Genomic DNA, 72,089 nt, shown 5'->3' on the forward strand with positions numbered 1-72,089 from the left:
CCAAATTTGCTGTCCTGTCTGCCATCTTTACTGAAATGTGTTTACAGCAATGATTTGACTGAATCTCAATTTTGCTTCCAAGGCAATGTGGGAACTCACTTGTCAGCTTACAGACTTCAGTACCATGCGGTGGGAGGATAAAATCATAAATGTCACTTGTCTAGCTTTCAAACTTTTACAATCAACGGTGGTAACAAGTTGTTTTGACATCCTTCATCTTATTTTTACTCTTTTCTGGTCCAACTATGGCACTTGGTTGCAAAACAAGATATAAGTCAAAGTGCAGTTAACATTACCAACATTTTAGCACTGGTGGAAACTAGCACCTCGTCAATGCACCAAACTCTGAAGAAGACACCATCAGATTGTTTTTCAGATAGAGAGTCCTCTTTTGACAAGTAAAATGTTGAATTGTGACGTTGAATGGAATATTGTCACTTTTCACGCCATGGGATTCGTCGTTTTTTTTTTTTTTTTGCTACATTGAGCCCATTTTGTTGGAAACTGCATTCCCATAATGCTCTGCAGCTGTGGGTTTGTGGTGCTGAGCTCCCATTACACATATCAGCCATCAGCGATGATGATATATCAGTTCTGCATCCATGGAAGAGACAGGCCTGCAACTTTCATAGCAGCGTAAGTGTTATGAGTACCAATCATTTGTCATCAATATCGGGTAAGATCGTGCCGCCTTTGCAATCGAAGTTGCCATGCAGAAAACCTGAAAGTGTTGCAGAAAGAATAGCTATTTTCCCACCGTACAATTTGTGCTGCGAGCGGATTTGGTGAGAATGTAACCTCTTTGTTTTCTAAAGAGTGAAGGAGGTCGGTCATCTTCATGCATCTGGACACATCTTGATACAGCATCAATGAATCATCTCCTTCCAGGAACCCAGGCATTGCCATTAGTGTCTGGTTTATCAGTGTAGGGGATATCCCAGATCCAGGGCCGATCTGACATTGAAGAGAAAGACAATTTGGAGAAGGTTGATTAAATGGCCGTAAAGACAGGAGGTGAATAAAGCATATCATAATATGGGGAGTATTCTGAAAAATCCTTATTCTCTTTCTCTTTGTATCAATGATTTTCCTTGACATCACCGTTTAAATACAACATTGTCATTATCATTATCATTACCACCACCATCATTGTCATCAACATCATCATCATCATCATCATCATCATCATTATCAGCATCATCAGCATGTTACTGTTTTAGTTATTACTATAATAATCATTATCATTATCTTTGATATCATTATCTATACAAACAAAAAACTTATGTCCCATACTTTTATTTTCAGATTTTCACAAGATTTAAAATGCAGTGTTACCTTCTCCAAGGTATGATATGGTTAGTCGTGGTATATAGGTCCAAACTAGCATGCAAATAGCATGTAATGGCTAGGAATTGTTTTGAAAGTTTTCTGGTTATTTGACATCGGGAGACTGTTAGCTTGCTATGGGGTACATCAAGAGAAGTAAACTACAAATAAACAGTAACAAATATCTATGTCATCATTTTCTGACTTGAAAATTACCTCTGGCATCTGACAATTTTGATACAAAAGTTTCACAGGTGTGATTAAATTTCATCTGGAAGTTTAGATGCATACCATATCAGCATTAATGAGTTGTAAATTGCAGCACTCTCTCTTTTTTACGCATTTTGAGGAGTAAGAATGTGAAGAGCCTTGGCGGGCTTACTGGTGATTGGATTGTCTTACCTCCACTGCCATAAGGTGTGAGGGGTGCATCCCAGGGTAGGGGGAAGTTTGGACATTCCTTCTCTGACCTGTCACCGCTTAGAGGAAAAGCCTCTCTGGTCTTGCTCTGAAAGAAGGGGGGGGGGGGGGGGGAGGAAGAGACACCAGACAAGAACAAGCATTAGCGCACAACTGATGACACAATTTCCACCTCATTTCGAGAGGAAAACGAGAATAAAACGAGGTGATTTTCACCATCAGGCCTCGGCGAGCTGTCAACGCGATGTGTTTGATTTCATCACATTTCCCAGATGAGTGGAATAATGCGATTGAGGGGGTGTGACCACACATTGGAGGACGGGGTTTAGCATGAGATGCAGTGTTTTCCCCCCGTCAGGGCCTTATCAAATCATTTCCCGATGAATCGGATAAGAGGGATAACAAAAAGAAATGAGATTTCAAATTGCACATGATAGCTAGTGCCTTGGTTAACAAAGTTTGCGTTCAACCTTGATCTGATTAAGCCAGGTTTGAATGAAAGCCTCCGACACAAACACTCATGATAGGTCGCTGTGGAGGGAGAAAATGGGGGTTAAAAAAAAAGTAAAGAAAAACAGAAGATTGCCTACACAGGGATTGCAGTGAAGGACGATGAGATGTGTGAGTAAAGCTACATGCAATTACAAAAGATATACAAGGCAAGACTAAATATCTCTTTCTCAAACAACAAACTTATTAGAATATTTACTAGAATATTACCACAATGGAATAAAAAAAAGAATGACAAGTGGCTTGCAAGATGGCATATACACATTGAAATGATTATGAGAGGAAAAAAGGTGCAGATCCTGACAGTTGGTAAGAAAAAAAAAACCCAAAATATAAAAGCATAAAAATGGTGCAAGGAGCTCAAATGGTGTAAGGAATTCATTAGCACATGGTGTCGTATAAGGAGCTCTAAAACATAAAGAGATACAGAATGAATTTTCAAGAGTCTACAGGAGAGACAGAGAGAATGGAAAGGGGAAGGTGCTAAAAAGGAAGGAGTGAGCAAAACAAAAATTGAGATTAGGAAGATGATAGAAAGATAGATAGAAAGAAAGACAGATAGATAGATAGACAGATAAATTAATAGATAAGTAGTGAGAGAGAGAGACAGATAGGTTAAGACATAGAATAAGAGTGAGAAAAGAAAGAGAAAGAGCGAGAGATGGATAGAGAGAGAGAGAGAGGGAGAGAGAAAGTGAAGGGAAGAAGTTAAGGCAACAGCATCGATAGAATACTACCAGTAAGTTGAATACACTGGGTTCGAATGTCTGACAAATTAACGAATCGCTCATCAAGCATGCCTTCTTTACTCCCTAGAAATGGAAAGTCCCTTTTAATGAGGCTTACATCTAACACTCCACACCAAATGCGCAAAATTTTTCGCTGGGGCCAAATGAAATTATCCCAACCCTAATTCAATTGCTGCTGCTACACGCTACGCCTCATCATGTGCATAGGAGAGTATTGCCACGTCTCGCAATGGACCATTGTTACTCAACAAGAGCCAAGTGACAAAGTTATCAATTTGTCTTTCAAAATGCATTTTGTTTCTGTTTAAATAATTTGCTCTTAAGCAGTCAGAAATGATGCGTGCAATCACCGCTGCTCAGATGTGGTTATTGTTTTTCTGCACTGCTTCTCTACTCACTCTCTCTCTCTCTCTCTTTCAATCACAGAGATATAAAAGTTGCGATGGCTTGGGAATGGATAAAAAGTAAAGACAATCTGACATGTAATAGGGCATATTTACCCAGTAAGTGGGGCACATTGTCTACAAGTTTTGATGCAATCACGCCGCAAATCATTTCTGATTTTGTGCACTCGCCTGGCGGCAAATTTGTGAAATACATGCACTTACACATCGGCAAAGCAGGGCATGTCCGGGTGGTAATTGTTTCATTGGATTGGCAAACAGCCAGAATTTTGACAGCTCCTTTGAGTCTTTGCTTGGAGTGCATACATGAGACAATGGTGGGGAAGATGAGAGAGAGAAAGGGAGAGCACGCAAGAGAGAGCCGGGGATTTGGGAAGAAAGTTATTCCTCCGTTCTTATCATATTATTTGCAGCTCTTTGGATAAGAAATCAAAACCAACACAGGAACAAGCACAATGTGTAATTTCCTCACAAATTGCTATGGAGGATTCCTGGCAAATATTAACCCCAGCACTGATTCCTCAATCAAAGAAGTTAAAAGCAGGGCCCCCGACTTAGCTTCATGGCTTCCGAAGGAGTTGTGACAGGGTAAATAACTTATCTGAGCACCATTTCAAGCAATGCGCCCAAGAGCCGAGGAAAAAAGGGTAAACAGGTTCTTTTGACTGCTAGTCAGTCTCCCTTCTTTTTCGACGAATCTAATTGAACGGCACTCCACAGACAAACAATTGGTATAGCATGCGCTGAGATGCATAAAGGAGCTGTGACAACATGTCACTTAAAAAGGAAGTATGAATAACACACTTTCCAACAATCATTCGCCATTCAAAAAGCTATAGTATATTTGTTTTGTTTCTCTATTTCTGTCAACAAACTCTGGAACTGTTCAGAAATCTGTAAGGATAAAGCAACCCGCTACTCTGTCTACCCCATTCCCTTCTCTAAATTGTCTTCATACAAAAAGTATCTTGAAGTCATCTTTAGTCAGAGAGCTATATCTCCATGATTCTTTTTATATTAAAATACTTCAAAAGAAAAGTTTAAAGGTACATTATTAAGAAAAAAAAAAGATGATGCTATTTTATTCTGCTCCCTCTGCTTTCCTATGAAGTTTCCAGAAGTCTCTGTCAGTTAGATCCATCAATTGTAGATGTTTTCTTAACCCATGAGGATGTCGATTCTTACGAGTCCCCAGTATACTCGGGCAAGTGCCTATGGGAAATGTGTGTTGTAGTAAAATCAGCCCGTCCTCAACGGGTTAATCTTTGACATCATCCAGAAAATGTAAGAATAACTATCATGCTACATGTAATGATGGGCTGTTTTTCACCTTTATTTCAGCCATTCTCTATATCTCTTTTTTTTTTCTAACCCTTTCAATGAATGAACATTGTTTATTTGTTTGTTTTTACTGGTATATGTTGGTGCACCAGGCATGATATGAATAAAAAAAAAAATTCAGATGAGGCATATCTCAAGAGTAAATTGTATCTTTTGACCAATTCAGAATAAAGGACATGATGTAGTGAACTTGAAGTGTTAGACAGACTACATATTTGGAACAGTGACTAAATTAGGGACTTTACTTTCTAAATTTCTATAAAAAGTTCCATGCACGAATGAATGGGACAACATGACTAATGGATATATATTTGATAAATATCAACATCAAACATAAATTAGAGAAAGTAATCATATGATTACGCGACTAAATTTTATCCATTTGATAAAACATAAATTAACAAAACAGAAGACACATAGAGACTAAAACATTCAACAGTTTCATAAATCTATAATCATATCATGCAGAGACAACGAAATTAATGTTTGTGATTGTAGGTGTGAAAATTGAACATGATTTTCTACTCATAAATGTATTATTGCTGAAAAATATGCTCTGTTATTCTACTCAAAAGCCAAATATCTTGTATCAGGTTCTCCTCTTTCTTTTTTGTTATGGACAATCAAAGGCTTGACAATGATACCTGTGAGGAAAGACCTTAGCACTTGACTTCCATTAACATCACAAAGCAAACAGAGTATTTCAGATGTGAAAACCAGGAGACCAAGGCCAACTGTTTGCACAGCTATTTTTTGAGTGAGTCTTTCTTCCCCCTCCCCTCCCCCCCCCCCCCCCCCCCCCCCCCCCCCCATGAAGGCAGGATATGGTCTCATTGAATAGAAGGAAAATGTACTTGGTTTGTTAGTAAGATGCATACGAGCAACAGTGGAAAAGTTAGGACGGAGGTCATCATTGTTTGCATCTGTTTTATTTTCTACATTTTCTTAATTAAGGGTAACAACCACATCATAGCTCAACGGTTGATACTTAGTTTTCTAGACGTCTTCAGTATAAAAAAAAAAAAAAAGATTACTACTAAGAAGACATGCATGCAATTTAAAAAAAAAAAAACTTAAATGGATTTCTGTGTTTTCTTTCTCCATATCCTTATGCAACATATGTTTTCACAACTTGTCTTTCTGCACAACAGAGGGAATGCCAATTAACAGTACAACTGACAAATAGTTCAGTATAAAGTAGGCATCCCATGACACACCTGTTAGTATGAGCTATAATGGTGCTCTTGAGAGGTATCAAACGTCAAATGTGGCTAATACAGCGAGCAGTTCAAAGTTCTAAATGCTACAGACTTCAACAGTTATGCCACACTTTACTCAAGCACAACTCGTGACAAAACAGAGGTTATCAGTTCAAAGAAGTTGACTGTGCCCGCTTGCTTCATGCATAATGACTTGATCAGTTTCGCGTTGTCATTGGTCTTTGTAGCAGGGAGGTAACAATGCTCCACCTCCCTGGTATCACTTCAGGCATGGGGCCCTGCACTCAGAGTAGAAGACTCCAAGGGTAAATGCTGCAGGTTTGTCAAAAATCTCCAGCATGGACTGGTCAAATTTTGTGAAGCACCCACTGAGCCATAATGATGGGGTCACTTTTATCCCCCTCCCCAAATACATAAATAAATAAATACATAAATGAATAAATAAATACATAAATAAATAAATAAATAAATAAATAAATAAATAAATAAATAAATAAATAAATAAATAAATAAATCAATAAATAAATAACTAACTAAATAAATAAATAAATAATAAATATAACTAAATATAAATAAATAAATAAATAAATAAACAAATAAATGAATAAAAATAAATAAATAAATAAATAAATAAATAAATGAAAAAATAAAGAAATAAAGAGACAAACAAACACAAAAATGAAAACAAAAATATAACAAAATACTTACAAAGTTGCTGGGGAGCATCATCACGCCTATTTCATAGGAGCGAATCATCAGCTGGCTGCCATTCTTCTCTAGAGCCCCCCATGCAGCCTTGGACAGGTTGGCACTGTGCCATGAAAGATGGTGGGGGATGGTGGAGGGGGAAAGAGGGGATGGTGGAGGGGGACGGTGGTAGGTGGTAGGGGGAGAAGGATTGGTAGAAGAGGAGGCAGTGACACTCTTTACTTGATAGAACAATGAACAGGCCTATTAATGAATGAAAGAGGATAACACTGCAGCTCCTTCAATATCAAGATGGCATTCATTATTATTACCATTGAATCCTTCCAGGACAGAAAGTTTACAATACACTGTATGCCAATGATAGTATATCGTTTTTAACCTGTCTCACTCTCAAAATGTGGGGGAAAAAAATAAAGTGACGTCATTGACAGACTTCTTCTCAGTTGTAATACACAGTGCTAATGCCAGAATGGATATTTGACGTACATTGTGCTTGATATATTCATTTTGCAATAAAGTCATGGGCAATGGTGTAATACATGCAATGAAATTATTTCATAGTAATAGCTTATCATATTCATAGAATATATATGGAGTGCATACTATGAGAAGAGAATTTCACCAGCAGAAGAGCTAAATCTCATTGAGAAAAGACACAAACCACAGTTTCATTGAAAAACACAATGACAAATGTTGACACTACACACGGCAATGCTAGCAGAACTATTGAACAATGCATTCTTAATTTAACCTGCCAAAGACTTGTCCCAATTATACTCAGGCAGGTGTCCATACTAAATGCATGCTATAGCAAAATTAGCTTAGGCTATGATGTGGATAAATCTAGCATAACAGTGGCCATGATATATACAACATATTACATGATGAGCATTTAGCTTTTGTCTGTTTGTTTGTATGTTTTGTATTTGGGGATGGATGGATCTCACAGTTTTGAAGGATTATTTTTTAGGTTATCATGTTTCTCAGTTTCAACAAACCTTGTCACCATGAACCATGCAATCTTCTGATTGTCGGGGGAGAGTCTGGTGTACGTCTTGATGTGGGGCGACGCCCTGCTCCGCCCCATCTCAGACGCCTTCCACTGACTGGAAGAAACACATATGATTGACAGATGACATCACAAGAGGGTTCACATGATGTTTCTTTGTTTGTCATTTTTTTTTAAATGGGGGATGGAGTGTTGAGTCTCCAAATTAAGGGGTATCATTGTAATTAATGTAACAGTACTTGTGCAAGTCATCAACTGTAAAGTCTCGTGACATGGGGAAAAAAATCATCTGCATACCACACTTAAAACTGACGTCCTAAATTCTATATCTTTCAGAATGAGCAGCTTGTAAGTGTCTGCTACTTGGCAACAGCATATCTAGCTGTTCTCCACATCACTTTGCTGGTTGTGGAATGAGATAATTGGCTAACAATAAAGTTCTTTAAAATCTTGATTTAAAACACCTTAAAAGTGATTAGGTGAAAACATGTATGATGATTTGACATGAAATTAAACAAAACAAAAGAAGCGCTATTGTACTGAGAAGAAAATATCTAGAGTTCTAGAGCTTCATGGCACGAGCCTCCACTAATGTATAACTATTGCTCAATATGGATTATGCAATGCAGACACAAAAAGAAAACAAAATCTCTGCCTGCCTTGATTGAAATAGCAGTCCTACAAAGAAGCCAAGGAAGTTCACTTTTGCCTGTATTTTCTGCTACCCTACAAGCTAAATTTCTACTCATGTCATCAATCAAAAAAAAAAAACTTCACACACACACACACACACACACACACACACATACACACACATACACAAGCCTGCTTATGTAAATTTTGAATGGTGAAATAAAAAAAAGAAGCAAATGTCTATCATTTTGAGTGGCCTACGACAATTGCCCGCAGACAATTACCCCAGACCCTTCCCCTGACCCTAACCCTAATCCTGAACCTAATCCTAACCCTAACCCAAACTCTAACCCTAAACCTAACCCAAACCTAATCTTTACTCTAACCTTATCACTAAACCAGTATTTAGCCTGGGGGTAATTGCCCTTGGGGGGTAATTGCCCTGATACGCATTGTGAGAATAATGTGAAGTGCGTGTGTTTTTGCACAGACAAGAAAGTACACGGAACAATTCATTTGCAAGACTTTTGTGACTTTATTTGTTTATTTTGTACTGGTCATACTGCAGTGACTCACTGAAAGAATGAGTGTAGATACAGCTGCTTCTTAGCTGTCTGGATGCTATAGGGAAGGGAGCCTCCTGCAGGGTAACCTTCCAAACTTGTACGGACATTGTCAGAACACGGGAAGATCTGCATATAACATGCAATACAAATACAAAATACATGCGTAGAAGGTTGAAACTTTTTTGGTGTATGGGAGAAATGAGATCAAATGCATGCTGTACTTGTTAAGGGGAAATTTACCTCAGATGTTCGTAAGTCAGTGAATGCAAAAATATTAGTAGTATACATTAGTGAAGTTTGAGGAAAATCTTGGACAATCTGTTCAAAAATGTCCTTTTCTTATTTTTTTTGTTGAAAAGTATACTTTGCTTTGACTTATTACTGACATGGGGTAATATCACTCCCCTTGTTTTCTGAAAGAGGTGCTAAATCAAGTGCTCTTTCATTATACTAGAAAAACGAAAACATGTTGAATTCTCTTTACTTTTTTGTTCATATCGTTGCTTTACTGTGAAATCACAAGTTATTGTAGTCTGTTTATCCGGTAAAGACAGCACATGGATTTCACCAAATCATTAAAAATTCATAACTTTGAATAGATTGTCCAATTTTGCTCAAATGTCACTGATGTGTTCGAATATTTATTAACTAAATCTATATGTATATTTGCAGTAAGTTTCCTTCCAATGTGAACAGAGTTGCCAAGATAGTGATGACAGAGCATGCCAACTCTTGAAGTACAGACATTTTTTGTAGTGCAGTATGAGCAAGACATATTCATTCATACTCTATATTTTGTGACAGCATTACTGAAAATATCAGAAGTTATTGCTTGGGTATCCTTGTCAATGAACACAGAATACGGTTTTAAAGTGTGCATATTTCTAATAAAGAATAAATAAACCCAGCCACTAAGTAAAAAGGCATGCGGTATAAGGGCTCATCGACAGTACAGAAAAGCTTCATGATAGTGCAATTAAAGTTTTCATCCAAGAACCACCATGTGTTATGAATGGTCTGCTTCTACCATGAGAACACAATATGAACATTACCGTCAGTCTACAATACTACTTACATATCGAGTCTTTCCATTATCTACATTTACTGCACTTACCAACTTCATGTGCTTTGTGTTTACGTCTAAAACATGTGACCCCACTTGACCTTTGGCACTTGACATACTCTGGAACCACTCTGCACACAGCCACTTGCTCTTTTCCGGCCCAAGAGAGCCAATGCTGGAGAACTGCCCAATCACGGGCCATCCGCTGACGCTCTTGTCGCTGGGGCCGTACTGTCGCAGCAGCTGTGATGGGGGCAAGTGAGAGATGAACCATCAGGAAACAGTAGGGAGAGACTCTGATCTTTTCCTCCCAGCAAACTATCCATTCCTTTCATTTCTTGGCTTATATTTCAAAAATCATTTCTGTGATACATGGATCATAAGATGGCATAATTGATGGTAGCAATGAAACATAACATGCCATTCCACACCATGTTTAAATTGGCTTTGACATAATAAACTATATACACTGATATTTTTGCGATTGGCACTGGATCGGACCCTTTAGCAAGATATTAATTTCTGTGGTCTTCTCATTTTTGTGGTGCTCTCATTGAAGGGATGGTGCAGTTTTGGTTGACACAGGGCTACAGGTTTCCAAAAATTTTTAATTATTTTTTTTTAGATAATGAGAAATCTTTTGAGATATGAAAGAGCATATAATTCTAAAATATCTATTAGATAATCCTAATAAAAGTTGGGACCCACCTTTTATTAGGATCACTGTTTTATTTTGTTTTTTAATATCTCACCCGTTTCAAAACCAATTTTCATCAAATGAACTTTGAATTCCTCAAAAAATTGTATGCTCTCTAACATTTCACAAAATGGTTTAGAAAGTATCTTGCAAAAAGTTTAAGGCTAAATCCTCACCTCAACCACTACAACACCATCTGTTTATTACACATGATAAGTACAAAAACAAAAACAAAACACAAACATTCAGCAGAGAGTGTGACTTCTCAAACAAACTGCTTTATAAAAACATTGCTTAAAATTAGATAAAATCTATCAGAAATACATTTGGCTGCCAGTGTGGATAAACAAGCAAACTTCATGAAGACTTCGCAAAGACTTGACAATCATTTGCCAGTGTGACTGCAGCAATAGAGTGAGAAATTAGTTTATGGGAACTCACACCTCACTGTGTGAGAAGCCTCACATTCTTATTACCTTTCGTACTCTCAAATGCCCCCACTTGTCCTTGGCTTCTCCTAGATGTCTTCCAGGAACCGAGGCTACGATGTGTACCCTGTGTGAATTGAGATTTAGAGTTCCTTCTTAGTCTTCCAGATTCCTGAGCCATGATGATAAATAACATTTAAGTCAATCTCTGTGCTCGCAACATCATGGTAATCACCATTCCCAATTGTTCTGTAAACTAAGTGCACCAACGCTTATTTCTTGTATTTGCATTACAACTTAGTTGACAGCTTGGACAAACACACTTGACTATTGAAACCATTCTACCTCTTGAGAAAGAGAGGTTTGCAGGGACCGTTGGCAGAAGAAAGTCTAGAGAGAGGAAAGCTGTGGAGGGAAGTGACACAGGGAGCATGTTAGGAAGCCTAATAGTATACAAATGACGCAAAGGTCTGAGTGCGTCGGTCGGAATTGTGTGCATAAGGTAACTATGGAATGCTTAACCTACAAAAGGAAACCGAGTGGGTTTAGGCTAAATTCCATAGTTACCGCATGCACACTATATTCTGACTGACGCACGAAAAGACATGTGCGTCATCTGATTTATAGAATGGGTAATTTTCTTGTCAAAAACCCATTTTTCTATCGTGTTACCCGATGACAAAATTACTGGATGCATTTCCTTTTGGCTTGCCGTAAACGAGCATGCATCAGTTTTTACTGGATGCATGGCCAACCTGAGTGCGCGAACGCTTGCTTAGAGCGCGAACGTTTGTTACAAGTACGCGTACTCTTGCTAAAGTGCGCGATAACATGTTTACCACTGTGACTCAGCGTGCGGCCAGTAAAAATCAACACATAGCTCTCGACCAATCAGATCGCAGGATTCTCGCTACCCATTCCATCATAAAAATCGAGGGGCAGCGGTGAGCTGGAAGTTGAAGTTGCAGTAGTGGAGACGGGAGAATAAGGAACAGAGGAGAGCAGTAGTAAGGAAGAATAGAGTGGAAATCAGGCAAAGGGTTTGGAAATCATTGGGAGAAGAAATATGAAAGAGAAAGGAGGGGGAGAAGTTGAAGGTTGGAAAATCATGGAGAAAAGAGAGAGAAATTCTGACAGATGTTTCATGAACGAAGGGAGAGAAATGAAGTCGGTGAGAGATGCGGACTACAAAACACGAAATCAAAATGATGAGGAAATAAAAACTTATAGCTCTTGATGATTTGTTTCTGTTTACAAGTGTCGGCTTACTTTCTGGTATCTCGCTTTGCAAATATAAAGACAACATCAAATCAAAGTAAGAGACAGACATAAGACTAACAGCACTTTACGTGCACAGTCAAGTAGTAATCACAATTAATCATTCCCACACAGAAAGAGCATAATGTTCTGCTTTCCTTGTCTGGACATATCGCAGTACTAGTATTTGAAAGATTGTTGGTCCCTCGAAATGTATAGGTGGACCACAGGACCTGCACTTTAACACTGTTTTATGCATAAATTCTGCACTATGCATAGCTGTATGGAAACACATGGCCAACAAATGTTACCTACTTGGCCTGTGACATGTCATGCTCCGACACGTGGGTCTTCCACTCCTGCAGAGAGGGCGCTTTGTACGCCGTCAGGTAGGCCAGAAGGTCCCTCTTGAAGAATGTTGCCGACTCACCGCGACCTGAGCCCTGCTTGCCTGATGGGAGCTTGGGAAAGAGAGGACTGATCCAAACCCTGCATGGAAAATAGCAGGAAAGAAAGAAAGAAAGATATAAACCATTTCAATCTTGTATGACCCCCATATGTTGTTGTTGTTTGATTTTTATTTTTATTTTTCAATCATCATGTACATGTTGCATTCAACTGAAGGACTTTGATGTAAATGAGAGGATATTCAAATGATGAATATATTCAAATAACCTTCCTTACACAGGACTAATACTCTGGAAAACAAGGAATTATGCTCTGATTTATATATTACCAGGTAGCTGATTGTTACAATATTATGTAGGTTTTTCCCTCACTACCAGAATAATGAAAAGCATTTTAAAAATATGCCCTCTGAAGGCTTTGATATATAATGACATGTACTTAGTCAACTCAATCTAGGCCTTCTGTTTTGAACACCATTGCTATTGAAGATATGAAGACATGTTTACTCTGTCCACAGGTCAGGTTATTTCATTTTCAAAACAAATTTTTATCCAGTGATTAGATGGTCAAACATTAGGAACAAGGTTTTAAAGATTTGTAGCAATTGCTGTGCAAAATATTAAGCATTGGCACACTCACCCCTGTGTCTTTTGGTGCCAGTCAATGTCAATGATGTTGGCTGTGTGTATGACAACTCTCATGCCGTTGGTGTAGAGAAGGAACATCATTTTGCTGCTCACACAATTTAAGACAAGGGGAAAGAGACGAAGATTGTATGAGAAGTTACAAGACACAATATCCAAAAGGTATAAGATGTGATTTGCATCTACTTGAAGGCTGCATAAAATGATGCATGGCGCTAATACTTTATAACTCTTATCTACATATGCTATCTACGATGCAAAGTTCTTCATTTCAGTTGAAAATTTTGTTCTAACTTGAATCATCTGTACAATCCAAAAGGTGAGAGTCCAGGTGACATGCTGTATGATTTCTACAATGTGGAATGTTGCTAAGTTGAAATGCCAATTAGCACTTTCGAAAATGAATGATGTCAGATTTTTTTAGATCTGTCAGAGCTATTCCCAGGAAAAAGGCACTTAATCCGAGATACCTTGCACTATTGGCATATCATAATTGGACTGCATATCACAAAAATGAGGCATAATCATACCACAATATAGATGTGAGCAAAATGCATGTGGCTAAAACTACAGAACAATCACCAGCTTTGAGGTCCCTAACATCATCATAATGAAACAAAATTTCAAATAGACTAAAGCAAATGCTTTCAGCTGGTTGCTATTTGTTTGCTTGTTAGGATTTTATCAACATGGCCATTAAGAAAGTACCTAGACATTTATGAGCAAGATACCACATGACCAAGAATTTTAAGTCCCCTCAAAAGACTAGCCAATGAGGATAAAGAGCTTTTCCCTATTACAAGGACACAAATGCTACTGCTGCCCATGAACTTGAATTGGGGATCTCCTCATGATTGACAAACTGGGCTGCAGCAGTTAGTTTCTGTTAAAGTTGTGGTAGCGTGGGGAAACATGGTTGGTCCGATTGAATTTGCTGCCCACTGGGGGCATTCAAAAACCACAAACAGTGCCCGTCAGCTATGTGTCAGCAATATGGGCATCAAAGCCTAAACTCATTGGTAATAGTCGACTCCAATAGAGATTCTTCACCTTTGTGTGTACTATATAAAGACATCAGTAATAAAGCTGTACACAATTCATTACAGGGATTCTCAAAGATATCTGAACCGGGCCAGCCTTCTCACTCCATGATGTCCCCACACTACTGCATCTTTAACCCATTGAGGATAAGTCCTGAGTATACTCGGGGAGGTGTCTATAGGAAATGCGTGTTGTAGCAAAATCAGTCCGTCCTCAATGAGTTAAAAGTGACTATACCCCACCTGTGATGGGTGCCATACATTATCTCCAGCTTTGCCTGGCAGAGGTTGACATTGGGGTACGGCTTGGCAGCCTTGTGGAGAGCCACTTTCCCCTCTCTCTGCTCACCATGCACCAGTAATATCGATTTGTCCCTACACAGGGTACAGCAAAACAAAATGCAGAAGAAGAAAAACACAGAGAAAATGACCCCCAAAATGATGATGATGATGATGAAAATGGCAATGATGGTGACCTTCGGGATAATTTCTTCTATCATTATGCATCAGTTTTACCGTTTTTCCCGAAACAGGAAAAAGAAAAAAGACAGTGAAGACGCGTGTTCTCATACAACTGACACAGAACTTATTTTAATAAATACAAAGAAGATGGAAAAACCCTCCTCGTCAATCTTGCCTGACCTCAATTACCAAGAATTTGCTTATGTTAATATTGTATACATCACACATTTATAAGTTAACAATCAACAGATGAAACAATTTTGATTATCATCATTTTTTTTCTCTTGCTCACAACTCAAGTACACGTTTTGTCTTGTTTAAAAACAGTCAGACCGCAGCACGTATGCTAATGAGCCAATCTGTCAAGATTTATTCAGCACTCTTCGTTGACGATCTTTGCGTTCGAAAGGTGTCTCGTCGTGCGAGATTTTGCGAGAGTTTGACAGGGCTATGGTTTTCACAGTGTAGCGCCTTGTACATACATTCATCATGGCTACAAGTCACGGTAAATTGTTCTGCAGACTCTGATCTTTATTTTGATACTAAATTTGCGTATAACATCGGATCTTATCATGACGATATAATCAGTTGAATTTGCGTAAATTTTACCTGCTTTTCACAGAAGATTTTGTCGTCTAAAGTTTGTTTTTGGTTCCTGACCGGTTTAAGAAACTGTTGTTTCTGATTTTGGCTTTTTCGTAAGAGAGGAAACTTAGATACTCATCATATATTGGAGTCAAGGAGATGCAAGCATGATTTATACTAGTTTTTCTGTTTTGAAATGTCTGTAAAATTCACTCCTAAGCCGGAAGTATGCTCCACACAAAGTGTACAGTGGCGCGAAAGAGCTCTCTCATTGGACAGTGCTTGCATTCAGCACTTGAACTTGGCTTGAACTACACGCATGCCACGAAACCGCAAGTGGCATCAAACCGTTATGTAGCAGCGTAATGACGTAATGCAAGCGCTGAAAGCAAGCGCTGTCCAATGAGAGAGCTTACTCCTGAGATTGCACGGTTTCAAGCTGATCAGCACTGACATCAATGTATATTTTACTGGTTCCTGATCAGTTTAAGCAACACATTGTCAAGATGTTTACATGTATAGATAGACTATCAAATAATGCATTTTCATTGAGATGCAAAGTGAATTCGGTATTCTTTTGACGTCTTGAACGTGTACTGCATGAATTACTTTTTTCATCACTTTTCAAGCTCAAATTACGCTATGATACTTTTCATTTTTAATAATTTGAGTAACATGTGACCATAGTTTACATATTTTCCTTGAATTTGCTACCAAATTTGTGAATATAAGGTGTACAATTATTTTTGTTGCCGAAAGCCTAGAGCGGGCTTGCATACGAGTTGAATAAATACGAGCGAATTATCGGGTGCTGCGGTCTGACTGAAAAAGTCTGTGAAAATCCATTGAAAAATACATGTACTCCGGACACAATTAGTTTGCTCAAAAAAAAAAAAGGGGGTCTGTGAAAATCTAATGAAAAATGTGACTACTGTGCTTACCTGAATTCTCTGGGATATTGCTTCATCAGCCAAGGTATGTCAAACATGTAATTGAAGTGAGCTGAGGCTACAAGCTGACCCATACAGGGGTGCAGGATATCTGAAAGGGAACATGGAAACAATATTTTACTTGCACTTTAATAACAAAATTCTTGATTGCATTTGTGACACTCTGGTGATACTGTACACAGCAAGTTCCTTGAATGCTTTTGCTTTCTTTTGCAAACATGTATCCCTCTTTAAACTTTTATGACATTAGCATCAGAACATATCAGGTAACTCATTTCACTATCAAGATGTTTGCTTATTAGGGAATGTGAAGAGGTAAAAAATTTCATACGCATTTGTCTTCCAGCATCGCATTTCTAAACATATTACTTAGCACTGGGGATGAGATATTTGATATCAATTTGATTGATGTGATACACTTGTGATGAAGCATCAAAGTTAGAAAGATCTGTATCTGACAATACTCATCCCACTTGAAAAAAAAAGGAAAAGAAGCATGAACAATATGCCCAGCAACTTAAGAAATCACTTTTAGGGAGTTATCAATGGGAAAATGTTATTGAACCCTCATAAAGTGCATCTGTATACCTTTGCTCCCATTTAGATCATATAATCTCATCCCAGTTGAGTAGAAGGTCTAATTAACTCACCTCGAATGTGGACAGCACAAGTATTGTTGTATATGTCATCAATTCCATGCACTTTGGTCAGGGCAAATCCATAGGGGGACACTCTTTCCACCACTTCTGGGCAAGACAGGGGAGAAGTTCGCGCCCCAGAACTGGACTTCTTCTGCCTTTGTGTCGAACTGTTACCATCTTTTCCTTTTCAAACAAAAAGGATCATAAAACAAAAAGTGATATATGGTTTCTTCTTTGAATACAGCATCATTTTCATTATTTACACTAATTACAGGATGATCCTCCAAGAAGCTTCCATTCATCAAACATTGGTCTGCTTATTGGTAAAAACAATACATGCAACATCAAGGGGACTGGTCTTTTGCACATCACACCATTTCTGTGGAATTGAATCCCTGCATTCAAGAAACACTCCATCCTGAACACCCTTCAATTCAAAGCTAAGATCTCATTTGTAAAAGAATCATATGACTAGACAACATTTTTGCTCTACCTCTTTGTTTTTGTTGGTTCTTGTAATATACTCTACTGGTCTATAGCACTGCATAATGAGCACCCATGCAGTCAGGGTGCACACCAAGTCATCATCATGATCATTATCACACTTGTTTACATGTCCACTTACTCCTTGGGAAACATTGCCAGAGTTTGAGCAGGCAGATTATGAGAAGTACAGATGTGATTAATGTAACAAACACAAGAATCTGCTGCTAGTGTCTATGGATAGTTAGAATATGAGCAACATCTACAGCCAAATCTCCCTTAACTGGTCAGCTGCCTATCCTGGTCACCAGCTTGTAGGATAGGCCATAAAAATTGTGCAACTGAGAAATACCTTCTTTTTACCCTTTCATGCCCATTGAACAGTGCACACTGATTTTCCCTCCAGTAGAGTGCTGTTGAACCATGCCTTTTCTTTCTTAGCTGGGGGAGGGGGGGGGGGGGCCTGAGATTGTGGTTTGGTATTTACTTGGTTATACACATTAAATCCATTCCACTTTACACATATATTCTCAAAATCATTCACATCTCTCAAGTTAAAATTTGAATGCCTGAACAAAAACAACATTCCATCTTAGCATGCACATTCTGGGCCCCATTTCATAAAAAGTTGATATGATAGCAACTCTTGCTGGGATGGCAATTGTCATAGTAACGACAAGAATCCAGCTTCCTGATTGGCTGTTACAACTGGAAGTTGCCATTCCAGCAAGAGTTGCCATCCTAACATCATTCATGAAATGGGGCCCAGGTGTACCACATCCTGAACAACATAATATTATCATCACCCTGTATACTATCAAGAATTACCTGCATGCTTGAATTCTCTTAGGTGCGAGGGATTTTTCCTGTAGCACTGCTTCCCGTACTGACATTCTGGTTTGCTGGATGCACTCGATTCCCCCTCATCCAATAGGACAGTGTCATCTCTCTTAAGTCTCTTTGGAGAAGAGGAATTCTCATTCTCGGACCCTCTTATCTTTCCGCGAATTCTTGATGACGTACTTGGTTCATCATCGCTGACATCAGAATCAGAGTCCGTGGGGTGTTTTCTCTTAGATTTGGCACGCTTTGGATGATTGTCGTTGGAATTTCGATCTCTGTCCTCTTCCTCCTCTTCCTCGATGTACGTGGCATCTGAGTCGGAATCGCTGACGCTGTGCTCGGAAACAAAACTGGATTTGCTCACCAGCTTCCTCAATGGGAGCTTCTCCTCACCATCTGAGTCAGAGTCTGAAATATCATGGCCCGCTGCCAAGGCTCGTGCCATCGCCATGTCCTGCTTCTCTTGGTCTTCCTCAGTGTCAAACTGTTGTTAGGATGCAATCAATGAAAATACTAGAATTAACCACCTCACATTGATATGGCATTCCCCTACCTCCCCCCCCTTTTTTTTTTGGGGGGGGGGGGGGAAGGGGGTTAAGAAAGGGTGTATGATGGGCTGAAACATTGTGTCTACTCTCATTTGTTGGATGGGTCAATCCTATGAACAGCATGTTTAGTGATCTGGCTATACCTAACCTAAACGACTATAGCTATCATCATACACATTTGCCTTCTTTGTAATCATTTGTGGCTCTTTAGATTGCAATGAAACATAACCAAGCACCCTAAACTATTCTATTTACTCCTTGTTGATCTTGTACCTATTGCAGATTATGAGAGTTTTTTAAAAACCTGAATGACTCTTAATGAGAAACAAACAGCAAGTAAGATCAAGCCAGGGTGAAACCACATTTAAGGAAAATCTATTTACATGAGACATTATCATGCATAATTAAAAAACAAAAACAAAACACACACACAGTGACGTTCTAAAGGGCAACACATCAGTAAACAAAGATCAAGAGATAGGGCGGATGCCTGTTGTCTAATGATACTGAAGACTATAGTCCCGAGTAGGCCTTATACTTGGGCAGGTATCTACGGGAAGGTTTTTTTTTTTTTACTGCAAAATCAGCTCGTCCTCACATACTGGGTTAACATGTGACTTTCAACAAATTAACCTATTACATATGGGTCTATATGATTATTGATTACCACTTCTAATTAGTAGCTCATTCATTCACTGTGTCTGTGGCTTTACTACTGCAGGCAGTAACACACTAGTATAACTGACACAGATGCAGTGACAGTGAAGTAATTATAGTCCCAAATTCGACTGCTGATGTTTGACTAATATTAATCGAGTAGGCCTATTCATTAGACATTCTAGTAAAAGTAGATTCTAACATTGTTGTCTCCTTTTTGCATGCGGCCAGATTTTGGCACAGCTAGCGGTCAACTTTTGGTACAGGAACTGATGCCTCTTTTGGTTTTAATACTCTTTTGTTACATTCAAATGTTGACATTTTCATTTTTCACTGATACATTGTTAGTGTAACTTACTTTTTACTTAGTTTAGTTTACTATAGGGCCCATAACTTATGAAATGAAAGAGTTTATCTGTCAGTTGCTGTGCCTGTGATATCAGCGGTTTCTAATTCAATTCAAAAGAGAACACTGACATTGTCTTTATCATTGACATTGTTGAGAGATAATTTTTCCTCTTTTTTAAAATGTTTGATACGAAGCTCTAACGTTACAAATCTCAAAATCATATGTTACAAAACTAACTACGACACTGCGTACTGGACTGGTCTCGTTATTGTTGGTGCACTGAGTCATTCTTCACAAAGGGCTCATTAATGTCAATGATACAGCCTCATTTTAGCCTTTATAGGACCTAGCCGTGCTAGCCGGTATCCTCCATCTCGGCTCCCGAGCCGAGCCCCGGGCCCTGAGCTCCGGCTCTGCCGACAAGGCAGGCACGGCATGGCTGAACAATCGCACACCCCACTGCTGGTCAAAGTAAATCAAACTCAGCCTCCCTCTGTATTACCTCATGCTGCAGCTGTCGTGCAAGAGCTTCATCATCGTCTAGACTAGCCATCAGAAATTTCACAAGAACAAATCCCTTCGTAGATGAATAATATCAATCTGACAGATGGCTCGTTGGAATAGCAGACGAAGATCTCTAAACGTTAGATGACAACCAACAATACACGTCCACACGTACACGCCGTGTACGTAATTGCGCGATTGTACGTTATAAAGATATGGTGTCTGTGAATTTCAATTCGCAATGGAATTTTCTCAGTTTGATTTTACATTGTAGGCCTTTTGGTCACATCATGGAGCTACGTAGCTCTATGGTATTATCAATTCGATGACCTCACATACTACTGTGATATAACAGTACATTGTATTAAAAGAGGAGTACGACAGCACCTGAGGCCGGCCCCTTCAATCTTCAGTTCAGGGCATGTTATTTGTACACTGTTATGATCACATGGTGTATACTCCTTGATCGCCCTGCTTAGAGGTTGCTCGTTTTGTGGTAAGAAGAAGTGTTGACAACAAGACATAAAGCAGTGGTGCAGTTCAGTGTTGCCTGGCATATTTCTAAATGTAATTGTGATTGTTTATACAGAGCTTGATTTTTCAAAGTGCCCAAAATTCTTCCAGACAGAATTGTGTCCAGGTATATCTTTAACAAAGAAGATAGATCTAGATAGATAGATTAGATAGATAGATAGATAGATAGATAGATAGATAGATAGATAGATAGATAGATAGATAGATAGATAGATAGATAGATAGATAGATAGATAGATTACATAGATAGATAGATAGATAGATAGATAGATAGATAGATAGATCATAGATAGATAGATAGATAGATAGATAGATAGATAGATAGATAGATTGATTGATTGATAGATATTCAGATAGATAAATAGATGCATGGAGAAGTAAATAGATAAATAGATAGATATTAGTAGAGATACTCACAGGTATATGATGTGAACTGTGTATGTGCTTGTACTGAATATTGCTCAGTCTACCCTTACAATTTCTTTTCTGCCTTCAGCCCATCATGTCAGGATAACTAATGTCCTTGTCCAGCAAACAATTTTTTTTTTTTTGTTATGGGCCGATCATCTTACGTGTCTAAAGTCAAGCTGAGTACAACTACTAACTGAATTTTAAAGTGTGCCCTTATTTTTCTTTATACAGAAAGGCACAAAGTGACTGCTCACACCAGTTCCTTAGTTTCCTTTGGAGAAAATATGGGTTTCCCGCTGCTCTTTAGCTCTCGGTTCACGAAGGGATTCAAACAAGCCAAATCTTTACATTAATGCACACCTAGTACATACACAGAGAAGTACACACACACACACACACACACACACACACACACACACACACACACACACCACATACATTTACAAACTATTTGGTATTAAGCAAAGTCCAAAGGTATTCGTAATGTTCATAGTGTATTACACATCCAATCCGTGTAATTACAGACATACAAAATACAAAAACATGACCAAATGGGAGACTCTTCATATGCCTTCAACATGGCAATAAATACAAATACATATACTGTATGTACATTTATTTCAGTCTTGTGTTCAGATATACACTATACAAATATATCAACATATACATACACAAGTACCTTATCCCTTCTGAATGATGATCAGGCACTCAAAACGTTTATTCTGTAGACTGCAATTCTTTGCATTAAAAGAGTAGTCTACATCAAATATGATTATCTAGTAGCTTCCACTATTTTTTCTAGTGCACAGGATATTTTCACATCATCACACATTGACCAAATTGATCAATTTATATTTAGGCAATGAATCAATTACCAGTATTGTGAAAATGTTGACTTGATGAATTGTCAATTAATGCAATGTCTTACTACTTCTACACAATAACAAACAATCATCACTTATCTCTTTTATTTTCCCTTTTTCTTTCAAAATATTTTGAATGATAACAATCTGACACAAAGTTACTTTCAGTCCATACAGTGACTCCATGTGGCTGAGCCCACATTGCTCTCTTCTGTCACGGCGGTCATGGCTAAGCGGTTATGACCATGTGGCAGATAAGACTGCAGGCCTCCGTTTTTTATTTGAGGTTTGAGTCCCAGCCCGACAGTAGTGCCCTTAGGGAAGGCGCCTTATCCTCACTGCCATGTCTTTCAGAGCAAAACGGTCCCGCCTGTAGGAGAGCTATACCCTATGCATGTAAAAACCCACTTCACTTCTCTCATAAAGAGCAGGGTGAAATCTTGGCAAAGTGGTCAAACACTCACAAACTGGCTGATATATTCAATAATCTTTGGAATTAAAGGAGGCATGTTACCCTCAAGGGAAAAGGTTTAATACCAGGTACACAATAGTACAGCCAAAAAAATAATGATAGCCAACATAAAATTGCACTACACATAACCATCTCTTTTTCCTCATCATTCAGCTATTCCAGCATTAACTGAAAGTATATCACAGGAATGAAATGATGAAAATCCGAAAATCTTAGAAAATACACATTGGTTTGAAATCTTTTTAACACAAATCTGAAACTCTCAAAAAAGCAAGAGAGCATAATCCCATCCTATGCACTCAAACAACAACGCCAAGAAACCAGTTACCTCTCCCAGTGAGAAATATATATTAGAGTTTCCATTCTGGAGATACAAGCAAACATAAACAGAGTACAAAATGTATATTGATATCTTCTACGTAATTGCCTGTCGCTAGGAAACTTGGAAATACCACAGAATGCAATGCTACACATTTCATATAAATCATCAGCACATCCGGTCTTAGTGAATTTATCATTTCTTTTCAGTTTTCCCCATCTGAAAGTGGGGAAGATCGTGGTTGGCCATCATATACTGTGGGATAGAGTCCTGACTGAAAAAAAAAAATGGCCATGGAATACTTCTTTTCCTATTTCTCCCCCTTCCCCCGTCATCTGACATATGTAGCCATTTGCATTAAAATTCTTTCACCCAACATTTCTTTACAATCAAATCTTTCATGTTTCCCATGCTACTTTTTTCGACTTGAGGTTGACTTAGCCAAGGTTGTCTGTAACCATAAATTGGGGAAAATGAGAGTGCAATTTTTCTAAATCACACACCAGTTGTAAACTTGAGAAGTGACATAAATCTATCAAGCGGCTAAAGTGAATCTTAAATCCAACATTCATATTTTTACAAAATGAAGGGGGGGGGGGGTGGGACAGCAAGATGTCTTAAAGTGGACATGATGTTATCTGACATCTTTTGTGACATTCACACACATAATGTCAGCTGAGAATCACAAGGGTGTTATCACATTCTAAGATTTGAACGTAAGTGAAAATGAAACAATCAACTTGTATGACATAAAAAGCTTATCTAATCAAAAGTGGATAGACTTATAAGCATTGTTCCAAATACTAAATTTGTGGCTTAAATTTTTAACATTCTACTGAAAATGGAAATAATTCAAAATGGATACCATAATGTAGAGGAGATCAAGCTCTAAAACATGATACCAATAACTCAATGCCCCCTAAAATTGCAATAAAGCCTTTTATCCTCAACTGGTTCTCAGTTGACGATATATGCACCACTAATCACGTGCCTCATGCGACTGTTTCCTAGATGTCATGCTCCTCATCTTGGGAGTTGTTTTCTGCCATCAGCACCTCTCGATTCTCATACGTCCAGAATCCATTCAGGTCAATCAGGATACTGATGACCGTCTCACCGTGGTTGCTGTTTGCAATCAAAGAAAGAAACATACTATATACGCCATATATTTCACGAGTCTAAATTTTTGCGAATCAGGAATTCCCAACGATTTCGCACGTGGTTTTCAAAAATTTGTAACTGTGGAGCCTTGTACTAAACGGAGAAGTGCACACACGTGTGTCACATTCACATCAGGATCAGAGTCGATATTTTCGCGTGTCTTTAAATTCGCGAATAGCACCTGAATTGCGAAATTCGCGAAAATAAAAACCTCGCGAAATATTCGGCGTATACAATAGTTTCAAAATGAGATAGATATCCTTTGAAGAAATGATCTGATCAGTCATTGCTTATTTCAATGAATCTAAAACATGCCACATTCAACATAGAATTTTTTTTAAAACCACGGTAAAAGCAACATTTTTCATGCCAGTCATCTTTTACGCTCAGACTTGCAAGATGAATTTCTGGTTTTAAATTCTGTATAATCAAAACATCATAGTGTAAGATATAAAGAGAAAAAATACATACTTTTATTTTTGTTCTGGTTTCTGGTCACGTGAGATGCATGAAAATTTCTACACCACAAAAATGTTCACTTCTATAGTATGACAAGATGATGTACACAGCTGCACAAATTGACCTAAACGATAGACTGCCTGCAATATCACTCTCAAGAAACAAAGGAAGTGCTAATGATTAATCCACTTTTTATGAACATGTCTAAGGAAATACTTTTAGCATTTAAAACATGCTTTAAGTTTATAAGCACATTTTATTCTACTACATGAACTTTCATCAATAAAATCAATCTATGCTGAATGGAATGTAATCATCAAATGGCATTCTGTTACAGAATTTGACTACATCCTTTATTGAAATTAAATGCTATTTGTTTCACACTGATGCATCTAATTTTCAAGAGCTCCCCACCACTTGGTATGTTGCAATACCAGAAGTTGCAATTAAGGGAATACGGGAATACGGGAATAAAATTAGAACATTTGGGACTCCAATTATTTTTTTTCTTCTTATTTTACATTAAGTCAGAGTTGTTTGTAGTGCAATTATCTTATGGGTTTTCCCAAAAACCAAGACCAATACATCTGCTTCAAAATGACATGCTTCTACAACGTGAGGCATCTGTTCACCAGAAAAATAGTTTCCTACCTGTTGATGAGGTCCTGAAGATTGATGTGGAGAGGATCAGCAGGCTTCACCATGTCAAAGATTTCATCCTTAACGTCAGCAAACGAGACTGGCTCCTGGCCATGTGTCCGCATCTGTTCTTGAATTGCCTGGAATCATGGGTCAGATGTGACAACTGATCATCTCAAAAGGAGCCAAAAATATTACGCAAATCATTTTGCGATATGATATTATTGAAACTAAGAATGGATTGGGACAAAATTAATCAATCAACAATAAACATCCACACTTATCTCCCTTTTTCACAACAAATTGTGATAAGCATTTAAACATGATTATGACATGATAGCATACACATTTCCTTTCATATAAAAGTTATATGTTACAGCTACGTGTAATTTAAAGAAGTAACAATATCTACATGAAATATAAGTTTATCTCGCTTCTTCTGTTGCCAACACTGGAAAGTCTGAAGCATTTGCTCCTTTTCTCCATTTCCGTTTGGTACTCTCACCATGCAAAAAATGCAGCACATTCAAAATCTTATAATGGTAACCTGACTACCAAGAAGTACGGACCTTGACTGTCAACAAAGCTGCCGTTGATTACACCACTGTGTGTACTAAATTCTGTGATAATCCAGAGGTCACCAGCATCCCTAACTACTCCTTCCAAACAAATAAATCACTTTAAGATACTAAAATATATGCGAGTGCTCTGACTTAGATCCTCACCCTGAAGAAAAAGTTGAGTGCAAAGACGTTCAGATAGCCCCTGTTCTGAACGTCTAAGAGGCGAAAGAAATACTGTTGGGCCTGTGGTTCCTTCCTGTTCTCCATGGCAAGAACAAAGTCCAGGTAGGTTTTGTAGTCCTGCACAGAAAAGCCCAAAACAGAACATTAAAAACAATGAAACATACAAATGCAATACTGATAGAACCATAGAATCTACATCTGAGTCAGATGGAAATTTCCCAGATAAATACTACTGCAGCTTATACTGCTACCATGGAGCTTATTTTTTTTTTTTTTGGGGGGGGGGGGGTAGGGCAGTTTGTCTAATGCCATTCCTGATGTCTCTGGCAATCAACATGGAGACAGTAATAGTCATCATGTGCATAATGACTGACAAATCTTTTAAAGCATACACTAAGAAGAGAACACAAAGTGAAAAAAAAAACAAGAGACCCGCGGGTCTAGCGCTCACCCGAGTATCGCAAGTTCACCTTTCACGCAGTCACTAATCTTAATTATTTACAGCTCTACCAAAATTTGACCAGGCATTCTCAAGTAGAAGATGAAAATGTACAATAAGGGCCCCCCTTTTTTAAGATTCCTAAATTTTGGGGGATTGAGGGCCCCCCTGGGGCCCCCGGGGTGGGGCATGGTGCCCATTTTAATCGATTGAGATCCTTACCCCCTAGGGATGCTACCTGCCAAGTTTGATGAAAATCCATCGTGAGGTTTTCAAGAAGAAGATGAAAATGTACAATTTAGGCCCCAATTTGGACCTCCCCACCCCTACCCCCTACCCCCAAGAGGGGCACCCCTGGATCTGCTACGAACAAACTTGAAACTACAGTAATCAATGTACTAACTCATAGTATTATATCTCAGCTATATCACTTCTGATTCTAGAGAAGATTCCTTAATTTTGGGAGGCTTGGGCCCCTTGGGGCCATCCAGGTGGGACTCGGTGCCCATTTGAACAAATTGAGATTCTATGCCCCTAGGGATACTACCTGCAGAGTTTGGTGGAAATCGGTCATGGGATTCTCAAGGAGAAGATGAAAAGGTACAATTTAGGCCCCATTAGGACCCCTCCCCACTACCCTCGCTGGGTCCCAAGGGGGGCACCCCTGATTCCGCCATGAACAAACTTGAAACTACAGTCATCAATGTACTAACTCATAGTATTAACTTAGCTCTATCATTTCTGGTTCTAGAGAAGAAGATTTTCAAAGATTCCTTAATTTTGGGGGGTTTGGGCCCCCCTGGGGCCCCCTGGGTGGGGCATGGTGCCAATTTTAACAAACTGAGATCCTAACCCCCTAGGGATGCTACCTGCCAAGTTTGGTGAAAATGGGTCTTGCGGTTTTCAAGAGGAAGATGAAAATGTAAAAAGTTTACGCATGACAGACGCCGGACGACGCACGACGGACGCCGGACGGAGAACGATTGCAATAGCTCACTTGAGCCTTCGGCTCAGGTGAGCTAAAAAGAGTGTGCTAGGTCATAATGGTGCACAGCAGGGCATGTGTTAATCCAAGATGTGCGATGCAATGCCAAAGTGCAAAATGACAGAAGCACTTTTGGAGAAGAGATCTAGGGAGATAAGAAATTACAAGCATTCTGCGTTGAATTCTTACCATTTCTCCATCATACGTGAGACATTCTTGGAAGACCCTGTCTAGAAAGACTTCAGTCAGCGTTCCAGTCCCATATCTAGCCAGCTCTGCCTTGCTCAGCATGCCATTGTGGTCCTTGTCAAGATTCAGGTACTGGCCTGTTGAGAATGATGGCAAAAGTAAAAGAAAATACTGTAATGTATTATCAATTGTCAGGCATCATATGGAAAGTCAATCTAAAATCATTTAAACTTATAGCACACAAGTACAGGTGCCTGTACACATAAACAAGAAAATTATACACATAAAATACACATACACTTTAATCTAATTTACATATCCAGAGTGCAAATGAATGGCAGATTTAACAGATACATGTAATGATCAATGCATGAAACTAAAATCATGTGAAACACCGAATGTGTCCATTTAGTAGGACTTGATGTTGTTATTTGCAGAGTGACAATACATGTAATTGCTACAACTTTACCAACATGTGTAATATGTCATGAATGTTACATGAATCATTATGTCAGATTCATTCGAGACAATGGCTACTTGAATCTGAATACTAATTTTGGATCCAAAGAAAACTACAAATCTCTATCAATATAATGATTGTTATTGCAATCTGCATGTTCAGTCTATATGAATGTCATTTGATCATTTAAGAATACACAAAGATTTTTTGAGTGTGCACTTGACACAAATACTATATACTAAAGACAAATGTTACTTACTATTCACATTGATAAGAGAAACAACAACAATGGGAAGCAAAGTATGCAGGTGACTCACCATAGACACGAAGTGCCGATGGAGCTGAAAACCAGTTGGATTCCTGGGCATCTTTTGGCAGCTCCTCATCCCTGAGCTCTAGGAGGTCATCCAGGAAGCTACAGGCCAGGATATCCTGTATCCTGATCTTACCTAGGTAATATTGGTGGAGGGAGCATTTAAAGGCACTAATGAACAATGTTTTAAGCTTGAAATATCTTAGTTAAGTGGTCCTACATGCCATCAGAATCTCTGATATTGTGTGAATATGAAGTTATAAAAATAATTTGGACTGAACAATAAACAGCATGTGCTATAAAAAAGAGCAATTTGTGAGCATCTACATTTAAAATGTTTCAACATTTCCTATAGACAGCAGTGTCAAATTAAGTCATTCAGTGTATCAGCATGATGATATATCTTCATAGGTCTTTTGACACTGACATCATCATTCTGAAAACTTTCGTATCCTGTGATGTTTTGACATGCATTTGAACATCAACATACAGCCCAATCACCAAAGTTTGACAATTTCTAAAGTTGTCCCTCCACAATGTTAAACAGTGTCCTAGATATTTTCTGTACATCTAATGACAACACGGACAACAACTATGACAATACTTATAACCTGTGGACTGGTCATTATGGAACTGACATTTGCCAACCCCTACTGATTATCATATACATATTGTACCTGTCCTCATTGGGTCAAGGAAAAAGAAGAATTTCCTGACAGCCGTGCACACATAGAAGGAGTAGAATGACTTTTCTAGGCCATCCAGTTGAGGGAGGGTGGGGATCAACTCCAGAATATAGTTCTCCAGATCCTGTACAAAGCCCCATACACAATACAAACTAAATTAGCATAAAGAACATAGCTGTATTGTTAGTGGCAGATAAGAAAAATCATTTATAAGTAGGAATAAGTCATTAACAATATACAAGATACTTGGAAATGAAAAGAAAGGAAAAAAAAAAAGATTTACGTTGAAATGAAAAGTCACTAATCCAAGAAATTAAATACTCCAATAACGATCCTTATAAAAAACATTTCCTAGACAATAAAAAATGAAACATGGTTATGGACTTCCTTAAACCTCTCAATTTCTGTCTTTGTGACCACTGATCATGTGACATTTATGATCAATCTATGCATTGACATGATAAAAGTTTGTGTAGATGGGCCCAGCTTATTTATAATGCAGTACAAAACTGACCTCTTCTGGCTTGACATTAGTATATTTTTCAGCTTCAGTTTTTTGTTTTATTTGTTTCTTTGTTTGTTTTTGTTTTCACAAGTCATGAAACTATTCATTTATGTGAAAAATGTTTAACAATTACGATGCTAAAAGAATCACTACAACAGCATCCTAACCATTGTTACCAACAGCAAAATCATCACAATCATTACAAACCAAATTTATCCTCATCATCCTGGCCACCACCAGCATTGTCATAACAATCATCATCACCACTATCATCCATCATCTTCATCATCATTACAATCTTTTGCCCTTCTCCTAAATATTATCACCCACATCATCCTTCCCTCCTCTTCCTCCTCCTCCTCTTCATCATCTTCATCATCATCCATAACCTTAACTACTACTCACAGCCTCTTTGAGGAATCCCTGGCCAGCCACATCGTACAAGCTGAGGCCAATCCTGGTCTGGTGGAGCCACACCTTGCGCATCACGTAGTTGAAGAAGTGCATGATGGATATCCTGCCGTAGGGGTCATGCTGAAGCAGCTTGGCAAAGACTGTGGCTGTGAAGAATGGTCTGTGACAAGTGACAATTAACACATTGAACTGGACCATATGCTTAGGTTAAATCAAATGAGAAATTCTCTGAGGGGGTCAGTTTTCACAAACAGCAAAGCTTGATGATACATACATGTAACAAGTCATCCCTAAAACCCTGAAACACAGCTTCAGTGACTTCATAGCAGATCTCATATCATGAACAATATATGTTGAATAGAACTAAAACAACAACAACAAAAACACCTAAAAGATAAATTGCTACAGCACTCTTGATCAATACCATGAATTCAAGTTGAGACATACTCTTTGGTCACCATGGCTTCTGATTTGCAGGTTAGCCTTGTTTATTTTCATGTGAGTATACAAGAAAGCTGGATGAAACTGCACAACAATCAGTACAACTAAACTCAATATCCCTCTATAATATCATCAAAGGGGATGACTAAACCCAACACTACATAAAAAGAACAATAGAGTCACTGCTACTGAACACTGTCATTTACAATTGATGTAAACAAAGAAATGGACAAAAAATCACATGCACATATCTTTATAGCATATCTCCACAATCAAACAGATTGCTATGCCCTCAAAAAAAAAAAAAAAAATAAATAAAAGCAGCCTCACTACATACTTGCACTTTGCACCAGCTTCTGAGGCTACCTTGAGGAAGTCCTCGTAGTTGATCATCTGATCCTCTCCAACAACAGGAGGGGTGTGGTGCTTGTCAAGCAGGAACCACAAATTCTATGGATGGAAAGTTACAAAGATAAAGTAGCATGCTAACCACAACACAACCTGACATCTATGTTATATCAGGATCAAGGTACCTTTAGAAAGATGCCTACAACAGTTTTTACAGTTATGACAGGCACGCACTGAAAAATCATGAAAGCATAACAATAATCACATCTCCTTCATTCTGGAATTGATTACAGAATCTAAATTTTGTTCAAGTACATGTAATTGTCAAAAGCAACATAATATAACACAACTACAACCTTATACTAGTCCACACAGAATAAAATCCCAACACCCACCAATGATATTCTCCTTCCAGATGATGAGAGGCAATATGTTTGCTTTTACACCTAATAATCACAATTTTAATAGCAGTAAGTATTCCACCAAAAGTAGGTTTTCAAATACACTGTATTAAAGGTCCTGTTTACCTTTGGTAACAGTGATTAAAAAATGTTCAAGATATGACATTTAATGCATATATGTAGGTCTGTTCTACCACAATACATCCTATCACATACAATTTTCGTGATAAAGCCTAAAATATAAGGAGATATCTGTATTTTTCTCAATAAACAGTAACTGTAGATGGTTTAGTCTGGAAACATTTCTATTATAACTATTGTTCACATTTTATATATTTAACAATACTCAAGATCAATCTTACCGAATCAAATTTTTACAATGGTTGTTTCTATCCCTAACTCATATTTTAGAACTACTTTAAAGCACTACTGCTGAGTTTTTGTTTCATCTGCAAATAGTAAATTATGCCTTTAATACATTTTTTTTTAATAGTGCTAACATTTTATAGTGTACACCTTGCTGAAGATATCATCTTCAAAGTCATGCTCTTAGAGCATCAACCAATGTCAAACTTGATAAAATATAATTATATCTACATTCCATATAGACCTGCCACCCTGTTTAAAGCTGAAATATGACTTCAAAAACCATAATTAATTTCCAAAGAAATAGCTGTTGCTTTGATTTGGTTGTGCATATTTCCATACATCTATGTTCATATTGATGAGAAATACTAAATACATACTAGGTATTATCTAAAACAAACAAAAGCAAAACACTCAGCAGAGACATGTCTGTGAGGGAGTGATCTTAATGCATTATCAGTTCATATTTGAAAATAGTACATGAGCATATTAATCGTTGCATTTTTTTTGTCCTAAATCATTTCCTAGATTAAGCCTACATGTAGATTTAGCATCAATTTCTTCAACTATGATACCATGATAGAAACAGAACTCGAGTACAACAGTTGTCCTGTTCTATGTTATACTTATAACTCTACCTGCAACTGTCTTACACATGTTGGGCTTTAATATGAATAGTGATAAATAACAGAACATGTCAGATCAGAAAGTAATTCAGTGTAATCCAAATCTAAATAGGTTACCTGAAGTTCTTCGTTATCCAACAGTTCTCTGCTTCTCCTCTGCAGGAACACAGCTCTGTGGTTTAAAAAAAAAGAAAGCGATATATAGCATCTATACCTGCTGGCATACTGTAACTATCTATTTGTAAAAATCGATCAGTGAACACAAAGTAATTCATCTATTCTGTTATGTGTGAGTAATCTAACAAATAATTCCTGGAAAAACAAAAGTTTCTGTCTGGATTTTAGTAAATGGTTCTTACTGTGCGTACATTTGATACAAGCTTTGCACTGAAACTTCTCTTGATAAGCACTTCAGAATACATTCTATTTATATGTGACATTCTGTTACTTAATTGTAACTATTTTCCATGTGTCAAGCCAAAGTGACTTGAATACTGACTTTACAGAAATAAAAAACAAGGATTGTTAGTTGATCAAAGATGGTACAAGAGCGAGAGGAAAAAGAATACTGTAAAACATGATATATTCGCGGCATGAATTTTTCGCGAATTGGAGCCGACAGCCTTTTTCGTGGCATGAAATTTTCGCAAAATGCCACTGGTGTTCAATGCGTACAGTGTACACAAGGACTTTCGCGTGCATTTTAATTTCGCGAATCTTGGCGCTCGCGAAATTAAAATGCACGCGAAAATTCCTCGTTTTACAGTACTCAATAACTACAGGTTGTATACGTTCAACAAATATGTACAGCTGGACAAATCAGAATACAATGTGATCTGGCAGTCTGGATACATTTATCACATCATATGTAATACGAGTGTTGAAACATCAGTAATATAAATTCTTTAAATTTTAAGAGTTCGCAAACTGGACTACTGAAGACAATTATTTAGTGGTCTATTCCAATATATTCACACCTTCTTACCTGGACTCTTCACGCAACTTTTGGAGTAGCACATCATCTTCTCCTGGCAACTACACATCAACAAACAGAAGAGGAAAATGAAGGTGAATATAAGCAAACTGAACATGGTGCTAGCCCTCATCTCTACTAACAAAACTCTGAGTCTCTCACACACACTATTGACTAATTGTTAACTATAAGAAGACTAATGATTCATTTGACAAATAGCTCAAAGCCTCAAGTGGATTTAACTATCATGTATAGCAGGGCTCAACACTAACGGTGGCCCGGTGGCCCGGGGCAACCAAAAATAAAAGTCGGGCCACCAAATTTCAAAAAAGGGCAAATTTGGTGGCCCGCCTTGGGCCACCAAAATTTTTTGAAAAGTATGTCAATAAATTCGTAACTTTTTGCACCGGAAATTAGCAGTTAAATTTGTTCAAAGGATGGATGAAAAGGAATGAATGAATGCCTGAGAGTGAGTGTTGCAAGTTTGTTGAAGTTTATTTATGAGTAGATACAATGTATGTCCAACTTCTAATTCTTACTATCATAAATCTTAAATATTTGACGCATTAAAAAAAGGACTTTTAATGTTTTTTATTGTTCTTTTTTTCGGACACCAAATTTTTCTCTCGGGCCACCAAAAATTTGAAATTTAGGATTTTGGTGGCCCCATCGGGCCACCAAACAATAAAGTTAGTGTCGAGCCATGTGTATAGGCTGTATACCTAGTGTTTGCTAGGTCTAACATCTTTGTGTTTACTTACTTATAAGAAGATGCTGTCAACATTCAAAATGACAAAATGATATTCAGTGCGATACATTTATTAGTCACTGGCAAGCTGGTGGTATAAATCAAATTTGACACACCCAGCAACAGGTTATCATGATACTTAGGTTTCCAACTTCCCAGCAATTCAACAGCACCATTGAATGGAAACTGATTATACTAATTTTCTTCTTGTATGATTCACTTGTCCATGGTCTTTAAAAGAATTGATACAATATGAATGAAAGACATACATACCGCACAAAGATATCAAAAAAGTAGATTTTTGAAACTTTCTGTCACGTATATATAACATGAATGTTCAATGTAACTGCTTACCGGTACTTACTTTATAGTAAAACCTTGGGATTGCTCCATAAGTTTTGTCCTGCTTTTTATCTGGCCCTTTCATCTCTGTGTAAAGCTTGGTAAATATTTCCATCTCCTCTGCCTTCTTCTCTTCTTCTGTCCGCTCTATATACAATCACAAATAATGAAGTAACAGGAGGCTAAAATAACAACTGATTTCAGATTTTCTCCTTTAAAAAAAAGAGCTTGTTCTGTCTGTGTTTTACAGTGTGGTGGTCAGCGGGTGGTGGTACCCTCAGTAATAAAGACAACCTGACAAATATGGTTATTTTACCACTCACAAGATGCTTCTGAGTCTCAGAACAAATGCCTAATGAAGATATATTAAATCATCCATTAACTCCACACTGTGACCACAGGGGTAACAGATTCAGGTGACGTATAAAATTGCGCATGGCTTTGATTGACTGCATGTATGTTGCACAATTCTACATGTTGTTTTTTTTTTTCTTCTTCTTTTGTCAGGAGGCAGATCTCAAGGCCATAAGGGTCTAAATATGAATATAATGCTAGCTGTCTACTCTTTTTTTTCTTCAAAATAAACTAGAAAAGCACTCAAAGTGCACAGACCTCCGCCAAGTCACTAACTCATTTCCACCCATACATGCATACAATTTCCCAATATAAAAGTCTTTTGTTTACATCATCAGTTTCCAGCTGCGTGGCGCCTTGCCAAAGTAGCAGAGCACATGCTTTAGTGCACATATGTAGAACTCCGGTACGCACAGTTTGAACTCCGAAGTTCATTGATGTGAATTTGCTAATAATAGACAAAAAATCCTTTACATATCCATAACAATTTCCAGATCACTACCACAATTTAATCATCCGTTCCTTGTCTCATTATCAACTTCACCTGCAAGTTTCATTCAAATCCGTTCACAACTTTTTGAGCTATTTTGCAAACAGACAAACCAATCAATGCCAATATGATCACTGAACTTCCTTCCTTGACGAAGGGAAAACAAAAACTGACTGAATCATGCATGAAACTCACTCCTCTACAGAATAGACTTCTAGTTAGAATGAGTGTGAGTGGTCACTTGTATATTCTTTCAAGTCAAATACGTTAGAACAATGTAGAACAATTTCTAGATCTAGTTGCTAAGCAGTACCTGGTAACAAAAACAAGCAAACAAATGTTTAATGTCACTAACATGTTACAACTAGCCGTTACAAGTTTCTTGAGATTTGACTGCCTAAATTCTGTCGAACTTTTGAAGTTGATTCTACTACTAGAGCCTATAGAATCTAGTACTAGCTACTCCAGCTCATTGATCATACCAGAAATTGAAACATCTTGCAAAGGCAAGTCATCAATACAGCCATTTTGATATGTCTTTCAAAACTTGATAGACATGTCAATATAATTTACGTAAATCTACATTGCACAAGTAAATTATTTCATTGATGCAACACAACACTAACAACAGCAACAGGCAGGTCAATTAGACAAACCAAAGGTAACAAACATATTTTTCGATGAACGGGACTGTACAGTGATCCAGGTTGTCGCTTGTGCGCAATGTCGTTCCATATTCTTTCACTTTAATCTTATAAAATTTGCCAGTGAATAACGAAGCTGCTTAACTTACCAGTCTTATCCTTCTGCTTAGTAGCATTGTAGTCCTTCAAGCTTTTCACCCAGTCCATTTCACTTTTGATCTTTTTTTCAACCCTCACCAAAACTGAAAAAATGACTGAAAAAATGTTTCAAGTTCACCTAGGCGGACATTTGCGGCTTATGACATTTGATATAGCCGGACAGACGGATCAGTAAGCCTGAATCTCAATTACCAACGAGGCCTGCACTGTATACTCGAGTCAGTTACGCAGAAAATAGCTCAATTGGGCGTTATTCATTATATAAGGAGCCAAAGTAACGGATAGTTCATGACTCACGCACGGCACAAGCTCCAGCAAGCTGTGGACTGTGGCAAGCCCACAAGCCCAAAGAAGCCAGTTACTTATCACCAGCCCGCCCCCAAAAAAGAACTGTCCTGAGATTACGTAATACACAAGCCTCATGTGGATCGTCACAGACAGCATGCATCACGGTGCGGTGCGTGCAATGCTAGTAAAAATCAGTGACTTCACTTGGAACAGGGAGGTGAGACAAAAAGGAGTGGGCACTCTGCCCTGAGGGTTTTCCCTATCACTCAACACAGGATTACAAGGGATCAGTGCCCCAACGAACAAGTAAACGACCTCTTACGTAACGAGGTCAGTCTGATCGTTATCACTGCTGTTTGATGTTCGATCCTCGGGGCCGCGGTGATTTGGCCCTCTATCGTTAGGAGTATGGACAGGCCAGTTGACTTGTGTGTGTTCACAAGGACGTGTATGAGGGTTTTACATTCTTTATGCAGGCTCACACGGCATATACTCTTGGGACCTGCTAGTCTAAGAATTCAGCTCTCGATAGATACAAAAATTTTGAAAATCGGCCAAGAAGAAGTTGAGTTTTGACAATGTAACTGTTTAACAATAGCCATTGTTTTCTTCTTGTCTTAATCAAATTACGACGCAATGTCAAGTGTAAATCCTGACTAGTGCTGACAAAATTCACCTGTAGATCAGCAGATGTTGGGGTTTTTCTTTAGTCTGATGTATCACTTCATTGTTCGCTCGTGTTGGTTCTCTTGTCATATTTTTGGGGAAACTTGCGTACATCCGCCAAGACATGTTTTTTCTGGTCCCACTAACATATTTTTGTGAGCAATTTTAGTTCTCCAGGGGATGAAAACACTATTTGAATGTTTTTTTTGTTGTATGCTGGGGATATATTGAGGCAGGAGGCTGGAGGGCTCGAATCTACAACAGAGTGGTCATGATGGAGACTACTATAGGACCTAATCTTGGTGAAATAACTTGCCTCCTTGCCTGGTGTATGATGAAAACATGTGAGAGTTCAGTGAGAGCTGAACTATCTCACATGTCCTGTATCACTGTATGCCTGATAAGATATTCACCATGGCGTTTTTTTTTTTGTCTGTCTCTCTGTTTTTGTTTTATTCTTATTTGAAAGCTGAATGGGTATTTGTATGATGGTTGTTGCTGTTGTGGTTGGTATTTTCTGTGCTAGCTTGGTATTAAAATTATCATTATCATCAGACATTATTAGGGCCTGTGTTCCACTACTCAGCTGTTCATGTTTCCTTCATATTCTTACAATCAGTATATTATTATTGGTGCTGCTAATCATTATTATTAAATGTTTTTAAGTCTGTGTTAATTTGTTTCCATTTCATGTAAAAGTTATTTCACCATAATAGCATGCAAAGTACATTTGTTCCCAAGAAATCTTATAGTAGGGCCCTACATGGACATGTAAATGCACATAAGTTATAATACCTTGAATACTAGCTGCAAAATTCAAAATGTGACCATGCAACCAGTTCACTGCACATGCTGCACATCACAATGCACCAGTGTTGTTTGCAGGCACAGCAATGGGTAATGCACCAGTAAAGCACCAGTATACACAGAGACTCCAACCCAAAGTACCTTCTGATCTGGAGATTCTCCCGACTGAAACCCCGAGTAAACGGGAGACTCAAAGTTGATGTGTGCGAAGCGCGAAATTCCTAGGGTTCTAGATGCTCTCTGGTGCTATCTAAGGCTTATTTTTTCAACATACGATAGAAATATGCAAGAAATCCTTTCCAACGGGAGACAAAGAGCCAGGGCGGGAGAAATTAAATCTCAAACGGGAGAACGGGAGATTTTGCAAAAATGGGTTTTCGGCGGGAGATCTCCCGTCGAAAACGGGAGAGTTGGAGTCTCTGTATACACCACCCACCAGTACCACGTGGAGTAATCCAGGTTCTGGCCAGGGAGGGGTGAGACCCACCAGCCTGTTGACAAGGATTGCGCATGTGCACTGTGCGGCCAAGCGACAGTAATCTAGTTAGTGGAGTGGTCTCTTGGGGAGTGCGGCTCCGAGGATGGTTCAAAAGACACTAATCCAGTGCCCACTCCTTTTCCTCTCACCTCCCTGCTTGGAATGAACAGAGCTGAAAAACACAAAGTAGGCCTAATTACTGGTTTGCTACATAGAAGTTTACAGCGTCTCACTGAGCTGTGTAGATGATTGTTCGTCCGATTACAACCTCGGTCCTTACCAAAGCCGCAAGGGTAACTATAATTTAAGACGAAGACTAAAAAGTTGTGTTGTTGCCCAGACCATGTTTACCATAGTCCATGGCATAAGTTAAACCAGGGAGGTGGAAAGACCACCTCCCTGGTTAAACCACGGCGCGGGGCGCTGTAACTAGCTAACACTGTCACTACTAACATTCACAGTATGATGGGGGGTTGCGATGTGTTTCCGGACACTTCAGAAGTTGAGATTTAACGTTAGATGAGTTTTTCACATTAATATTCTCAATAAAAATATTCCAATACACAATGTCCCGCAATGATGAGGTTCTGAAAATGATACTTAATTCTTCCAATACAAAGCAAAGCGAACAAAATCAATTTTTGTCGTAATTAGAGAGCTTAACTGAAACCCTTGCAAATATATTTTGAACGTTGTAGCCAGCCTGCGTGTATTGTTTATGGGAATGGATTAACACTGAAGTTTGTTGTTTCTGACTCAAACACGTGCACAAGTTTCACATGGCACGTGTGATAGAATATTGCGCGCTTCTTCAAGTTGACAAATCATGAAACAAATCAGCGAGTTCTGCTTTAGAGAAGTTACCTCAAAAATTGGTATGAAATATTTATTCAAAAGCCATTGTATTTTATGCTTATTTTAATGGGATTATATTGTGTTTGTGGGAGTAAATTTTTAGTCTGGTCCCACAACTTGTCTGGTCCGACCACGTATGGTCATACGTGTTGGGGTCGCCAGGGATGCCAAGTTCAAAACAATTTTATGAGTGAGATTTTCATGACTCGGAATCTCAACGAGCGAATGTGCACGCAAGCGAGGGTGTAGGAGGGGTCCAACACCCCCCCCCCCCACCAAAAATTGGTGCCATGCGTGAGATCGTGAGACGACTCCTAAATGCTTGAGTCTCACTCAGAATGTGTGAGACTTGGTAGCTCTGGGTCGCTGGTGCGGTTACTCGGACCAGGGGGCATTCATGAAGCATTTTGTCAGATATTTTGTCTTCTTCTTCTTAAAGGGACTGTACAGCACTGGTTGAGGTAGGGATTCATGTTTTGAACATTCCTAAGTGAGATAATGAAATGCCTCTTATGAAATATGAAAGAGCATGTAATTTTAAGAAGGATTCAGCGTTTATTTGATGAAAATTGGTTTTCAAATGGCTGAGATATCCAAAAAAGTGCTAATAATAAAAGGCGACATGCCACAACTTTATTAGGATCTCTTTGTTTCACCTTGTTTTTGGATATCTCAGCCATTTCAAAACCGATTTTCATCGAATAAACTTTTGATACCCCTTAGAACTGCATTAGCCCTTACATCTCATAGAGTGGTTGCTGAATATCTCGCAAAATGTTAAAAGCTAAATCTACACCTCGACCAGAACTGTACACACCCTTTAAGTGCTGTCTTCAGTCCGAAGGTTGGCGACTATGGACCTCCACTCTGTTCTGTTCATGGCCGCTTTACTACATGCGGCCACACTCTTTCCTGTCCACTCCTTTATGTTGTTACACCACACACTGCACTGGCATCCTCTCTGCATCTCCTGCCTTCTATAATCCCTTCCAGTACACTTTTTGGGATGTTCTGATGTCTTTTAACATGGCCAAAATATTTGAGTTTTCTTGATTTAATGTCTTTTATCAAGGTTTTTGTGACATTCAGATGATCTAGAACATACTGATTTGTTTTCCTGTCTGACCATGATATACGGCCCAGGCGTCTGAATATCCACATCTCGAATGCAGCCAGCCTTTTCATATCATCCAAGTACAATGTCCATGTTTCACAACAGGAAAGGAGAGTTGAATGCACGTAGCATTTTACTAGTCTGAGCTTGGTTGCAGTATAGTAAATATCTTCCTTGATGTTAACACTTTACTCATTTGGGTAAACTTAGTTTTAGCCATTCCAATTCTTCTCCTAATTTCTTCACCATTCTTCCCATCTTCATAAACATTTTGTCCTAAATCTGTGAATTCACTGACTTGTTCCAGGAGAGTGTTGCTGATAGAGATGTTTACCCTTGGTATTTCCACCTTCCGTGATATTACCATCGTTTTGGTCTTTTTCACATTCATGTCCAAGCCAAATGCCTTACTTTGGCGGTATATGACATCAACAATTGTTTGCAGGTCTTGTTCATTATCAGCTAGCAACACAGTATCATCCGCATACATCTCAGATTATTTATCATTACTCCACTAACGTTAATGTCTGGCATTCCTTCAATGCTTTTAAAAATGCATTCTGTGTATAGATTAAACAAACTAGGTGACATGATGCATCCCTTGCAAACACCTCATTTGATTTCTGCATAATCAGAAAAGTCATTGTCAATCCTGACGCATGCCCTTTGGTTCCAGTACAGGTTTGCAATCACTCTCAGATCCTTACTGTCCATCCCGGTATTGCGGAGACACTCGAAAACTTTCTGGTGCTGGACTCTATCAAATGCCTTAGCATAATCAAGGAAGCATACATAGAGGTCTTTTCCCTTTTCCAAGCACTTCTCCGTAATGATGTGCATAGTAAATATGGCATCGCGTGTTCCAGACCCCGACTTGAAGCCAAATTGGGTTTCTCCAGAGTTCTCATTGAGCAAGAGCTGATTCCTCTTCAGAATGATCTTGAGTAGGATCTTCATGATATGGCTCATGAGACTGTCTGATAGTCCTGAAGTTACCACATTCCATTGCCTTTGGCTTTTTGGGCAGTGTTATGAACACAGATTCCAGCAAGCCTGATGGAAGATATCCTGTTTCATATACTGTATGAGCTGAAATTTTCACGTACAGATATTTTTGCGAATTGCTACATGGAGGACATTTTTGCGTGTTGTTAATTTCGTGGTTGCGAGGGTCTAACTGAACTTAGCTATTCGCGCGTTATTTTCGCGTGTTGTTATTTTCGCGGTTCAAAGGCATTTCGCGAAATGCGCGAAATGAAACCACTGCGAAAATTTCGGCTCGTACAGTATACTGTTCAATAACTGAGTCAACTGAGCAACACCATAATTATCCAAAGCTTTAGCATTTCAACCTGGATCCCATCTAATCCTGCTGCCTTGTTGTTTCTCATCTCTTTCAAAGCATTTATAACCTCTGATTCTAGAATGGCGGGGCCTTCACATTCAGTTACCTCTGGTTTTGTCTTACAAACTGTTAAAGCTACCAAAATCTGTGCATCTGATTTGGCTGAGGGCAAATTTGTCTGACAAAGTTGTCGGACAAAATGCTTCATGAAATGCCCCCCAGACTTGCCAGAGCTCAGGTTGGTTGCGGTTGTGAAGTTGTGTTAAATTTTATATTTAAGCATTTTTTTAGGGGGCTAAATTATTTTTGCCTTTAGGTTTCTAACTTCAGCACAGCCCTATTATAATCTAATCCTAATCTCTAACCCTAACTTATTGGCCTAACCATAAACTCTTGTACCTATTAAACCCTATATTATAAAGCCACTTCAATTTGGCAATTGTGCACTTTCATTTACGGCCCTATATTATTGGTGCAGGATTTTACCCAGATCGAGCAGTGCGTGCAAATTTGATGCCCTAAAGGCAATCATATTTTACTGTGATACATATCACTTATTTTTTCCCCAGTTTTAGCGGAGGTAAATTCCATATGGCTGTGCTGAAGTTAGAAGCCCAAAATGATTTAGCCCCCTCACACCCAAGATTGCCAATTACTTGCTCAAACAACATATTTTTTTTATGTTAATGTTCTGTTGTTGGTTTTTAGTCTCTTGATTTTATTTGTAGACCCATGTCATGCCATGCATCTAGCCTATATGTCTGTGTCAGTGTAGTGTCTAAGTGTACATTTATGATTTATCACTCCTTTACTAGTATCTTTCTGCTGAATCATAATAAAAAGACATAAAGTTAGAGTCTATATACAACGTAGACACCCTAATGGACTACCAATACTAGTTTGAATGAATGGGCAGCTAAATGCAGATTTAGATTAAGTTGTTAGAGTTTATTAAATTGAAAGAAAAATATGAAATGCCTTAGAGGTCTAGTAGACCTAAACCTTAAATCATGATTTACAACCTCTAATTTCAACAATAATTTGTCAAATGACAGTTTAGTGTTATTTTCTTTCCACAGTTCTGTACTGTACCAGCTTGGTGTTTTGACAAGATCTACTAGATGCTGTCCCCATTCTTCTGTAAGAGATGCATTGCATTTAAGAGTGGGAGCATAATGAAATGTCTCATACAGCTAGCCACAAAACAAAGACACCTTGCATCTCTGGTCTCATGTCGGACATTGCATTCTCGGCACGGTCATCCATTCACGGCAGCATGTCACTACAAGTGTAGTTTCCACGACAACTTCGTCAACACAAAGTCTTTATGTGGACGAATGCTGAGTGGGAAAGTGCTAGGTAGGCATGTGGCAAGAAGTGTGACAACAAAATCTGAGGTTGGTGAGAGGAGTGATGCAGATGGAGACAGGAGGAAGACGAGGAGGAGGAGACATATTACATTTGAACGGGATGCTTGGTTGACAGTTGATGAGTGGGAGACCAAGAAGAGTGCATGGGGGGAGGAGAGACGACTCAAATGGAAGATACAAGTCGTGAATTCACCGATCCAGTTTGAACTCCATGCTATGGATGAGATTGCTGCGGAGAAGTTGACTCAGACCGCAAAGTCTCTTCTCGCCTATCTCGTTGAGGCGCAGATTCCGCTGAATTACCAGTTAGTGAGTAAGTGCCTGTTTATGACTGTGTCCTGTCGGGATCATGATGGAACCCTGTGGTGTGTCAATTGGTTGTCTGGCATTCGGCACGCAATGGACAAGGGGACGCTATCAAATGTGATATCAGGATTGTGCTTGACGGACAGATGGCGAGAGAGTGCACGATTTGTGGAAATAGCCGACGCAAATGATGCTGTCACAGCGAGACTCTTGGAGCCCTTTTTGCTAGCGGCATGTAGACACGGAGACTTGCAGCTTGCTGAAGAACTCATTGGAGAACATTTTCAAAGGGGGTTAATTCCATCAGAAGAAAGCATTCGTGGAATCCTATCTGCATTTCACTGTGACTCTGCGGACAGCCAATTTGTTCAAAGAAGCGAACGGATAGTTGCAGGCCTGTTGGATCACATGAGAGTAAAGAGACTCTACCCTCAAGAGAGCATAGCCCAGGAATTGAAGACTTGGTTTGAAAGGTAGCACTGACTTCAGAAATCATTTTAAAAATCTAATTTCTTATCATCAAGGAAACAATTTCTTGTCTTTGAATAGCAAATGAAACTTGCAGATGATTGCACATTCAAATAAAAGATATATGGCAGCTTAAGACAACTTTTTGCAAATCTGACTCAGTGACTGATGAAACTTCATATCACGTTTGTCCAACAAATTCAAATTTTGTTAGACTAATTCATTCTTATAAGAACACAGCATCTTTGGAAGCTGCTTCCACCCATATCCAGTGCAAGGGACTCGAATGTGTGTATATGTTTTTCCCCATAATATTAGACAGATAGAGGAGGATAAAACTAAAGGTTCTAGGGAGCTTACCAGTTTGTAGACATAACTGACATCCCATACTATAATTGACTGTAATTTCATTTTATTTTGTTTGTTTTGCAGGAAACAGAATGAAAGCTGGAGAGTGTCTTTCACCAAAGTCAGCCAAAAGGGAATTTGTCAGTCCTGTCAAGAGCAACTAGAGTCTCTCCATCTTAGTAGTGAAGAGTTCAACAATCTTAGAGATGAAATATTTTCCAAGGTAAAATGTCAATACATGTATATGATTTCCACTATCCAGTAATCTACCAGAAAAGTGCATTGATGTGAATCATATCTATTTTTATATCTATTCATATTCACTTCCATTCCTTGCACCAAATTGTCCTCATTGTTGCCCTTTTTCCTTCATGGTCTAAATTGAAATATAATATGGTAGCGGTATGTCAAGGCTTTGGGACTCAAACAGAAGGGAAGGCAGCTGGGAAATAAGGCATTATATTTGTCACATACATGTAGTTTTATCATAGAGAATCATCTGAGAATTTTGTTGTTTTGCAGAACTTTGCCTTCTATATGCTGGTTATGTGAATGAGGCTCATGTTGATTTTGTGCAATTGTATCACTGTTGTCGAGATAGTCAATGAGTTTTAACACTTAAACATTTCAAACAGACAAACAATACATGCAGGAAAGTACTTTTTGCCATCCCAAGAACATTTTTTATCAAAGTTGTCACAGCAATTGTATTCATTGCACGGGTTAGTGATTGTAGCATTCTCACTCTCTGTAGGTGATAAGAGGAAAAGACATCTTCAAGAAGACCACACCCAAAGAGCTGGGTGCTTTCATGAAGTTTGTAGATGGTGGTCCTCCATACGACATCGTCATCGATGGGCTGAATGTTGCAAACATAAAGAAGAGGATCACCCCAGGCATAGTGGTAAGATGCAGGTCAAAACCCTTGGTCATCTGTCGTAGGACAGATAAGTGGGTGGTTGGGAGGGGGGGGGTGGGCATGGGGGGAGGTTATGACCATATTGTGGTGGACTCCTGGCATAGTGGTAAGATACAAGTCAAGGCCCTTGGTCATCTATAGTAGGAGGGGAATGAATGGTAGAAGTCTTTTTTGAGGGGGGGGGGTGGGGGGGGAGGGAGGGAAGGGGAGTTTATAGCCATATTATGGCAGTGCATTTTTGTGTGTTTTATAAAGATGACCCAGATTTTTATAAGGACCAATTCTGACCAGCAAACATAAAGACATGCAAAGGAAAGTAAGCGTCAGTAATCCATCCAAACTTGACCTAGTTGTAGATCAGTTAGCCCACTTGGACGTGGCAATGTGCCTCGGTCTAACATATATAGAGGTTACGGTGACACAATGGGGATTAGGGAAATTAGGTAATTCTTTGACAGTTAGCTTCCAGACTTCTGTGATAATCGGCAAAGAAGCTACACCACAGTGCATGCCAGTTGATGAACAAAGCATGTTAAGGGTTAACAGAAAAATGTAAAATGTTGGCCTCATCTCTTCATTCCCACCATTCAACATGAAATAATATTCATGTATCCATTCAAAGTTTAATTGTTTACCTTTTCATGTATATATATTGAATTAATAATGGTTATTTTTTACATGCTCATTCTGGCACTTGTGAACTGAAATTATTTATTGTTTGGTCTTTTTGTTGTTGTTATTGTTGAATTGCATTGATAAACTGAAACTGAATTAAATGGAGTTGACCATAATGTGGTCTCTGTTTAATTTCCATTACTCGATATCGTTCCATTCTCCTCCACAGCTCAGGCAGTTTATGGAGTACTTTTCCAATGGTCTTGGCAAGAAGTGTTTGGTCTTGGGTAGACAGCACATGTTGAGACAGCCTGCACAGTACAGGAAACAGGATATGGAGGCTATACAAGATGTGGCAGACTGCTTCTTCACACAAAATATGTATGTTGATACTTGGTTTAGGCTAGAGAGTACCTTCCCTTTAAGACTGTGGTTGTTATTACAAGAGGATAAACTGTCGACATCATCCCCCAAGAACCATGAAATTGCAGAAACAAATGAGGAATACTCCATGGCTCATGATATCACTTACAGCTCAGTTTGAGTTTTGCTTTTTCCTCTCAGTAATAGGTCTCATCTCTTCTCTGTAAAAATTAACAAGCCTGCTGATGATCGGCTCAATTCTACTTCTCTTTTCTGCATACAGTGTCAGTTTATGTGTGTGTTTTACCAGTCTGTGCATTGAATTTTGTACAGTATAGCATGCTGCGCATATTCTAATTTTTAGATGAAGTTATTAGGTTGATAAAGGATGTATGTTTTTAGAGTGAGCTGAAGTTATAGAAAAATTGTTGAAGCAGATTTTTGTGAAAAAAAAAAGTGATTAGTGGGAGTAGTGGATGTTGGAAAATTATAGCTTTTAAAAGATGTCAATGTAGAAAGATATCCCCCCAAAATGACTCTATGGTAGCAAAATAATGAACTTAATCTGCTCCCTCTCATTTTAAAAGCTTCACATAAAATGAATCAAGAAGTATACTGTCATTCACTCATTGTGCAATTTGTTCTGTTAACCTGTTGAGGACGCCACAAGCTGAATTTGTTAAAACACGCATTTCCCATAGACACTTGTCAAGTATACTCGGGACTCGTCCTCAACAGGTTAATCTCATTTCGGATGCAGGCCCATTTCAGAGCTCTCGGAGATATTGATACTTTTAATTGTATCCCCCGAACAGAGTTCGGAGGATACTATGGATTTGGCCTCGTCGCGCCGCATCCGTGTCCGCGTCCGCCGCCGCCGCCACCGCCGCCGCAGAGATTTCCTTGTGAGCACTCTACCAGCTGCATTTCTTTTCCGATCATCTTCAAAGTTGGCATGAAGGTGTATTATGGTTAGACGAAGACGCCTATTGTTTTCGGTGATGGCACCCTCGCTGGATCCGTCTTTATACATGAAAAGGTAAATCCAATGGGGTCTGCTTGTGAGCGCTCTACTGGCTGCAGTTCTTCTTCGATCATCTTCAAACTTGGCATGAAGGTGTATTATGGTTAGACAAAGACGCCTATTGTTTTTGGTGATGGCGCCCTCGCTTGTTCCGTCTTTATACATGAAAAGGTAAATCCAATAGCGTCTGCTTGTGAGCGCTCTACTGGCTTCAGTTCTTCTTCGATCATCTTCATACTTGGCATGAAGGTGTAGTATGGTTAGGGGCAAGTCCAAGATAAGGTCCCCTCAGAAGGCAAAATTTCATCTTTGCTCAATATTGACATATTTGGTATCATTTTGAAGCTAATGAGTTGAAGTTTTGATTTCCATGGAGGAAAAAATTATATTATGTAAATTTATGCAAATTTCAAGGGCTTCATTTGCATAAATGTAAAACACAGCGTTACGTATGGGACATTTATAAAAATTTATATTTATTCAAAGGAAAGCAAATGATATTTGATTAATATGTGGACATAAGAAGTTCATCAAATAGTTTAACTTGGTATGAAAATTTAGGGATTATGCAAATGATTATGCAAATTAGCTCGTGTCCTATCATGAGATGTCCCATACGTAACAAAATGAGGTCATTTTTTTAGGTTTTTTCTGAAATTGCTAAGGTTATTTGAATGCCCTTTTGGAAAGTTCTAATTTATTGTTTAGAGAAATTAGATACCATAGAAAAAAGAAAAAAGAATAAAAGAAATATTCTTTATCAGGCATTGAAATAATGTTACGTATGGGACAAATGCGTTACGTATGGGACATCCTCATATATATTGCATGTGAATGCATGTACCTAGCTGGGAAGGTCTCTCAGTACACAAATGGTCAATCATCCTGGAGAAAGCATCCCAACTTTGTAGCTACTTTTTGAGTTATAGACACTTGAAACAATACATATACTTGACTGAACAATTTTCAGAAAGGGGGAGGGGAAGATGGCAAAATACACAATGAAAATCAGCATTAAAGGGATGGTATAGTTTTTGTAGAAATGGGGATTCAGTTTCCAACATTTTATGAGATGACTGGAGACCAATGATATGAATTACTAAAGAGCATACAATTCTAAGACTAGAGGAATTCAAAGTTAATTTGATGGAGATCCAATTTGAAACGGTTGTGATATAAAAAAAAAATAATAAAATAAAGTAAAATGATTTTTTTTTTAATTGCAAGTGATACACAAATTGTCTTTATTCAGTTTTCAATAGTAGCCACAACAAAATTCATGGGTATACATACTGAGGTGTGACTCAAATCAATGACTTGACTGCTAGACAGACATCATACATCTACTCGATTGCTGGAATTCCACGCAGCAGGTATTGCTTATCTATTAAAATTAATATTTCTTGTGTCAAGTTGTTTTTTATTGAAACTAAATGGCAAACTGCCCTTCATCAATGGAAGTAAACACTTAAAACTATTCAATTTTTTAGTAGTAACTATCCTGATAAAAATAGGGCATACATACTCAGGTTGGTCATAAAAAATATAGAATATGATTGAATATGATTATGATGGTAAATATTTGGGGGATGTTGTTCCCTTGACAATCTGGATCAGTATTTGAATAGTTTCAACTGATTCCACCTCAATAATTATGCAAAAATTTGTTTATGGGTATTTTGCAAAATTATTTTGCAAAATACCCATAAACATGGTTCTTCACACACTAAACGAATGGGGGACAAAGGGCATGCATACTCAGGTTGGTCATAAAAATATAGAAATATGATTGAATATGACTATGATGATGAATATTTGGGGAATATGGTTTCCTTGACAATCTGGATCAGTATTTGAGTAGTTTCAACTGATTTTACTTCAATAATTATGCAAAATACCCATAAACATGGTTCTCCACACACTAAATGAATGGGGGACAAAGTGTCCCATACGTAACTGTCCCATACGTAACACGTCATGTCTGTCTTTAATTAGAACCTGTAATTAGAGCTTTTTCCCTAATGACATGAAACTTACCTGTGATAATCTTGAGTGTTGTGACTTTCATCACAGTGAGTTACAAGTTGTAGAATGAAATACTTTCAGAGAGTTTTGAGGTTGAAAAAAATGTTCAAAAAAACAAAATTTTTCTGGTCCCATACGTAACGGCACATATTTTCTCTTCTAGAATATAATTGTCCAGGTCATTTTTCTCAATTTTTTTCATGATTATACTTCTCCTAGATATCAATCACCATGATAAAGTTCAATATGATCAAATGCCATTAACACTATTTTTCAGGTCATAAAAGTCTCTGAATGTCCCATACGTAACGCGCGTGTTATCTTGGACTTGCCCTTAGACAAAGACGCCTATTGTTTTTGGTGATGGCGCCCTCGCTTGTTCCGTCTTTATACATGAAAAGGTAAATCCAATAGCGTCTGCTTGTGAGCGCTCTACTGGCTGCAGTTCTTCTTCGATCATCTTCATACTTGGCATGAAGGTGTATTATGGTTAGACGAAGATGCCTATTGTTTTTGGTGATGGCGCCCTCGCTTGTTCCGTCTTTATACATGAAAAGGTAAATCCAATAGGGTCTGCATGTGAGCGCTCTACTGGCTGCAGTTCTTCTTCGATCATCTTCATACTTGGCATGAAGGTGTATTATGGTTAGACGAAGACGCATATTGTTTTTGGTGGTGGCGCCCTCGCTGGTTCTGTCTTTATACATGAAAAGGTAAATCCAATAGGGTCTGCTTGTGAGTGCTCTACTGGCTGCAGTTCTTCTTCGATCATTTTCAAATTTTGACATGAAGGTGTATTGTGGTAAGACAAAGACGCTTATTGTTTTTGGTGATGGCGCCCTCGCTTGTTCCGTCTTTATACATGAAAAGGTAAATCCAATAGCGTCTGCTTGTGAGCGCTCTACTGGCTGCAGTTCTTCTTCGATCATCTTCATACTTGGCATGAATGTGTATTATGGTTAGATGAAAACGCATATTGTTTTTGGTGATGGCGCCCCCGCTGGTTCTGTCTTTATACATGAAAAGGTAAATCCAATGGGGTCTGCTTGTCAGCGTTCTACTGGCTGCAGATCTTCTTCGATCATTTTCAAATTTTGACATGAAGGTGTATTATGGTAAGATGAAGAGGACTATTGTTTTTGGTGATGGCGCCCTCGCTTGTTCCGTCTTTATACATGAAAAGGTAAATTCAATAGGGTCTGTTTGTGGGCGCTCTACTGGCTGCAGTTCTTCGATCATCTTCAAACTTGGCATGAAGGTGTATTATGATAAGACAAAGATGCCTATGGTTTTTGGTGATGGCGCCCTGGCTTGTTCCGTCTTTATACATGAAATGGTAAATCCAATAGGGTCTGCTTGTGAGCGCTCTACTGGCTGCAGTTCTTCTTCGATCATCTTCAAATTTGGCATGAAGGTGTATTATGATAAGACAAAGATGCCTATGGTTTTTGGTGATGGCGCCCTTGCTTGTTCCGTCTTTATACATGAAAAGGTAAATCCAATAGGGTATGCTTCTTGATGCTGTGGGTTTGGGGGATACATGTGCTCAGCTGCGCGACCCGCCGAGCACAAAATTTCTAGTTTGTAGATGCCTTAATTTATGTTTGCTTGGTGTTCATGCAGGTCAGAAGATGACCCCTTCATGCTGTATGCCACACTGCACAGCGGGAGGGGTGCACGCTACGTCACTAGGGACCTCCTGCGGGACCACAAGGCACTCCTCAGCCCTGGGGTCAATCTGGCTTTCATCAAGTGGCAGCGGTCCCAGCAGCTGAAGCCAGTGGACTTTAGAGGAGGAAAGGCCATCTTTGAGGTGAGCTGTTGGCTCCCCTTGTATGCCTCAATTTTGAAGGGTGCCAGATGCATTTTTATGCCTCCGCCACGAAGTGGTGCCGGAGGCATTATGTTTTCGGGTTGTCCGTCCGTCCGTCCGTCCGTCCGTCCGTCCTTCCGTCCGTCCGTCCGTCCTTCCGTCCGTCCGTCCGTCTTTCCGTCCGTCCGTAATGAATTTTGTGGACAAGGTAACTATCAAAAGCTGTTGAGGTATCCTAATGAAACTTGGTATGTATGTGTATTAGGGGGTGAAGTTGTGCCTATCAACTTTTGGGTGCACGTGCTCAAGGTCAAAGGTCAAAAGGTCAAGGTCAAATACATAAAATTTCACTATTTCCACCATATCTATGCAATGCCTGAAGATATTTTCTTGAAACTTAGTGTATGCATGTATTACCCAATTTAGATTCTCTGGTGAAAGTTTGGGTCATGAGGTCAAAGGTCAAAGGTCAAAAGGTCGAGTAAAAGTATTAAAACTTCTTTTTTTTCTCTGTAAATTGGAAAATTGTTCAAGGTATCTTCATGGAACATGGTATATATACATGTACTGACTGGCAGTGATTATCTAGAGAATGTAGGGTTCATGGGGTCAAAGGTCAGGGGTCAAAGGTCAAGTGCAACACTTCAAAATTTTACTATTTCCCTCATGTTCATGCAATGCCAGCAGGATTAGTATTTTTTTTTTTTTTACACTTGGTGTATGCGTGTGTAACCTAATAGAAATTCTCTGGAGAGTTTTTTTTCTTTTTCTTTTTTATTGCCTCAAAGGTCAAAAGGTCAAAGATCAAGTGAAAGTGCTGAACTAACTTTTTCCTCCATATCTCGGAAGTGGCTCAATTTATTGTGAAACTTACTGCATATCTATGCATGTTCTACCTGAAAGTGATTATCTCATGAATTTTAGGGTCAAAGGCCAGATGAACATGGCAACAATTTACTATTCAATACAGAAATTGCACTTTTTCTCCATACCAGTACCATGAAAATTACTCAATGCATAAATGTATGAATGGGTCAAAGTCAAGTTAAAGTCCTTAAATCCCCAAATACATGCTCTCCTATTCATCCAATTAAACCAAGGTCAAGGAAGGTGAACATTCAACACATTTGTGACAAACTTGTCATTTCAATATTTTGCCAGTTTTGTGAAAATGTAATCACACATTGTCCACATGTACTATCTAGACCTATTAGGAGAATCATGCATTATGGCGGAGGCATAACAGTCGCCATAGCGACATTTCTAGTTTTTTTTTTTTTTTTTGGGGGGGGGGGGGGGGGGGAGGAGGTCTTTCTTTTTTCTGTTTTTGTAAGGGTACTGCAAAGTCATGTACTCATGTTGCTTGCAGCAAACCAAAAATGTTCTTGGACGGGTAAACTGCACTGTGAAAGCATTATCATTTTGAATTATTATATATTTCCTAATTGAAATGTGGTCATGATTATGCACTGTGCAGGAGCTAATGACTATGTGTAAGGTTTATGGGTAAATTATTACCTTTGACTGACTTAGACTAAGCAATAAGCTTCATTCTAAATGTAGGTCTATATAATTGTTATTTGGGGGTGGGGGAGTGTATTTGGTTGTTGTTGTAGAGGTTTTTTTTCTGGACTCTGTCAGTTATTTTTGTTTGTCATTCTAGATCGAGGGGGGAGGGGGGAGCTGAGGCAGGGCATTGGATATTTCAAAGTTTTTGCAATGCGGCTTCAGTGCCAAAATTTTGTTATGCTTTGCTATCCTACTGCCAGGTGCAATTTTTGTCACAACTTTTCCAAGTGGAGAGAGCATGGAGTGGAGGGCTCCCAAGTGTAAAGAAAAAAGAATATATTCCATCTCTTAGACATGTTTTGTGTTTTCTAATTCTGTGCAGGTAAACCTTGCCCATGACACAGTCATTCAGTCCACATCAACCTCATGGCACATTCCCTACGACGACGGCACACCTCGCTTCTCATACCAAGTACCCACAAACTGGCTGTGTGCTACCAGACAGTGAACAAACTTTGGAGAGCAGAAACCTTGATGAATGTTATCCAGACATTGTATATGTGCCACTCAGACACATGAAACCTCGGTCATACAGTGTTGTCCTTTCACTTTACAAGCCCCTTGAATTTTATGTCAATTTTTAACAACATGATATGGGGTATTATTGTAAAAACTATCATTTATGCTTAAATGATCAAAATATCTATAAAACTATTAAATTCATTAAAAAGGTAAAACATAGCCTCCAAAGGCTGAATTTTATCTTGCTCTACAATCATGTTCACACTTTCACGATATCATATTACCTGTTACTATCGGTGAATAATGTAAAGTTCTGTGAATGTAGCACACTTCTTTCATCAAGGAAAATATCTTAAGTTGGGGGTGTGGTATGTAAAGGGGTACAAGAAAATCTTGGCAGTGGTTGCCAAGCATGTATGTGAACCCCGTCTTAGGAAGTTAATGCAATGCTAGGGTTGTATGTACACATATTATTTTAGTAAGAAGCAAAAAGACTGATTTGATATTTCATAATGCATTTACCATTAAGCAAAGTCAACTTGTGCATGTCATATACGTAATCTTATTCCATCACTGCTTCTGTTTCATTGAACTTTACCAGTTCAGATGAAGAGTTTGCAGATGGCTGTCATAAAATGCTGCAAAAATGACTGGTAGCACATAAATTCCTGGTTAATATGTACTGGTTATACGGTGCACTCCTGTTATAACAAACACTGTTCCAACAAAATTTTGGTTACAACAAAGTAAAAATTTAGGATCCACTATTATCAGTTCTGTTCCTCATTGTTTATTTGTTAGGTTATAACGAAATTTCGATACAACGAAAGAAAACTGCTGGTCCTGAGCACTTTGTTATAAGGGAGTCCACTGTAGTGTCTAACTGTCAGGTGTACAGTCTGCATACCTGTTTTGTGTTTTCCACTTTTTAGTGATGAAGGCAGAAAAGGAAAGGGGGAAAATTAATCAAATATGTGCACTGTGGCATGTAAGCAGTCAGATTATGTATGTCTTGTATGCAAACACACACAGGATTTTCATTGATTCCCCCCCCCCCCCACCTTCTTTACTGCTCCCAAAGTTTTGGGTGAGCCTAACAAGAGTTTGCAATAGACAAGGATCATTACTATACCGATTGTTTCACCCTGCACTGAGATGATAATGCAGTCCAGGTGTGGCCCAATCCATACTGAGCCTCAAGTATTGAATTAGAACATTATTACAAATATAAGACCATGGGTGGCAATTTATTCATTTAGTACTTGCCTTTTAAACATTTCACATTGCAAGAAATTTTGCAAAAAGAAAGAACTTATAGTTTTAGGATATAACATGTATATATATATATATATATATATATATATATATATATACAAGTATATACATAAATGTTGTTGGAAGAACTGAAATGTCAATGGGAGGGTTGACTTGTGCAGTTGTATACATGTATTGCATCTCATTTTAGGGGCTGTGCAGAAATTCACAAAAGTTGGCAGGATATGATTTCTCATTCAGGTCAGAAGCTTGACTGATGTCATTTCAAGAGTCCAAGTTTGGAATTTAACAGTTACCTTGATTTCACAAAAAAAAAAAGGAAAGAGAGAAAAATAAATTGTTCAACAGACCACATGCATTGCTCAAAGGGTACAATGTACTACCCTTCAATATAGGGACAAACAACACCAACAAAATGAGATATACTTGGTACACATGTACTCTTCCATTTTTTAGTGTCTTGTGATTTATTATACCTAGCACAATAGAAAATGACATTCATATTTCTGCTCAAAAGAGTCTTATACAGTAGCTGATACATGTCGATGTGTCAATTATGTACAGATTTGGATTAGCACTCCTGAATTTGCCATAAATAATGTTTTCATGTTATGTTTTATATATATATACACAGTGAAATGATATATATGACACAAATAAAGAACAATTGTTTCTTTACCTCTCAGAATAGAAAAAAAAAATACTTGGAAATTAAAGCAAAGCTCTTGTGTTTAATACTTTATGTACTATGTACATACGCATGCACAGAAATTTTAAGAGCAGTGTGTGTGTGTCTTATTCGCAAAAGAAAAGAAAAAAGATAGATTAATAAATGAATAATTGCCATAATCTGGCAACCTGTACATGCAGATTATTTGGTGATTTTGATGTTTTTGTGAATTTTACATCACTTGACACTTAGAATACTTGTAAATGTTCTGCACTTGAATGTGATATCACAATGCCTTCATATCAGCTGAATGCAGTCTTGAGCAGTGCTTGCACTTTACGTGTGCACTAATACATGTTTACATTTTGCTGTCCTAACAAGGTCTGGGCTAGGCATACACTATGTACAGTGTATTTGCGACATTTCTTATGATTCTCTTCCCCCCATCTTTTTCTTTCATCAGAACTTGGGTCAATAGCTTGTGTTCTCTTAAAGCCAGGCCTCAGACAATTTCTGAAATTTAAAGATAATATAAAGTTTTGGTACCTCAAAAGTTTCCCTGAGTTTCCTTGTCTTAGTTTGTGTTTCAGGTTAAAGTACCTTTCATATAACTAACACTGTGAGACTTACTCGCCCCAAAGTACTCTCATGTCTTAGTAATCATGCAATAATGGTTTCGTAAAATATGTGTATATTGATTGTCGCGGTACCGCATGGAGTCAAACTAACGGCTCGTTCGAATTTTTCAGAGCCCGCTCTGCTCTGGTACGAAACCATTATTACATGATTACTAAGACATGAGAGCACTTTGGGGCGAGTAATTCTCACAGTGTTAGTTATATGAAAGGTACTTTAACCTGAAACACAAACTAAGACAAGGAAACTCAGGGAAACTTTTGAGATACCAAAACTTTATATTATCTTTAAAATACCTGTACCTGGTACTCAAAATCAATGTCACTTGGCCTAGCTTGAAATATTTCCATATTTATGATGTTGTTGACTCATTATCATCCTGAGGTTACATAGGTCTGGTATGAATGAGTTAAATGAGCATGAAGCATAATATAATATGTACCAGTATGCAGCAGAAAAAGAAATGTACATTGTACATTACAGGCAGATCCCACTATTAACATCCTCAACTTTAAAAGTATGCATCACACAGAAGTGGTTATTCACAGTGAGTAACAAGAACTTGTGTTCATGTCAAGTTAACCAAGGAATCATCACTTCCATAGTTTTCTATGCAGCAGTACTTTATCTCTGATTGATGCAGTAACTTAAATTTCCTGTGATGGGAAAACCATACTACATGTAAATACAGTATTAGTGCAGTATAAAGGAATAAGAACCCTCAACATTACCAAGAAAAAAAAATAATGATCACGTTAGGAACATAAAAGATTGTCTTAATGTTGACCTTATTAAAGATATCAATGTTTCATCTGCATAAATTTACAAATGCACACCTCACTGGCCATGACTGTGCAACTGTAACATTATGAAAAGTTTTGATGTCTGGTATTTCTTCCTAAACTGTCTTACAAACTCTTCCGTTTGCCTGCTGACAACTGTACTAAGGAAGTAAGCAAATCAAATAACACATATTATTTGGTTGATGACTAAGTCAAGTCTCTTTTATAGCAAATGAAGAGAAACTTGGTTCATCCTCCAGTGGAAGTGGCTGATTCGTTCCTAAACACATGCAAGAGACAAACTTGCTTCAAGGTGCTTTCTCAATGCAGTTCTCACTGCTTCACAATACTGTATATAAAAAATAACAACTACTAGAACCAAACAAGCAACAACATCAGAAGTTTTACACACTGTGACAGAGACTTCAAAGAATTAATTCAGCTAGCGACAGAGATAGTATCGAAAAGAATGTCTATATTCATGACAAGGACATCATGGCAAAAACTTCAATAACGTGATTCTGGAAAAGAAATGACAGGCGCTCTAGCTCGTTGAACAAGCGAGATGCGGTAGCATCAGTAGATACTGTACTATCCATTGACAAAATGCTTATAGAAAGCTTGTGTCCAGTGTTGGGTGCATTAATTCAGCCTAACAAATACAACATTATACATGCACACTTCATCTGTAGCATGTTTGTTTGTGATGACTGAATGAGCATGTGACAGCATGAGGTTACTCGCACTGTGCAACAAGTCAATGGTAGTGCTAACATCTGTTTCTTCTTAACAGAAAGGCTTGCATGAACTTGAACCCTGGTATCAGAGTTGAGTACATGTCATGATTTTCCCAGTCAATTACAAGCAAGCAAAAAGGATACTGTGAAAACAATGATATGAAAGCCCTCTCATTTTCACATTCAATTTCCAAGTTAAAAGGTTCCTATTTTCATGAAAGTTCTTCCAAGATTTCTAAAACTGTCTGTTCCTTTTTGGTATTTGAGAGACTGCTTTATGTCTGCACTGCTAGTTTCAGAATCTAACCACATTCAATTCATTATCAGAGTCTCAAATGTTACATCCTACACATGTAGTGGAAGAAGTTTACCTCACAAATTCTGTATTTTGAATACATCAAAAATGTGACATTCTCTAGAAATATGCATTAGATATAATACAAATAATAACAATGCATTGCACAAATGTTTCCAAATGTGTAGCACATTATGCTGACAATTCTATACCTGTACTGAAGCAGAGTGCATATACTCTAGACATGTACAGCTCACAGGTTTGTCAACTTAAAAAAAACTAGAAATGTCGCTATGGCGACTGGTATGCCTCTGCCATAATGCATGATTCTCCTAATAGGTCTATAGTACATGTGGACAATGTGTGATTACATTTTCACAAAATTGGCAAAATATTAAAATGACATGTTTGTCACAAATGTATTGAATGTTTACCTTCCTTGACCTATGTTTAATTGGATGAATAGGAGAGCATGTATTTGGGGATTTAAATACTTTAACTTGACTTTGACCATTTCATAAGTTTATGCACTGAGTAATTTTCAAGGTATGGAGAAAAAGCGCAATTTCTGTATTGAACAGTAATTTGTTATCATTTTCATCTGGCTTTTGATTTATAAGAGAAGCACTGTCAGGCAGAACATACATAAATTCAGCATGTACTAAGTTTCAAGATAACTTGAGCCACTTCCGAGATATGGAGAAAAAAGTAAGTTCAGCACTTTCACTTGATCTGACTTTTTGACCTTTGACCTTCTCGGCAAAAAAAAATTCCAGAGAATCTCTATTGGGTTAGACATGATACATCAAGTTTTTAAAAAAAATATCCTGCTGGCATAGCATAAATATAAGGAAAATAGTAAGATTTTGAAGTATTGCCCTTGACCTTTGACCCTGACCTTTGACCCCATGAACCCTAAATTCCCTAGATAACCACTGCCAGTCAGTAGATGCATATACACTATGTTCCATGAAGAAACCTTGAACAATTTCCAAGATACAGAGAAAAAAGTGAAATTTTAACATTTTACTTGACCTTTTGACCCCTGACTTTTTGACCTCATGACCCCAAACTTTCACCAGAGAATCTTAATTGGGTAGTACATGTATACACTAAGTTTCAAGAAAATATCTTCAGGCATTGCATAGATACGGGGGAAATAGTACAATTTTAAGCATTTGACCTTGACCTTTTGACCTTTGACCTTGAGCATGTGCACCCAAAAGTTGATAGGCACAAATTCACCCCCTAATACACATACATGCCAAGTTTCATTAGGATACCTCAAAAGGTTTTGGTAGTTACCCTGTCCACAAAATTCATTACGGACGGACGGAAGGACGGACGGACGGACGGACGGACGGACGGACGGACGGACAACCCGAAAACATAATGCCTCCGGCACCACTTCGTGGCGGAGGCATAAAAAAAAGATACTGTTTTGAGTAAACAAAATTTTCTCATTCTCCTTTGCTGTAAATGTCAACTTTTGATATCAATAATAGACTGATACTGCTTTCCTCCTGATACAAAAAAGCAACAAAAACTAAAGTTTCCGACAACAAAGAAAAATATGACAGAGGTGTCGAGACATCTCTGGTTGACTTTTGTGAAGTGGCTTTAGAAGATGATTTGATCCACTGATTTGCTCTCTAGTACCTGAACTCTCAACAATACAACTTGTATATACAAAGCAGTTTTGATGGACTTCCAGCAGAAAAACCATTCATCGCCCTTTTCAAACTACGGCAATACATTTTTGCTGAACATAAATGAAAATCTCATCAAAGGTGTAATCTTGAGCTTACGCTTGGCCTGGTATACCTAGGCATATTAGTGGTAGTTCAAAATATTACTTTTCTTTTTTAACACAATATCAAAGAAATTGAAAACATCTAAACAAATTGCACCCAATGTGAAACAAAAAAGCATATATGGATGCCACAACATTTCAGCCTAATATCTTTCTCTTTCAGTGAGTTGCAGGTAACAGTGTAATACAATGCAAGCATGCATTTAGTTACTGTCATCTGTAAAGGTGTGTATTTCATTAGATGTATGCCTACTTCATGGTGTCGATCCTGACTTCACCCATTGCTAATCTTTAACTCAAGATGGACATGATAATTTTGCACATCATCGGCCATAAGCTCTTCAACCCATACTCGGGGCAAAAGGGTGATGATGCCCGATGAAACTCTATGCGCACAAATGTGAATCACAATGTCAGCTGGCTCTGTGCAGGATCAGCTCTAAAGCACAGCACAGATCTGCCTTAGGGGTGCAGAAGGCCAACTTTTGCTTAAATTTCCACAGGGGCATTTTCAGTGGTGTTACTCGGAGACACTTTCAGACTGAAAAAAGAAATCCGCAAGTATACCTGATGAAAATCATTTGGTCTGAAAAGGACATGTCAGCAATATAAATTGGCATATCTTTATCTAGCGTAGTATCTATTTATGCTGCTTCTAAATGAGAAGATACTTGACTCTTGAATATCAACTTTGTAACAGAATTCTGTAATAGTAGAAAACAATTGTGAAGTGTGACTTTGCCATGTATACTGAATAACTTCATCACTTAGTCAGATTTAAACATATCTGAATTCAAGGTTTGCAAGCAAATGAGTTCAGATAATAGACAGAAAGACTTTTGAAAAATGGTGTGCTGAGCAGTAAAAATATCTGAGGCAGTACTTAGTTACTGCAAAAATATACATACACGAAAAATGTTATCTACACTTCTGAAAGCTATAGATTTGCACATCTTACAAGTGGTGGGTACGACTGTGCTTTCCTAGTCATGTTTTATTCTGTGGGCTGGATACTTCTTGTGGTGGTTTGGGTTTCGACTTCTGTCCAGACTTGCGCTGGCGAGCATACACGCGGAGGAAGAGTGCGATGAAGACCATGATAACTCCTGTGATGCTTTGGAGGTTGAGGGGATGTCCATAGATGATGCAGGAGAGGAGAATCGCCAGTGCCTGACGGGTGGTCATGATGATGGTGAAGATGACGGCCCCAAACTGGGAGATGGTGTAGAAGATGAACAGCTGCCCAGTGGCCGAGCATAGCGACAGCAGCCCCACGTGGAACATGAAGGTGCTGTACTTGAGCATGAAATCGATCCCTTCGAGGAACCCGCCCTGCTCGATCAACGACCAGCTCGTGAAAAGGCAGGAGAAGAGGTTGACGCCAAACATCATCTGTATACTGGACATGTTGTAGGACTTGTACAGCTCTGCCTGCCAGTTGGAGGTGAAGCTGTCAAAGGTCATGTAGCCAATGAGGATGATGACCCCGGACACGGTGGTGACTGTGGAACCCTTGTGATCACCCCCCTGCGACAACAGGAAGATGGTCACGCCAACGGATATCATGCCAGCCGTGATGTACTCATAGTACTCGTACGACTTGCCGGACATGACCTTCCCCATCAGCATCACAGGGATGATCTTGGAAGCCTTGGCCAGGACCTGCGTTGGAAAGGTCACAAACTTCAGGGCCTCGTACTGACACCAGCTACTGAGGATGTTCGACAGGGAGCAGTAGGAATACTTGTAGAGCGGTGCCGTGTGGCGTGGCTGTACAGTGAAAGTCATGACGAGGAGGGCGGCTATGAAGGCCAGGATGCGATTCATGAATACCAGGAACTGGGAATTTGTAAATTTCTCGCCTGGATTGGTGTCATCCTTGCCGTACTCGTGCGCCATAATACGTTCCTGCAGAACTCCCCACGTGAGGTACGAGCCCTGGAGACCCGCCACACAGAAGAGCAGCACAAAGCCACGGTTGGCCTGTATTCAACAAAAAGCAAAGTGTTCTTGGTAACTCATGGGAGCTATTGGCAATTCGACAGGTTTTGTTAGAATGCAAAATATACAGATTGACAAATAAGGAAGCAAGAGCTGATTAGAGAGTAACAGTTTTCATGCAAGAGATTGTGCTTGATTTCAGTATGTCAGCAAATAATGAAAAAATTTCACACCCCTTACAACTAACCATGTCTTTGATAGTGAATGCTTCTTTTACTCGTGATTGCCATAAGTTGTAGTAAATTTCAATGAAAATGCAGGCAGACAATATGAAACACAGTTTGCATATCAAGATATTTGTAAACACGATATCATGATCAGTTTCACTGACATGAAAATTGATACAATAAATCAAATGTTTTAGGAGAAGGTTGATTAGCTCATGGTGGACAGATAAAAGTTCTCATATCACTTGTGTCCATTTACTGACTACAGTTGGACCTCCTGGTGATCAAATAGCACATTGAACATGGAAACATATGGAGAGACCAGGTCATTAAAAAAAAAAAGCTAATTCCAAATGCACATTTACATAGATCTTTTTGCTTTCTACATGGCTTTCCTTCCACTACCTCTATTATCCTAATCCTGTGAGTCTTTCTCTTGATATTTTCATACACATTTTGCTAGAGAAATCATCTTTCTACAGTGCAGCAGAATGTGTCATATTTGCATTTTTCCCCATTAAACACTGAAAAGCAATTATCTAATATTAATCATTATTTTCCACTTTCTCACTTTAAACAAAAAGAGCAACGACCTCGTGTTACCGATGCAAATTAAACATTGTCATTCAACTCCCAATGCTTTTGAGCAAAATATGTAAATATTTGCTCAATGCATACATGAGAGTTGCATGAAAGCAAGAAAACATTTCTCATGCAGGTGGCACATGTGAATGGTTAATTTGACCAGCTGTGACAACCCTTGAATAAATAGATACTGGAAACTTATTAAAACTCAAGAGTATGCACTAACTGTATTTAGAGAGGGAGAGAAAAAGTATCATACATCTATGTGCAGAGCGCATTTTACAATTCAACGTATCTATGCATGTGTTTTACCTACCCTAATCTCTTCCACAAAATTTATGAGTTTTGTGACAGTCTACAGTACCAAGTGTAGCAAAAAAAGCTGACAAAAGTCATTGAATGAGAATCTTTGGCATCCAATAATTTTTGTTATCTTTTTGTTCACAGTGAGACATTGACACAAGCTCTGATATAGGAAACTTACTCACAAGCAGAGTGTTGTTCATATGTGAGAATAGAGTGTTGTAGTATATACCCGTATCACCTTCATGAAAATTTTTGTTCTTTTCTGCATTGCATTTGGATTGAAAATATGGATGCTGTCTTTGTGGATAGATTGCCCCAGCAGAATGTCTTTTTTTTTTCCTTTGATCAGTACTTAGCACCTACAAATCAAAACTGTTAACATCTTCAAACAAACAGAAACCTATCATGACCATAAACCCCGAAAACAGAATGTAGAATACATAAAACATAAGGAACACAAATGATCAAGCATAATGAATACATCACAAGGATGCATCCAGTGATGAATAACAGGAGACACAAACCTTGGGTTTGTCCGTACTGGTCCCTTTGGTTCCACCTTCTTCCAACGAAGCCTTCTGTTCATCGGCTCCTGCCACGCACGATTTAACGGTTCGGAACCAACAGCCATACCCTGAAAGGAATTAAACCAAATTCAGAAATTATCCTTACATTTCTCCAACATTTTGCAAGTTGCTGGTACATTGTATAGCAAGCTGCTATTATCTGATGGCATCAATCAGTACATTGCCAATCACAGACCAATCAGCCTAAAACAAGAAACTGTTCACTGAATATTGCAAGTGAAGTTAACTGCTCTCTAATTAAATGTAAAAAAAAAGGAAAGTCAAAAGATACTGGTGTAGCATTAAATGGTTGGATGAAAAAAAAAATCTGTGTACTTTAAAATCTGTTCTAGTGGCAACTTCTCAATACTGACCACTTGCTTTATGCAGCTGCTACAAAATTCAACAAAGATATATCCCATGTTAATGACCTTGTGTATAAGGCAATCATCTAATCATTACACTCCCATACTGCACTCTCATGTAGTACAACTTGTATAAGCTAGAGTTTCTGCATATCACACAAAACCACTTCTATGGCCAGTCCAACTGACCGTTAGTAAAAAGACAATACAAACAGGGTACTTTTTTCTTTGCACTTATTCATTTTTTAGAAAAAATATTTATAAATCAGTATAATACACCTCAAATAATGAACTTCAAAGGGATGTGCATATTATGCCCATCATACAAAGTGTAGATCATAATTTATGTGCTCAACTCTACTTTGACATAAACCTTCCTATAGTAACCATGTATACATAACAGGTCAAATTGACAATGCCCATGAGTGGTCACTCTGTGCAGGTTCAATTGTATTTGAAATGGAGCAAACTTATTATTTTTTTTTTCAGATTTTTAAAGCAGGCAGACAAGAATGACTAATTTCAGTCATTGCTGAAGTAATATGTGCTCATGAAAATGTTGATAATACACATGTCCAGACACCTGAATGTTAGTGGTGCTGCATTGGTGCAATGTGCATATAACATTAGAGAAGAACTTCAGGCAACACATAAGATATTCAATGATTGTACGAAGAAAACCTGCACTAAATGTAGCATTGTGCGGTGGCATGTCTTAGCAATTTCGTTTCCTGTGCATGTCTATACACACAACATCAGGCATCTGAATTGGGAGATGCCCATTTTTTACTTAACCAGTTGAGGACAAGTCCCGAGTATACTCGGGCAGGTGTCTATGGGAAATGCGTGTTGTAGTAAAATCAAACCATCTTCAGCGGGTCAATACAAAGGGTTAAAGGCCAGATGTTTTCCTTTTTAATACCTACATTGTATTTGTCAGCAGGAAAAGGCTGGTGCAGACTGTGTCACACAAATCAACAGAAATCAGAACTGAAGGTGATTCACAGCAAGCAGCATAAATTTTTATACTTCTCTTCTGCACCAATTCCTACCAGCTGTATCTGCCTCCTCACCTCCCCTCTCCAGGTAGCCAGAGCTGCGGACGTACCGGATCACCAACCAGGCTGGAACAATCACGGACAAGTAGCCTAGGACATTCAGGCCCAGGCGCACCAGCCAGAAGTCTGTCCAGGAACTTTCTGAATTTGTTCCTGGTCCCGCTTCATCCGCAAAAGCAGAATCCACATGGTAGAGACACAGAGCTAGAAATACAATAGCTCTAGCTGCTGTAAATCCACCAGGCTGCTTATTCAGTGATATATGGGCTGTCATCTTAGCTATGGAGGCAAATAAAAAATAAAAGTGAAATGTCTGATTCTTAGTTCTCTAAAGAATTTGGGTAATCACATTGCTTTTCATCATCAATCATCATGAGGTTGAAGTTGCACCTGTTGCTACCTGGCTTACACGGGGTCAAATCTCAATAGTATTAAGTACAGTAGACCCAATATATGGATTGGTTGGTATGATACTGTAGAGCTGCAGTATAAGTGAATGTTCTTTCATACCTGGTAAATGATGCCTTCGGTTTGTTCAAGATAAGAAGCTTTAACAGGAGAAAACACTGTACACTATATGTATACAGCTCACACATATTTGCAGGGAATGATTGTCTTCCAGGTCTTTGCAGAGGTGCAAGCCAACTTGACCTTGCGAAGATGACCAACAACTGTGGGGACTCTCCTGGACTCAGCGCACTTTGCATACATGCAGTCAGCACTACATGTATTTCACTTCTACAGAAATTTTACATGATATAATGGTTTACAGGAAAAGTGTTAGAATGGGGTGAAACCTCGGAAGTCAGCAAACAAAGTAGTGGAGGCTGCACAATACAGTGGGTGACTGACTGTGTGTATGGGAACAATTGACAGGGGTTTGCATATACTAGTAATCAGTAAGATGAAAGGTATTTTGCTGCCTGCTCTTTTGAGTTATTAATTCTGCACCATCTTCTCAGTCATAGAGATAGTCTCTGTGATGTTTCCACTTTGTTGCCGAAAAGTCTCCGAGATGTCATGAACAAAATTAGCCTCAAGTGGTGACTTGGCCACACCTAAGGAAATGTTATGGAGACATCGTGGACATGGATATGTCTCCCGAGACAAGCTGGAGATTGGAAAAATTCTCTGAAATAATTGAACATGTTTGATTCTTTCACAACTGCCCAGAGACCAGACTAGTCTCCAGGAGACGTCGCAGACACGTGTACATAATTTTTATTTGTGATACTTCAAAGGAATGTTTCGAGGAATCAAGTGCAAAACCAAGACAACCCTGAGTTATGTAAGCAAACACAAGTTGGGCAGCTGATGTCTTGATGTTGGTGTCACAAGACCAAGTATGTTTGTGATCACAAATTCCCTTCAAATGTAGTTCAGCTATATTTCCATATCTGAGCAAGAAGCAGAGACTCCAACTCTCCCGTTTTCGACAGGAGATCTCCCGCCGAAAGCCCATTTTTGCACAATCTCCCGTTCTCCCGTTTGAGATTTGATTTCTCCCGCCCTGGCTCTGTGTCTCCCGGTGGAAAGGATTTCTTACTTATTTCTATCGTATGTTGAAAAAATAAGCCTTAGATAGCACCAGAGAACATCTAGAATCCTAGGAACTTTGCGCTTCGCACACATCAACTTGGAGTCTCCCGTTTGCTAGGGGTTTCGGGCGGGAGAATCTCCAGATCAGAAGGTGCTTGGGGTTGGAGTCTCTGAAGAAGTGTCCACAGCAAAATCCTGTTTCAGGTGAATTTCAATCAATACCTTTTAATAAGTTTCATATAATTTCAATAATGGTTCTGAGAGTTAAAGAAGATAATACACTCACTTCTAAAAATGGTTAAAAATGGTTCTTCTAACGTTAAAATTTCTCTTTGCCATTTATGGAAACAATTCTCACATCTGTGTTATGATGCAGATTCCAGTGCTTTCTGAATCTCATATCATATGCTGTGAAAAAAAAAAACAACAGTAAATACACTGTAGGTGTCTACACTACTGGCTAACAAGCAAGTGTGCAAGAATAGTAGCATAGTATAATAACCTACAGGTACTAAAACTGGTTTTGTGAAGCTAAGCAATAAAAAAATAAAATGATTTTTGTTTGCCCATTTGCACTTTCTTGAGGACAAATCTCATTTCCAGGCAGGGTATATTTTAAAACTACAATGGTCAAAATTGTCCATTTCCCATCAGGTTACATTTCTTGCCCATTTTTTGTTTGTTTGTTGTTTTTTACTGCATTTTTTCAAGATGCTCTTTACTTTATTAAAGCATGGTAAGAGTAAAGCTTTTAAAATTTGCCCTGGCCCTCCCTGGAGCTTCCAAAAAGGCTATACAACTGGGGACAGGTTTAAAGACTAGTGTAGTACATGTACTTTTATAACTATGATTTAGTATGAAACAGACACTGTTACACAAAGAAAGCTGGCTGGGTTGAAGCAGAACTAGGCAAGCCCAGAACTATACACTCCCAGATGTAAATTCACAATACAAATACACAGTGACAGTGTATTACTTAGATAATTCTAATGGCATGCTAACCGCAGCAACGACCCTAATACGGACCAATACGTACCGTAACTAGACTCTAGAGCTATGTTATTGTTACAGCGCCCCGCGCCGGGGTTATAATGGCATGCAAGCTGCCCATATAATTCGACCACAACGCCGTCGTGTAGATCTATTGTTAGATGGCGAATAAATTTACAAGTACAAGCAGCTGGGTGAAGACAAGCTGGTGATGGACAGCAGCTATGACATCTGTCACACGATCGGCGAGTGCGTGGTCTACCTGTCACTCCTGTCAGTCATATTAACACATGTCAAACAAAAATGGCTTGGACACATTCGAATATGACATTGACAACAAAACACAAATCGAAGTACACGGGACTATAACGCCTTTGGATTTGGGAGGCCGCCGGCCGCCGTAAGAATGAAACTTTAACGAGGCCCAACGTCAGTCTATCATGCTAAAAACTGTTGAGTGTGAAAAAATACAGAAAGTTCTAAAATTCACATGAGATTTGTTAATCAATTTGAATTCACCATCTTACCAAAAAAGTACTCAAGTACTGCGAAAGCCGACCTCTTCTGTTACATTTGATCGACGACACGTTGGCACTTCCCTCGCGACGCACGGCACCTCGCGAAACCGACCAAAGAGCGTTTGACAGCACGTAGCTAGCCTAGCTAGGCGCTAGCTTTTACTCTGTGGCTCGAACCTCTGCTCGTAGCCGATTAACGACGCAGTCGCTCGTAGGTACAAAAGCGAAGTGACTTTTTTGAGTACGTGTATACACAGGTATTGAAATCGCCTACGAAACCCCCGCCCCCCCCCCCCCCCAAAAAAAAGAAAACCAAAATGATGAACATCATAGAAAAACATGTTACCTTTATATAATATAATATACTGTTACATCATAAGGGCGAGGGGACTAGGGGTGGGAAGGGTGGAGGTGACAGGGGTGAGAGTGACTTGGGGAGATAATTGGTGGTTGCGATGGTGATGATGATAATGAAGGGAGGAGAAAGAGAGGGTAGAAGGAAAAAGAAGAATGGAAGGAAATGCAGGTAAGGCTGCGTTCACATAGAAGTATTCGGTATTCGGTATTCGGTATTCGAGCACCGAATACTAGTACACTATCACCCGCACCGTCAACTCACCATCCCATGCAGTGAGGATTTCTTCCTCCTACATCCCAGCAAATCTTATTAACAATTTCTAAACTGCATCAGAATGTCAGTCTACATGCTTATTTTTGCTAAAGGGCAAATCCAGACCAAAAGTGTCATTATTTCATAAACGAGAGACGGTATACGCTGCAAGAAAATCGAACAAGCTCGATTCCCACTTTGCTATACTTTTCGCAGCTATTCGTACTTTCGAATAGTGCCCTCCTACTGTATGTGAACCGGTGTGAGGAAATCCTATCGTTCGATTCAAGCTATTCGCGTGCCCTCGAAAAACGAGCCCGAATACCCGAAAAGCATACTTCTATGTGAACGCAGCCTGAGAAGAACATTAGAAGGTGGGGAATCGGTGATCAGTCAGGGGCGGATCCAGGAATTCCGTAAAGAGGGGATGCAAACAATATTTCTGGTACTACTTCCGGGTTTCATTTCAATTTTTTTTTTCGTTTTATTTCTTTTGTTTTAACAATAAACAAAGAGGAGCGCGCGCCCGCGGTTCGCCCCCCCCCCCATCCACCACTGTCAGTGGAGGATAATGCGAAGGAAGAAGATGATGAGTAGGCAGGAGGAAGAAGAGGAGTCGGAAGAACGGGAAGAGAAGGAAGAATGGAAAGAGTTATAGTTTTCTACGAGCTGCTGCAGGGATCCGATTACCCATTCAAGGTTTCAAGAGGGAGAGAAAGAGCAGGTGGAGCTTTTGATCAAGGAAGAGATGGGACAGGTATGATATCGTTAGGTAAAATAGCTTATTTCTTTTCTCCTGTTTTTTTGTTGTTGTTGTAAGTTATGCATATAAATGCGTACAGCCCCCCCCCTAAAAGGAATGAAATGGTAAATTAACATTTTAAATGTTGTCACTCCTCAAACCTTTTGTAAAGTGTTAAATCACCACTCAAAATGTTAGATTTAGCACTCAAATAATGTTGAACTACCAATTCAGAAATGGTAAATTTACCATTTTGAGTGTTATAAAATTTAACGAAAAAGTTGGAGGAGTGACAACATTTGAAATGTTGATTCATCAATGTCATTTCATTTTTAGAGTGAGCTTATGTGTTTGTGTTATATGTTTAATATGTTATTTCTTATTGTTATTTTGAAACAAATTTGTCAATATGCTCTTGTGATAATGTGCGCGTAAAATTGATGAGTAAGAAACATTGATTTGTTATATGCGCTATAGAAGCTCTATAATTGTTATCATTATTATCATTATTGTTCTTATTGTTATCATAATCATCATTATCACTATTTTTATTATTACCATTATCATCATTATCATCACTGTTGTTATTATTATTTATTTATTTATCTATTTATTTATTCATTTATTAACTAATTAATTCATTTATTTTTAGTGATGAAAGCGGGAAAAGACAGTGTACTCACAGTGTAGGCCCTATATGTTTTACATGTTCCGCAAATCTAATATCTCCAATCACTCTACACATTTTCTATATGTATGTGTGTATGTACATGTATGTTTATGTATGATGGGTGTATGTTATGTGTAAGTGTGTCGGTATGTGTGTATATGTATGTAGTTTACGAGTGTGTTGCTGGATTTTGTCTTTGAGCAGTGTAGGTCTATGTGTCAACTTACTCCACATCATGCCTGCACCTCATATTTTTTGTGTGTGTGTGTGTGCTATGTGTGTCTGTCGGAGTGTGTGTGTGTGTGTGTGTGTATGTGTGTGTGTGTGTGTGTGTGTGTGTGTGTGTATGTATGTGTGTGTGTGTGTGAATGGGTGTATTTATCCATCTACCTATCTACTCACATCTATCTATTGAACTGTTCATACTGTCTGTTTATCCATATATTGTTGAGTATTTTTTCATCTCGAACCTTTTTATTGTGTTGTTATGCATTATCGATTTATACATGATAATCACGGGCGTAGGCCTATGGGGGAGGAAGGGGTTAAACCCGCCCCCCCCCCCCTCCGACCCGCCTTGCCAAGTTTAAATACGATGTGCATAAACGTCATTATGTCTTGTTAGCCGATCTGGGGGGAGAGGCGGTACAAAAAAAAGAAGAAGGAGATAAATTAAATAAAGATGAATAGGGACCTAAATAAAAGCATTATTTATGGGGGGGGGGTTTGTCTTTCTCTTCGTCTTTCTCTTTCTTTTGTTTTTTATTTTGCTTGTCAGCCCGATTTGGCGAGAGAATTATCATTGGATCAACCCCACACCCCGCCCCCTCCCTTAGCAAAAAGCTATATACGGTATAGACATAGATCCGCCACTGATAATAAGAGTTTATTTTGAAATTGCTCTGAACCGCGGTATATTCTTGCAAAATCGGTCTAAAAGTATCGGGTCTACTGAGGGGTCTAAGAAAAAAAAATACACGTGACTCTCAATGATATCTCTATAGCAACTCATGAGAAATTTATCACTGATAAATATTTCTGTTCATCGATGAACTGCAGAGCATCAATTGACACCCTCACCCCCACCCATAAAAAGAACGGTTAGTCACACCCCCCCCCCCTTTAAAAAAAATAAATCTTGCTGCTTCATCGAGACGCGTGAGTTGAAATGTCGTTCTGATACAAAGATTACAGGAAATATAATAATGCTTGTACAATCCCCGGGTACTATCAGTAGCTCGACGAAAAAGGAAGGAGGGGGTCCTCCAAGTTGGATGCTTTCCCACAGCCAAAACGGTAGGGGTAGTTTTTAATGGGATGATACAGTATTGGTGGAGATGAGAATTGGGCTTTTAACTTTTTGCAAGATACCAAGAAAACACTTATGATATAGTACAGAGCATACCATTTTAAGAGGAATTCAAAGTTTATTTGATGAAAATCCGGCTTGGAATGACTACATCCAAAAACAAAGTAAAATAAAGCGATCGTAACAAAGTGTGGGTCCCACACTTTATTAGAATCACTCTTTCATCAAATAAACGTTGAATTCCTCATAGAATTACATGCTCTTTCATATTTCATAAGAGGTTTCTCATTATCTCACCAAAAAATGTTAGAAACCTGAAATCTAGGTCTCAACCAAAACTATGCCCCTCCAACGCCCCCACCCATCCGATAACCCAACTCCGCACATCATGCACGCTTGGTCAACTCGGTCGCTCGAGGAGCTCGCTGGTGTATCTTTTCAACTGCACTGTACTGCACTGTAATGTACACGGAGCGCGAGCGGAGACCAAGATCGCGGATCGCTGAGCAATCAAACACTCAAACAATTTACGATGAATCGTCTTGTGCGTACACTACTATCAACGTCTTGTCGAGGAAAATTCCGTAAGTTTCGTTTCTGTTCAGGGTGCCCTGTTCAGCACTGTATCGTGTATTTCATAATTCAATAGATATTATACCGTATATAATAACCTTAGAAAATAACAATTACGCAAAGCTGCTCGCGAGTTGCCGCCACCAGCAACTAGCAATGCCTATCGGCTACCTAGACCTCCAACACGGCTGAGGTTTGGGCGTCCAACACAACATCACCCCGATGAATACATTCCGTACGTCGCGTCGCGTCGCAGCTCAGCTCTGCTGTCGTAATTTCGCCTAATGTTTTTGTTATGTGTTGAGATGAGACCTAATTTTAGATACTCCCAGTAGTTTATTTAGATACTAGTATCTTATCACTGCTCAAAGTATACACGCTGGCATATGTGTGTCTCTAAATATCCATGAAAGACTGCCCCCAACAAGTGATGAGAAATAAGCACTGAAGTCCTGAAGTAAACGCTGAGCTGAGCCACGCTACGCGGCATGAATTTTGAAGGTCATGATGTCATTCAGAGAGGTACTTTACTTGACTAGAAGTTAGTAGTAGCAACTAGTAGACTACATTGTACTAGTGTACTGGTACACTGTCTTTAGTAAAAGTAGTAGTAATATAAGTCAAGCCTCTCTCCCGGAGTAGTATTTCTGTGGCGAAGCCCTCCTAGTGCTATTAATTTGGCTATACTTGTTGATTTTAATGCTCGATGAGTAACATTAAGTTTTTGTTCTGAATTTTCCAGGAATATCTGAAAATACTGTCTGTTTAAAAATTATATTACAGTCTCCATTAATGATTAACATTATGTGTTAACATTATGTGGCAGTTATCTTATGATTATGTATTAAGATCAACCTCACTCGAATGCATGGGGGGGGGGGGGGAGGATGGAAACACCAAAGACAAAATGATATGTAGTTCAAAATTACAAAAAAGATAAGAAAAATTAATACTCAGGAACATTGTGAATGGCTAAATTGTAATATCTGTTACCTGTTGATCCACAGATGTGTCTTTCTGTGCGTACTAAGTTCATGGAGGTGGGGGGGGGGGGGTTGTGGGAGTGGCTATCAGTCCCACATGAGGGAGCGTTTGCATTTCCAGAATTGATATTC

General features: G+C 38.7%; 4 protein-coding genes across 5 annotated transcripts; 1 reads left to right on the top strand and 3 right to left on the bottom strand.

The window, feature by feature from the left end:
• Positions 1–874: 874 nt before the first annotated feature.
• LOC139719359 (tyrosyl-DNA phosphodiesterase 1-like) lies at positions 875–20,491 on the bottom strand. The gene is made up of 14 exons (XM_071630773.1): positions 20,444–20,491; positions 18,373–18,871; positions 17,071–17,244; positions 16,412–16,511; positions 14,667–14,798; positions 13,379–13,471; positions 12,647–12,820; positions 11,123–11,201; positions 10,001–10,192; positions 8,897–9,012; positions 7,677–7,784; positions 6,679–6,781; positions 1,729–1,834; positions 875–954 (listed from the first exon to the last, which is right to left on the bottom strand). Exons 2-14 carry the CDS (start codon positions 18,836–18,838, stop codon positions 875–877), a joined length of 1,923 nt encoding a protein of 640 aa, XP_071486874.1. The 5' UTR covers positions 18,839–18,871; positions 20,444–20,491.
• Positions 20,492–23,966: 3,475 nt separating this feature from the next.
• LOC139719329 (serine/threonine-protein phosphatase 2A regulatory subunit B'' subunit gamma-like) lies at positions 23,967–35,980 on the bottom strand. Its single transcript, XM_071630745.1, has 12 exons — positions 35,923–35,980; positions 34,308–34,432; positions 33,208–33,257; positions 32,340–32,394; positions 30,819–30,931; positions 30,032–30,200; positions 29,113–29,245; positions 28,440–28,571; positions 27,663–27,799; positions 26,029–26,166; positions 25,316–25,443; positions 23,967–24,169 (listed from the first exon to the last, which is right to left on the bottom strand). The coding sequence occupies exons 1-12, from the start codon at positions 35,978–35,980 to the stop codon at positions 24,052–24,054; spliced, it is 1,356 nt and encodes a 451-aa protein (XP_071486846.1). The 3' UTR covers positions 23,967–24,051.
• Positions 35,981–42,755: 6,775 nt separating this feature from the next.
• LOC139719330 (mitochondrial ribonuclease P catalytic subunit-like) lies at positions 42,756–52,882 on the top strand. Its single transcript, XM_071630746.1, has 6 exons — positions 42,756–43,634; positions 44,062–44,200; positions 44,732–44,881; positions 45,741–45,892; positions 50,547–50,736; positions 52,628–52,882. The coding sequence occupies exons 1-6, from the start codon at positions 42,823–42,825 to the stop codon at positions 52,751–52,753; spliced, it is 1,569 nt and encodes a 522-aa protein (XP_071486847.1). The 5' UTR covers positions 42,756–42,822; the 3' UTR covers positions 52,754–52,882.
• Positions 52,883–58,649: 5,767 nt separating this feature from the next.
• LOC139719331 (adenosine 3'-phospho 5'-phosphosulfate transporter 1-like) lies at positions 58,650–64,439 on the bottom strand. Of its 2 annotated transcripts, none has more exons than XM_071630749.1 (3): positions 64,039–64,439; positions 62,559–62,668; positions 58,650–60,958 (listed from the first exon to the last, which is right to left on the bottom strand). In XM_071630749.1, exons 1-3 carry the CDS (start codon positions 64,295–64,297, stop codon positions 59,963–59,965), a joined length of 1,365 nt encoding a protein of 454 aa, XP_071486850.1. In that variant the 5' UTR covers positions 64,298–64,439; the 3' UTR covers positions 58,650–59,962. The 2 variants fall into 2 exon arrangements, with proteins under 2 accessions (XP_071486850.1, XP_071486849.1); XM_071630748.1 differs by having other exon boundaries at positions 64,018–64,439.
• Between the last annotated feature and the right edge of the window lie 7,650 nt (positions 64,440–72,089).

This window comes from Diadema antillarum, unplaced genomic scaffold (assembly GCF_040938485.1).
Source record: "Diadema antillarum isolate AM-2024a unplaced genomic scaffold, OU_Dant_1.0 scf00000109, whole genome shotgun sequence".
Lineage (NCBI taxonomy): Eukaryota > Metazoa > Echinodermata > Echinoidea > Diadematoida > Diadematidae > Diadema > Diadema antillarum.

What these genes read in the sequence shown, in the direction of transcription:
- LOC139719359 (XM_071630773.1), bottom strand. Translation starts at nt 18,838, where the DNA reads ATGGCGATGGCACGAGCCTTGGCAGCGGGCCATGATATTTCAGACTCT. An exon ending in TGATGCTCCCCAGCAACTTT is followed by an intron (nt 1,835 to 6,678) that starts GTAAGTATTTTG and finishes CCCTTCTTTCAG; the next exon opens with AGCAAGACCAGAGAGGCTTT. An exon ending in CACACCTTATGGCAGTGGAG is followed by an intron (nt 955 to 1,728) that starts GTAAGACAATCC and finishes CTTCAATGTCAG; the next exon opens with ATCGGCCCTGGATCTGGGAT.
- LOC139719331 (XM_071630748.1), bottom strand. Translation starts at nt 64,297, where the DNA reads ATGACAGCCCATATATCACTGAATAAGCAGCCTGGTGGATTTACAGCA. An exon ending in TGAGGAGGCAGATACAGCTG is followed by an intron (nt 62,669 to 64,017) that starts GTAGGAATTGGT and finishes AATTCCTTTCAG; the next exon opens with GGTATGGCTGTTGGTTCCGA. An exon ending in CCAGTACGGACAAACCCAAG is followed by an intron (nt 60,959 to 62,558) that starts GTTTGTGTCTCC and finishes TGTTGAATACAG; the next exon opens with GCCAACCGTGGCTTTGTGCT.
- LOC139719330 (XM_071630746.1), top strand. Translation starts at nt 42,823, where the DNA reads ATGCTGAGTGGGAAAGTGCTAGGTAGGCATGTGGCAAGAAGTGTGACA. An exon ending in TTGAAGACTTGGTTTGAAAG is followed by an intron (nt 43,635 to 44,061) that starts GTAGCACTGACT and finishes TTTGTTTTGCAG; the next exon opens with GAAACAGAATGAAAGCTGGA. An exon ending in GAGGAAAGGCCATCTTTGAG is followed by an intron (nt 50,737 to 52,627) that starts GTGAGCTGTTGG and finishes AATTCTGTGCAG; the next exon opens with GTAAACCTTGCCCATGACAC.
- LOC139719329 (XM_071630745.1), bottom strand. Translation starts at nt 35,980, where the DNA reads ATGGACTGGGTGAAAAGCTTGAAGGACTACAATGCTACTAAGCAGAAG. An exon ending in AAGTTGCGTGAAGAGTCCAG is followed by an intron (nt 32,395 to 33,207) that starts GTAAGAAGGTGT and finishes TTTAAACCACAG; the next exon opens with AGCTGTGTTCCTGCAGAGGA. An exon ending in CCTTGACCCAATGAGGACAG is followed by an intron (nt 28,572 to 29,112) that starts GTACAATATGTA and finishes AATATTACCTAG; the next exon opens with GTAAGATCAGGATACAGGAT.